Below are 72,089 nucleotides of genomic sequence, written 5' to 3'. Positions count from 1 at the left end.
GGTTTAGTGTTCCAAAAGCATACACAGGAAAAGTTTTCTCCCTTGTGTAGTAAAACATTATAAAAAAGAGTAAAATTAAATAACATGTGCTAAATCTTTATGTCATGAAATTACTTATATTTTCTCATACAGAACGGCCAAGAGACATTTGGTTGATCTGTCCAAGCATATGTTAAATTTTGAACTTCACATTGCCCCCACCCCCAGCAATTTTGCAAAAGGATGATATTACCATCATACTATGCAAAAATAATAATGTGCCAGAAGAGGGGACAAGGCCACACTTTTTACAAACCTTGTCAGCATGTTCTGTGGCTGTCAGAAACTGAGGGAGAGCTCAGCACAGTGAGGACTCAGGAATTTTAAACATGGTTATGTGGAATGAATGAGAAGTTTTCATGCCAGCATTTTAGTGATGCTGTCCATATTTCTGGTGATTTAAAATTAACCCAGACTTGGATTCTGGTCACTATTTCTTTTAATATCTCAGCATACATATGTACTTTGCTAGTAAACATAGAACATGGACTTTACCATACTCAGCTTAGAAATAGAGTCTGAAGAATGTGGGAGAGGACAGAAAAAGGCTTGCAATAGAGTAAAATGTGAATATTTCAAATATCATCTGCTGGTGCTCTTTGGCAAACTGCATGGGCTAGGTTTTGTAAAGTATTTTGGATTGCTTTATATTATAGCCATATATATATATATCAATTATGTGGCTTCTACCAAAGCCATAATGAATAATGAGTTGAGCACCTTTCCAGAGTATTTGCACAGTTCTCAAGGAGTCATATTAAAACTAATCAGAAAAATACATACTTGTTCCTGAAGATATAAATATGCATTCTTATCATTGATTAATATGTAAAATAATTAATGGAATTATTGAATCATAGAATGGTTAGGGTTGCAAGGAACCTTAAAGATGCTATAGTTCCAAAAACCCTGCCATGGGCAGGGATGTAATTCACTAAATCAGGTTGCTCAGGGTGCCATCCAACACATCCTTGAATGCTTCCAGGGATGGGGCATCCTCAATATCTCCATTGGGCAGGGTGTTCCATTGCTTCTTCATTACACAGATTATCGTCTGAGAATTTAGAACATCAACCCAAGCCCACGGTTCTCAGATTATGGTGCTTTCTCCTATTCTTTGAATTCAAGAACAGAATAACAAGTGAGATAAAAAAAGACATTTCTCCTGTCAGAATTGCTGATAGAAATATTAGGAACACAAAAGCAAGAAGGTGACAAGTAATTGTATTATAAAAACAAATGAAATTTAACAAAGCTAAAGAGAAACCAGAAATTGATAGGTATGGGTGTACCAACATCTGTTTTGATCTTTGCATAAAAATAACAGCCACAGGCATCATCATGTCTGGCACTGGAATGATTCTTCCTATGACATTCAGGCTACACACAGTATGAAAAATAGACAATGGCTATTATGGAACTGTAAAAATTTAAATGCACATCAATATTTTTCTTTTTTTTTTAATTTTTTTTTTTTTTCTCAGCAGAAGTATTTTTACACCAACAGAGGACATGGAAGCCACATCAGGCAACACAATGCATCCTTGATATGCACTGTTTGACCACTTTTAAATACTCAACAGCCCAATAACCAGTAAGTGTGACATATAAGTCTGATGGGGTTCATGATTATGGTGGATGTTAAAATACCTAATAAGATATTTTAATACCTTGATTAAAGGAGGGCTTTTTTCTGCTTAGATGGTGAATCCAAGATGGCTTGCTTTTAAGGATGTGAGACCAAACAAACTGTGCAAAGTAGGAAACTCCATCCAACTTACAGATTTGCCATCTTCCAGAAGGAAAAAAAATTCAAACCTGTCGTATTCCCTCCTTTCTATTCTTCAAAACAGGATTAGTGGGGATATTTATTTGGTCTTTCAAAGAAGCAGTGTGTGCTGTGACTCCAGCAAAGGACAATTAAACACTAGATTGCAAATTTTGTATTGGTCTGTACAGTGGCTGTGAGTGTTGGCAGAAGTCATACTGGGGACATTGCACATTCATTAAAAGGAATTCACTGCAACCTGAAATAAATGCATAGAGATAATATTAGCCAGATATAGCCATTCAGAGAAAAGCTATTTAAACAGCTTCTTTGCATGTATTCAACTTGATGCAGTAGAACAAGAACACGTATTGAATGTAATTAGCAGTCAGACATTCAGCCTGAGCAAAATGACTCTTGAAAACCCACCATTTCTGCTACAAGTATCCTAAAATTACAGGGCAGAAAATGTTGCTAACAAAATTACCATAGAAAGCTTATGCCTTGTTTCAAATATTGCGTAGTCTGAAAGCCATCTCTGTAAGAATGATATCATTAGCATGTCTCAACTTTTGTAAATAGTGTTTTGCACACAAATTATTATATATTTTTCTATAAAGCTCTTCTGTTCTGTTTGTTCTTTTGTGCTAAATGGGAGGAAGAAAGTAGTCCTAGGAGTTGACCATCACACTGAGTATTTCGAATTTCTCCAGTGGGGCTCCCTGCCCTCTGTAGTCACCAGAACAATGGTAGTATGCATAAACCCTGATGTGCCCAGAATGGTTACAGAACCCTTCATCCAGCCTCCCAGTGGCAGCAGCCTTTTCTGAATTTATCCCAGTAATTGCCTGCCAGCCCTTCTCATCCTGCCAAAACATAGGGACACAGCAGATTTTTCCCTAAGGGCCCCAGTCAGTCTTCACAAGAAGGCAGGAATGAACAAGAGATACATATTTAGATCCATTCCCTTGATTTTTTCCCCTGGATCTAAGAGCAGAGGAGGGGAAAATGAGGAAGAGAAATTGAAGTGATTCTGTTGATATCACTTGTCTCTAAATCTGAGTAAGGCAGATGGCAATCTCATGGATATCCCATAATGGATAGGGTGATAGGCAATTATTTGGAAGCAGAACTTAATGACTGGGTGCGAGCCTTTTTCTATTAGGTGATTCAGAGCAACACTATGGACACATCTACCTGCTCATGAAAAAGAGGACTTCAGAAATCAGATGGCAGACCCAAAACTAGGATGTAAACCTAAAAAAACCCAAACAAATAAATAAAACCAAAACAAGCAAACAAACAAAACCCAAAAATTAATTAATGAAAACCAAACCTATCAGGTCTTGGCAATGTTTCAGATGGTGCTGCAGTTTCTGGAAGAGTATGCTTGGCATGGTTATTTCCCTCACCTGTTAGCACGTTTGTCTGGAAACCATCTGTTCAAGTATGCATCTGCCATAGTTTTAGCACATTACAGAAAACCCAGACATAACAAGCTGATGACACCAATGAAAAGGTGGCATTGAAGGCAATGAGAAAAGACTGATGGAGAGAGGTAAGGACATAATATCAAAGAGAATACTTAAAAAGTACAGCAAACCCAAGCCAAATAGTAAAAGCTGATATTGTTGGTCATCTAAGTTCTGCTATTTAACTTTGCTGTTCCAAATCCCTGCAATATTTATCTCAAATAATTCTGAGAGCTTAAAAATTTCAGTGCAAGAACCTTTGCCAGGTTCTCTAGGTTTTTCTCCTTTTCTGCCACTTTGGCTGTCATGTGACTCATGTGCCTTTCAGAAGTGACTTAAAGGGCTTGAAAAGGCCCTAGTAAATGCTTAGTACTTTTTTAAAAACCATTTGCAGACAATGTGTACCTCCCTACTGCACGACTCCACATTTAATCATGCAGACTTTTTTGCCTGATATTTAATTTTAGTTATTCATGGAGTTTTGCTCTTTGTTCTCCAACACTCACAGAACTAAGGAGTAAATGATGCCTTTAGAGGAGAATAGGATGTAGCCATACAGTTCTGAGGATAAGTCACTGTGCTTTTTTTCACATCAATAATTTAAAATTTCAAGTTTCCTTTAAATTATCATGTAGCTAAGAGTCCTAAAAAAATGGCTATATGTTGAACTCCATTAAAACACACAATCATATGAGATTATGTGAATATGCAGTTATGAATATTAACTTTCCTCAAGAACATATTCCAACTCTCATATTTCCCAAAACATGTTAAGTAGTTGTGATGAGCCTTTATTTGAAACTATCTTGTTTTCTAAACATATACTGATAGAACATTGTAAAGTCAGTTATTATAATTTTTATAAAGTTTATCCATTAAACTTCTAAAAGTTTTTATTTTCCTTAAAAACTTATCCAATTCCCTCAGACTGAGCAGATGACTGAAACAGACCAAGAATTCCATGAAGGAAAATGGAAATAAATGCTTAAATTTAAGATTTTATCTATGCTACTGTGATTATGCTTCTACAGGGATCAAAAGAAGTTACAGCTGTATATAAGCCCTCTTTTAAGAAAAGTCTTCCAAGAAAAAAATTTCCCACCCTTGCTATTACCAATGTTGCTGAGTTGGCAGTGGTAACAGTGAGAAAAGGCTTCAACAGCTTTCTTTATTTAAACTCCTGCATCAGTAAATCTTCCTCAGCATGTGATTGATAATTGTTCCCCAGCACTGTTGTGGAGCAGGACTGATTACCAAGGGGATTAAAATTCCAGAAAGTCTCTGAAGAGCGTCTCCGAGGTCCTCTCTTCAGTCTCTCTGCTGCAAAGCTGATTTTAAGTGATGGGATTTAAATTTAGCTTTTTTTAGACAATATTTCCTGGCATGATCAGCATCTAAACCCTTACTGGAACCCCTTCAGAAAAGTGCCTGACTTCTATCCAAGGCATAACACAGCCACAGTTTCGGAACGTACCTCAGTATAGCAGTTTGTTGGCTACAGCTGGAAGGAAAATAGTCACAGAGCAATAGATCAATTTTGTGGACTGAGCATGGGCCTGATTCAACCTTCCCAAATTGCTCCCACAGCTCTGCATTCTGACTCCAGTTTTTTGGGCCAAGTCATATTACCACTTTGTAACTAAGTAATTTCCTTAATGATAACCAGGGTCTATATGAGGAGGGAAATGAAACTTAGTGATGAGTCAAGCCAGAGAGACTGTTGAACTTCTTTAAATTTGACTATGTCAAAGAAAATATATAAAAAGCAAATATTATTCTTAACTGGGTATGAATCATGTACCCTGTAGGACTTTCTGTTGACAGTCTGCTTAGACAGCCAAACTGGTAGATTAATCATGCTGGAGACCATTTTTATTACTGCTTAATTTATGAGTGTAAGGTAGGCAACTGCTTGGAAAAAAATTAACAAATTACTCGGTCAATGGTGACTCAGTGCTTTTCTGATGCTTGAAGCAAAGAGGAGAAAATCATGAGAAATTATTACATTTTCTCATGATAATTAGATATTTAGCAGAAACACTTCAGTTGTAGCTTTTTCTTAAGATATTTGACCAGAATTGAGAAGTGATTCACCACCACTGGAGCATGATGGGTATGTTCAGGTGAAACCCTCTCTAGTCAGACAAAAATAATTTTGTTTCTAACTGCTTTTGGTTGCATATGTTCAACTTACCTACACCACAAATCTACTTAAAGACATTTAAACTGTACCATAGACAATGCAAAAATGGCGTAATGCTCATCAATTAACCCCATTCTCAACTGCAGTGTGGTAAAGCAGTACAAGTAATTATTTGACTCACTATTTGGCATGTATAATGGGAATTCATCCAAGTGCACCCAGACAAATCATGCCCAAGGGTCATGACAAAAAATTTTACTCATCTGATCTCTAGGTGAGCTGCATCTGCAAGTCTCTTAATGTGACAGAACATCAGACAAAACATTATATGTGTCACTAAGATTTTGTTGCACTGAGCTCTGCCAAAGGCAAGCTATAAAAAGACAATTTGGTTCTGCACTTACACACATTTTTTACTGCTTTACATCAGCAATGAAATTTCAGAAAGGAAAAAGAAAGAAAAAAGGTAACAAATAAATAATATATGTTTTTACATCAATTCAACTGAAGTCATAGAGTGTGATGCTTTTAGAAACATCTGGCTAAAAAAAATTATGAAGGTTTGAAATTATAGGGATGTATAGAAAAAAATATTCATCACAAATGCATAAAAGTTTTCTTTTTTTTTTCCCCCAAAAGAAACTTGGAGACCTAAAAGAAGGAATTATCAACAGGACACTATTACTGGCAAAGTCAAACACATTTCCTCTTGGGCATTTTACTTGACACCCCTGAAAGTCAAATGCCAATATGAGACAGAAACCTTTATCCCTCCTGCACAGTAGACATGTCTGAAGAAGTGATGAAGCCTGGAGAATTAAGTTAATAGAAACAGTGTCAGTTCTAGCTAATATTCTTTTGCACAGCATTATTAAAATAGCTGAAAAATATTGAGTACTACAGATCTTACATTTCAAGAATGGCAGTTTAAGTTGCTAAATTAAGAAAGACCTGCTGAATTTTCTAAATGCAGGGATTTCTATGCATTAGTCAAAGTTATGTTTGGAAGAAAACATTGAGAAAATGTAATGAGAGTATCTGTGACATTTTAGAAAGCAGGGAAAGTTTTTCTCTTCTGGTAGACTAAGGTGCCATGGTCAACAACATCCCAGACACAAGGTCTTAAAATAGAAAGGAAGAACAAATTAAACTAATGGTTAGTGACTTTGCATATGTCTTATGTACTACTTGCTTTTTGGGAATGTGAGTGATCCCATTGCCAGCAGAAGTCCTTGCAAGAATGGGACACACACAGACTGACAGTCAACACCACAAGGAACTTTAATTCAACTTTAAAATAAGACACACTTCTTCTTTCTCCTTTGTATTTTAACTTGCCTTTCAAACTTCTTTTGACTGTGTTATGGAAGTTCTCTGAAAGGAATCTGACTCTCTTGCTCACCAGAAGTTTGTGTGCCTCAAATAATTTTTTTTTAAATTGATCTAGAAATAGTGCAGCTGCACACACATTAAGAGCTGTGTTTAGTTTACCTCCATTTTTTAAATTTTTCAGTCCATCTTTACTTAGAGGATAATTATGTGTTTAAAGAGGTTTCACACAATCTTGAATAATGAAAAATGTGTTTCTCCCCTTGGAATCTGCACTTTCTTTCTTGATCCCAATGTGAAGTCTGGGCAAAACTGCTGTATCCAAATAATTTTTATAGCAAGAATCTCTAGTGTCCAACAGAACAATGGTTTTTATTTTCTTCAGAAGAAAGAGATGATACAGAAGAGGCAGAAAAGTCTACAAGAGGAAATGCTGAAATCAGTGGGGAAACGTAAGTGTGCCATTTAAAGTCAATATTTCTGGGATGGCAATGTATCACTGATTCATATACCTTTCTTTTAAATAATCTGTCTTCCAAGTCAAAAGAAAGCAAGTAGGATATTTTAATCATAGACTCCCAGAGTAATTCAAGTTCTTTTAAGCTTTCTTGTATTTCAAGTTCTGTAGCTAGATTCAGTTTCAATCTCAGTAGCTTTCTGTTGGATTCACCTCTGTTTTCAACAGTTTTCTGGAACTGGAGGGAGCAGAACAGGAAACCATAGTCTTGGTGTAGCCTAACAGGTGTTGAGGAGGTTGAAATAAACACATCTTTTGATCCACTGTCTGTTCTTTTGCTAATGCAGTCCAGAACAGGTTTTGCTCAGATTGATGCCCTGCAGGACCCCCAGGGCCAATCCATCAGAGCTGCCCTGAGTACCCAGGCCTCCAGCCTGTTCTTCTGCTTGAAATAAATCTGTACCATATTTATCCTTGCTATACACAATGCAGTTCTTTTTGACTCAGTATTCCAGCTACTGATTTTTGTTTGAATAATGTTTGTCTCTTCAAAAGTATCTCCCTTTCAGTTTAGTTTCCATCTACCAGCTTGGTGAGGAAATGTTACATCCCATCACCTAAGTCTTTTATGGAAGATGCTACATAGTACTGGACAAAACATCATCCTCCAAGGAACTCTGCTTGTATCCAGCTGTCAATTCACCTTTGGCACAGTAATTACACCATTGAAATTTTGAAGTTTAGCAGCATTCCACTCACTGGACAGGTCCATCTCTCCAGCTCATGTCTTACTTTCTTGTCAAAAAGGATATTGTGGGAGAACATGTTAAATACTTTGCTAAAAATCAAGGTTATGTCAAGGTTGATGCCTCCCTGTTTGAGAGGAGCCAGACAGTCTTTTACCCATATTGAGGCTGTCTTGTCTGCCAAAGCAGCAGCAGTGCTGTCCTTGGATTACTGTGCCCACATGCTGTGCATTGTCTTACCTGTTTTACCACAATTATAAAGCAAACAAAGCAAAGACAAAAAGAGAGAGAATCCTCACAAATATTTTTCATTCCTTTCAAAAATGTGGTTTTGTAAGATATCCCGTTTTCCCATTGTTTCATTTTTCAGTGAGCAGTCTCAGAGGCCTCAGCAGGTCAAGGCCTTGTCTTAGAAGAGAGCTGGAATGGGAGCTGTGAGAAAATTTCCAGTTTCAAAGTGAAGTGGAGGATTTGGGCCCTTTGCCAGTTCCGTGTGGTTATGCTGATTTCAAGGCAGTTTGCCATGTCTTTCTCTATAATTTTCTAGCAATAAAAATAGTTTTTGCATTGAAAAAGTGATGAAAAATAGCTTCTCCAAGTCAAGAAAAGAACAAATAAGGCAACACTTGGAAAAGTAAATTTATCCTCACGCACATTAAACCCCTAAACTGCCTTCTCTTTTATTTGGCTGAGTTTCCTGGGCTATGCTTTTCACTACTTAGTTAAGTACTATTCAGATTTTGTTGCCACCATGCTTTATGCTCATAGACCTTCAAAGAAGCAACTATTTTGTCTTGCAGCTTGAAGGCACATCCTGGGTTAGGCCATCTTGCAAATTGCTAATATCTGCAGCTAAAACAGGCACTCACAGCCAACATCAAGAATCAGTATAGAAAATTTTTGTTTCTTTCCTTCTGTTTTTTTTTTCAAGAACCCCTTTCTATTCTCATGTTTTACATCTATTGCCCCATCTCAAAGACGTGCTCCACTTCAGCTTTTTTTTTATGTAGGAAAATGTACAATAAAAAGCATATGCATGGTGCTATGTCATTATCTTTCTAAGGTGCAGGGTAGAATCTTTCAGTCTGTCTTATGTTTATATAAAACTTACCAAATTTGCTATGATTTTTTCCCCCATCTGTCTTGTATAATAGCCCATGGAATTAGCTACAATACTCCACATGCTCAGGTATAACCTGGTAGGATGATCCCACGTGGCATAGCTGAAGTAGGATCTGCATGGTGCCGTCCCTTCTTATTCCATATTTCATCTTGCTTGAAAAAGTTGCTCTCTGCAACTTTACAGGCAACAGTAAATTACCTGTAACCTGTACAAGACAGGTTACACCCACTGCACCAGCCCATCTTGGCAAATCCATATCTGAAGGCAAAATTTATCCTAATGGAAAAAGTTAAGTCTGCACACACAGCTTCATGTTAAATCCAGAGACCAGAGAGGAGTTTTTAGGGTTAGGTTCATTTAAAAACAGCTTTTTGAAATTTAAGGTCTATTAAAACTTGACAATACATTGTCCTTTCACTGGCAACAGTTACACCAGGGTGTCTATATTTTGTCTGCTCCTGTATAAGTGAGGGAGGATCAGATCCCTTTGAGTCATTCATATGCCCAGAAAATGGTTAGAGCAAGATCAATTGTGGTCCTATTCTGCAATAATTCCAGACACCCACCTCTGCAGTATATTCAGTTAAATGATTTTTTAATTACTCTGTCATTTTTCATGTTCAGACAAGAATCTGAGCCTATGAAATTTGCTCTTGAGTATTGCCCTAATTTCAGCACAGGCCTACATGTGCCAAGGATACAGAATAAGGGGAAAAATATTCACAGAAAAAACTTAATGGTTGCTTATACCTTTAAAAATACTTTTTATTGTGAGGCACATCATGTTTTCCATTGGTGCAGTTTGTGAGGTGTGTTGTGATGGAAATAGCATCCTGAGCTTGGCAGTTTACTTCCAAAATGTAAACAGCACAAACCACAACATATTGCTACTTTGAATACTGTATATTGCATTTGTTTTCCCTGACTGAAGAATGGGTGTTGTTTTTGCAAGTTGCTAAACTCTGATTTTAATAAGATGCAAGAAAGTGAAATATCCCTGCTCATTACACAAAGACTACACAGGCAGAGGAACACAATAATATCTGCAGGCTCTCATTCAATTACAAATCTGTGGCTAAAGATATGGAAACATTTGCAAGGATGAAAATTTGAATATTTCCCCCAATTCTATCTTGCTTCATAAGGTAGACTCAAAATCCTCAAGTTACGAAATAGCTAAAGAGAGATCACATAAAATTCCAGGTCATCTCTGGCAGGTTCCTTCTTCATAGCAAGGTTAATTTGGGAATTAGAAGTAGTGCTCAGATTCTAACCCTGTATAATCCATACTAAGAAAATTCCTTAATTGTGTGCACTGCTGCTTTTGAGAAAGGGAGCTCCTCTTGGTGATGCAAACACAGCCCTGCTTCATGAAAATTCTGTTGCTGCTGTTTACCAGAGTCCCCACAGACCTCTGTCCTTACCAGTGTGTGCTGGGAAACGGCACACACATTCTCTTTACTCAGGACTTTGGGTCTACTAGATTTATACTGACTACCACCAAATGTGTCCACAAAATCTCAGCACCTGGTGGTAGGCAGTGCCCTTTGTGAAGCAGCTCTGTCTCCTGAGACCCAGGCTAAGCTGGGAGAAGGAGCTGAAGTTTTTTGTGTCACATTTGGTGGTACAGAGTGTGCCTGTGCCCAGATCCATACTGTTCGTGCTCTTGGAAGCAGTAGCTGCTGCAGACAGTTCCCATTCTTGTGAGGAGAAATTAATTTGGTCATTTTCTTTTTTAAAATACCATTTTCTTTCCTAAACTATGCTTATTGAAATGCGGTTTTTTCCCAAGTTCTGGCTGCATTTTGTTATTGTATATCCTTCCCTTGGGAAAGCCTGACATCCACCTGTATATGTGGTCATTATGAAGCCTTGTCACAGTGTTTATTCTTCTGACACTAGGTTAAAAACAAGATTTCTTATGTATCTCTCAAGTGCATGTTCCACATTTAAGGTGTTGCAGTATTTTATTATTGTTTACTACTCAAATATTTGTGACCACTAACAGCAACACATACAGTAATTTCAATTTCTTCAAATGCAGCAGGGTGCAAATGAGGATGGAGTCTGTGTCCTTGAGCTGCTCCTGAGTATACCTAAGGCAGTCTTATACAGACTGACTGCAAGTCTATTTTATAAATAGAAAAAGACTATTTTAAATGTCTTATTAGTTCTGAGTAAATATTTACAGTATATTTTTGTGCACCCAAGGGTCTGCTTATTTTTATGCTACTCAAAAGAGCAGAAAAAAATTAAGCCAAGAATTGTTCTTATTGCCCTTTATAAAATCACTAATTCTTGGTCTAAATTCTTACCTTGAAGTCTATTTAGATTGTAGTTTTGGGTGCAGTGTAACAGTGTGAGTTTTTTTTTCAACATACTTATATTCACTTTGTTACAAATTGCTCAATGTTCAACGAACCCATCTGACCAGATGGTTAAACACAGGTAAAGCAGAGAGAACCTGTCTGTGAGGAAGGTTCCAATCTTAAAAATATTGGCTTCCTCTTCATTATGAACAGGATTTTGATGACATGTAGGAAATGGACACATCAATAGTCATCTCAGTTTAGATTGCTTAGACTAAAAGGGCCAACACAGTTCCTGGTGATTTCTGCCTTTCTGACTCAAGTTACCACCTCCCCTGACTTCACAAAGATTTTATTCAAGTACCCTGAAGTCAGTGGGTGGCTGGGTGCTACAGTTTTTAAATTTTTTTTTCCAAATTAAGAAAGGGGAAAGCACTGGTGGAGAAAAAAGATGAAACAGTATACATAACCAGGGTTTTTACTTCCACTTCTTATATTAAAAGAAAATTGAAAGGCCTTATTATAGGGTGAAGAGACAGAAAAGACTAGGAGAAAAAAAAGGAGACTGTGAGTGAATAGCAAAATGGATAAATAATTGATACTAAAAAGCAGGCTGCTTTCCTCCGGAAGCTGTCTGTTGCCTGCTATCTTTGACTCAATAAAGTTATTAGTTCTTTTTTTCTTTCTTAAAAATGTTCTCTTCATGTTTAAGGGGGAAAAAAAAAGCTGAGTATATGAAGGCAGGAACTAATTATCTTTCTGTAAGCTAAAAATTTTCTTGAAAACAACCACAACAGCATTGTCTTTTAGAGGACTTTAAAAGAAATCACCAGTGACCTTTTGAAAATGTGTGGCTAGATTAGAGTAGGATTCCACAGGGACAATGTAATAGCTGATGATTAAGGTACTTATCACCAAATATGTATCATTTTTGCAAAAAGAAAATAAATTCCTTGTGTCTGCTGATGTAGCAGAACCTTTCTGCAAGCCAGATACAAAAGCAAAGCTGTCAAAATAAATGTAACATTTTGTTCCAGGTGTACATCTCTGAATTCACAGCTCAAGCAGTGCATCCACATTCTGGACATGTTGGACTTTTCAGCTCTCTAAAGGATGATATCAGAGTGTCCTCAATACAAAAGCTGCCTAGCTGCCCTTGGGAAATGCTCTGTGTGCAGCTGTTTCAAGCTCTGTGCAAATGAAGTAACAGGCAGCCAGAAGACACCAGCAAGAAGTCTGGGAAGGGAGCCCAAGTATTGTGGCCATCCTCAGTGTTGTAGGTTTGGGCAAGGTAATCCCCAGGTTTATGTTATAATGTTTTTTCTCTGCTTTTGTTTGTTTATTTGTTTTAATCCCTTTTCCCCAGGCTTGAGCATGCAGGGCTGTAGAGAAACTATATTCATCAGCTGGTTCCTGTAGATTTGGTGCAAATGGCTGTGTGAAGTAACAGGTTCACAGACAGACCTCATCCTCCCCCTTTACAGGGAGAATGACTTCCTACAATGAAGAGGAGCAGGTGACCTTCAATATCTCTGCTAATTTCACTTCTCTCTCTTTGCTGGATGGGCATTTCTATGGTACAGAATAACCTAGTCTAGTTTATTAAGTCCTGCTGTCATTCACAATGTTCAAGTTCACATCCTATTACAAAGCAGAATTGATTGTATTGTTGTATTGGTGTCTTTTAAGAAGAACACTATTAAATTTGGTAGGCTTACAGCTCAAAGACATTGCATTGAACAAGAGAATCACTTCCTCCATATCAGTATTCTGATTTAAATTATTCAGTTTGACAACAATTTAGGCTGCTGCTGTGCTGAGTCCTCTGATCAATACTGTCTCGCTGCTTTCTTTTTCTACTCCCATCTTCTATTTTCATCTTTTGCTCTTAGTTTTCCACTTGAATTGTTAAGTCCTTGAATCACGATCATTGCTTTGTTCTTTGTAAAGTGCCTGGAGCAATTCAGTGCTGGTCTGTAACTAGTGTGCCCAAACGGTGTAATAAATGTGTTGCAATTACTACTGATGCTGCAGTTGTTATTGTATCCATGATCATACAGGTGATAAATGAATGGCAGTAAAGTTGTAAGTTTTCCTTTTTATCACAAAGTGCATCCCAGACATCTGCAGAAGGTGTTCTTGCTGCCACAGCCATAACTGCTGGGGACAACCTGGCCCTGAGCAGAAGGGTAGTCCAAGTTTAACTGAGCCTGTGGAATTCCTACTGAGGCTGTCAGAGAGGGAACTTTCTGATTAACTTGAATTTTCATAAAGATATATCACCAAAATAGTCACACTTCATTCACTGCAATTTGATACCATGCTAAAGCAAGAAGAACACAGCCCCGGGAAGGTAAAAGGGCAGTTAAAAACCAAATATGTATGCCACCAGCCCTTTTGCTTCCACTAAAGGTTTCACACAAGTTCCTTTATTTATGCAAGTAATCACTACTATTTATGCAAGTAATTGAAGTAATTGGTAAACTTTATGAAATCTAGTGAACTGCCTTTTCTTTTTTTTTTTTTTTTTTTTTTTTTTTTTTTTTGATTCATTATTAGTGGGAGGCATTTAGGATGAGCACATTTGCCTACACATTTTGAACCCTAACTTTATCACATTGGATAATGGTACACACCATCACATACCCATCCATTTACACACTCTGTAATAAAATTTTTAGAAAAGTTCCTAAGGTCTTTCAGTGCCAAAATTTCAGTGCCAAACATGTCATCTGGGCTTTCATCTCCGACCCAAACCTAATCAAGCTCCCATCCTTCCCAGCATCCATCCTCTTGCTTCCAAGGCTGGCCTGGTTCTACATGATTATTTTCTTTGCTTCAACAAAATAGCAGCAAGAGGTTCTGAAGGGAAGACCTATGGATTCTTAACAGGAGTTAGACCCTAATGGTGGGTGGAGAAGGTAATGGATTTTCCTGAAAAAGTAAGAGGGAAGAGCAGCCCCTTTTGCAGCATCTCAGCCTGAGCCTTCCTTCAGTGTTTGGTACAGTCCTGAAGGGATCTGCCCTGGCCTCTCCTCACTGCTGAGGCAATGTCTGAGGTAAATCAAGTGTGGGTAGAATGATTATTCAAGCTGAAATGCAGATGAGTCCTCAGCCCCTCTTGTGAGGTTGTCAGAAGTTTACTGGTAACTTTGTACTGACAAAGACAATACCTTGATGAGACAAAGTAGCTTTTGCCTCTTGTGGCTCATTGTGGTTCACTTCAAAAGTAATCTCAAACAGCCACGCTGTCAGTCATCAAGTAATGAGGTCAGGTAAATTGAGGAGGCTGGAAAAGGGGATTTGGGTGGGAGAGAAAGAAAGAACACACCAGTTATCCACAGCTTCCAAAATCCTCTTGTTTCTTGTTCACAAAATTAATTGCCTGGAGATACCTGAAGATATTCTAGGAGTATTCTGGGGGTTTGGTAACTTACAGAAGGATCACTATGGCCAAGACTTGTCCTGGAAGAATAATTGCCTCATTGTACTAGTGGTTTTCACCTCTACCTGATATATGACTGAAAGCTAAGGTGAATGTTAGTCAACACCTATACTCTGAGATATGCTACACATTCAGTAGCTGTGCTTCTGTTAGAAAGAGTGAGTACACTTCAGTGTTCCTGTATTTTAAGCCTTCTAAGGGAAAGCACAGTGTGCCCTGTATTCCCTAAGGAAACCCAGATTAGGTCCTTTATATAGGAAGCTTTTTTCATTCTCAAATATACAACAGTTACTAGGTATACCAAAATGAGTTCTTTTATCTCCAATATAAAATAATTACTTTTTCATGCAGCAGAAATCCATGGTGTTCCTGCAGATGGTTTTGTCACTGGAGTTGTGTCAAATCCCTATTGGCAAATGGCAAAGCCCACTTGTGAGTTAATGATGCATTTGGGGTTTTAATACTGTAGTGACAGAAGGAACCGTAATGAATCTCACTGAACTGAATTTCAGGGCATTAACCTGATATTCAATGGGTTGGAAAAAGTCACCTTCAAGGTTGTCAACTACCACACTATATTTTGTTTCTATGCACCGTGTTTTTTCTTACCTTAGCTCCTCAAGTTGCAGTTTCATTTCAGACTGTATCACTGAAGTGCAGCAGTCTATCAAAAGCCAAACATTAATTGTTTCCAGATTCTAGGTCAGAATATTAGTCTAAAAATACCCCTGTAGCAGAAGGATCTTTAATGTAGTGAACATGGATGCGCAATAAATTGCAGAATACCATTTTTATAACCTATATTACAACTGCAGAAAGATTTAGGGGGAACCAAGGAACAAATCCAGTTCTTTGACTCAGGCTGGTCAGTCTTATTTTTGGCTTCACGGAGAATGTTTAGAAGCAATGAAAAAAAACTTCATTGTTTTTCTGTACACCTCCCCCTGCCTTTAAGCTACAAAATGCAATTTCAGGATGTATTGGCACAAATGTATTTTTATTGGTTCCTGTAATCTATAACGTGTTCGAGATATGGTGGCAGCAACCTGGAAAACTATTAGCATCTGTAAAGCAGTCTGTGGCCAAGAGATTACTACGCAAAATGAAGATTTAACATGCAGCTTCCCCAGAAATTAGTTGTGTTTGGGTCTAGTTATTCTGTTGCTTTCTTGCTTTATTGATCCCTTCAGGCAGAAGGAAACAGTGACTTATCTGATTAAAATATGTGCAAAACTGTAGGGAAGTCCTGCACAGCTGCCAATGACACCTGATTTGGTGCTGGAAAGACATTCAGCTAGGTGTTGGGCAAAGCTACTGAGTGATTTTAATAATTAGTTTAAAAACTTCAGAAATATCCAAGGCTGTGAAAAAGCAACAACAGACAGTTCCATCCTTTAAACAAATGGCAAAGTTTAAGTGATAAAGCAGGTAAATATTTACCTCATTTTTAAAAGTATCATAGCTTGCATACTGAAGGAAATATGGATTTTTTATTTTCAAAGGGGGAGTTATTTGTTATTTGTTATTTGTGAAACATATACAAAGGTTTGATAGATTGTTGAAATATTTCAGTAACAGCAAGTCAAATTGAGCTGGTGATGTGCTTACAAAGGTTCTGAAACACAGACAAGCACCCCAGCACTAATTATTCAGCCTAAAACAAATCTGAAAGTTTTTTAATTTTCCTTGTGTATTTTGATACAGAGAAGGTGACATGGTCTGCAAAAGGCATGTATAGGCTTGTTTGCATATTTGTCAATGCATTTGAAAAATATATTTTTCTAACTCTATTATTTTGAATTTGCCAACTTGTAACAGGAAAAATAAAAGAGAAACACAGCTGAAACCACCCAGTGTGTCTTGGTGGAATGAAAGTTCAACTCAGCTTCATTTCAAAACAGATTTATAAATTGCTACATATATATTTATCTGAAAATTGAGCAAGTTTATAATCTTTTTCACATTCATTTTACAGTGAAACCAATACAGGGTGAGAGGTTATTGTTGTTACAATGTGCACACAGTAGATTGCATTCACAATTCAATCTTGTTGCATGTGATGCAAATTTTGCTCAGTTTCTTGTAACACAGTGAGAGTAGTCAAGAGATACATTTTGCCTTGTGGTGGTACTACCTAGTACAGAGTTGTTCTCTATGGGGGAAACATGTGGGAACAACTCAGACATTTCTGCACTCTGAGCAGCAAAACAAATATTTTTCCTCCATTGGAATCAGAGATGGGGCATGGAGGGTTCTTGACAGCAACCAAATTATTTCCCTCTCAATGCCAAATGCAAGACATGTGAAAAGAATACCACAATTTAAGACATTTCAGAGTACTCAAAATCCCCTGTCCCTTCCTTTGTGAATGCACTATTATTTTGTTGAATGAGTACAAAGAGATTTATGGCTCACATCTTGCTTAATGGACTCTATAGGATAGTCTATTTCAAGAACACATAATGCTTTACAAAAAGTTAGAATTCTTCACATACCTCTTCTGTACTGGGCCTAATTTTGCAGTATTTGACAACAATCACTCTCCAGTGTCCTCCCACTCTTGATCTAAAGGTTCCCAGAGTATCGGTAAAGCCACAGGCAGACAGTAATTTTCCAAACCATTTGCCAGCTGAAAACACTGCTGCTCCTTTGCTGTTTGTTTTTGACCTCTGCCAAGGGTTATCCTCCCAGCATTGCCAGCAAAGAAGGGATCACAAGAGAAGTCTTTAATCTGTTCCAGTCTGGGTTGCCTTACTTCAATGCAGTATGAGCCAGAGCAGATGACATCATCCAAGACCTATTTGGAAGCACTCCTACTGTGCTGTCCAGCAGCAGCACTGTGAGGGTTGTACTTCCAGCTGGAGGACAGCAAGAGGCATTGGGCAGGAGGTCTTAGCCCAGTATCACTTGACTTCGATGGTCTATCAGAGTCTTCAGGAAGGCACAGAGGAGTATTGGCTAGGGGCAGGGATAGTCATAAAATGCTCTGGTATGCCCATACCAAAAGCTATGCTATTCATCATATGTAGTAAACTCAGAGTTATCTCAATAATGAAATAATATCTTAAAAATATAATTGCACCTTCCCTTTCCAGCTGCCCCATGCTGTGATATAAAAGACATGGACCATCCTGGTTTTGATTTTTGTTTTGCTTTCAAACACAGAGGCAGTTTGGACTTTCATGAATCATTACCAGATGAAGATTGTCAGACTTTTACAAGCAGTTTACAAATTATTCCCTTGTGAGTTTGTGAATCTTTACACAAAGTGAATAAGAGAAAAGTGAGTGAATAAATTGCTGATTGTGGGTTATGTTTTGGGGTAACTGATGGATGTTATTAAAATTGAGGGGGGAATAGGTTATAAAAAATGTAGTTGTAAAAGGGAGTTACAAAATATACACAAGTCAGTTAGATGAATATTATTAATACATGAGTCAGTTATATAATTTCTAGAACTTCTGTTTGAAGAAAAAGGACACACAAGGGAAGGTCAATAGAAAAATATAAAAAGATTCCTTTCCAGTACCCTCTAGACAGTGACTTTATTGTTATGTTTACATTTGCTATTTCAGATTGGGATAATATCATAGATATATCCAAATAACAAAGAAAAAAACAATGATATAATGGGCAACATCTGTATACATAAACAAGTATTTCCTATGCTTAGCTTTTACAAAGCACTCCCAGCTTCTGTTATTCACCAATTGCATTTTGCAAGCACAACTCTACAGGTAAAAACATTTTATGCATTCTAGTACAAGCCATGTTTGTGACTATACTGACTGTTTAAAAATGTTTGCTTCTATCTTTTTTAAAAAATCAAAATGCTATCTGAAAGAAATTACTAAAACAGAAAAACATTGCTATTGCCTTCCTTTAAGATGCTGAGACAGAGAGAAAGGAAAAGTTTCTGTCTTTTCAGAAAGATTCATACACATTCATTTTGAGTTTCTTTTTCCTTTTTTTCTCCTCCCTACTATATTCTATGTAGAGTTAAAATTTCTTCTGTTAAAAAGCTTATCTTTTTCATGTCAGCTTATGCTGTCTGCTGTATTGCAAAATGCAGTCAGGTTTCAGATTGAAATGGAAGTGAGTTTGGAAAAAACACAGCCAATTTACCTACTCTTTGAGGTTCTTAATAACATTAGAAATATAAATGCATCACAGAAAGAGTGATTTTGTTAAAAGACAATCATCAAATAAAATATAGATTTTTAACAATCAAAGGATGAAAGTGCACTTAACCCTAGTGGCAGAGTGTGCATGTAATGACAAATTTAATCTCAAAAGGTTTGATCTGCTGCTGCTGAAATCAATGGCAAAACTTCCAAGTACTTCAGTGAAGAAAGGAACAGGTCAAAAAAGTTACATACTGATTTAAGACAAACCACTGTTTTCTGCAGATTCAGTATGGTCTACTTTTTTCCCCTGAATCTTTAGTATCTAATAGATAAATTGAGACTGGACTAGAAAGTCCATTGCATTCCAGACCTCAATCCCACTGTAATATGTGAATTTGTCCAAATTTTAATTCATTTACATGCATCCCAGGATAACTGATCATTTCTTGTTTAGATACCAAGTTATAATAAAAATATACTGTCACTTTGGGGGAAAATGATACCAGAAGCCACCAGAATAGAAAATAGTCTCATGATTGAATGATATTACGAATAGAATATAGTCTTATATAGAAAATAGTTTTATGATTGATTGATGTTGGTCCATTGATTGATGGACCCTGACCCACAGCACATCTGGGGCCAGGGTCTTTGCACCAGACTCCAGCATGGTTCATGAATTGCAGTAGGGACAGAAAGACAAGACTGGTAGTGGCTCAGAAATGAGCAGGTAGTGTGCCTTTCTGATTTTCTCCACCCTGTCTGAAAGCAGTTCTCTTTATTTCATGGGGCTGTTGGCTGGGAAAAGATTTCTGATCCAGATATTACTGCTTTCAGAGTTATAAGCTCCATTTTTCAAGAGGCAGACTAGCAATGGTAAGAAATTTTCCACTCTCAGGCTGTATCCAAGGACTTGAAAGCCCTGCAGTACACTTTGGGTAACAACCTATATAGAGATAGAGGATTAAACATTTAATAATAGAAATGGAAATCAGAGTTCTGAAAAAAGCTATCTGAGCTCAGTGCCTGGATGTCAGCTTGGGATTTTGTCCTAAAATGTTTACCAAGCAAGTGGATGGAGACAGACTCAAGCACACATTCCTCTGGAAGAACTGAGCACTTGTTTTAGAAGTATTTTAGTCTTCTGATTTGTTTAACTAACAATTAAGAGCAAGTGATGAATTTCCTCCTCTCACTTTATTCCCTCCTCATTTTGGTCACTGGAATACAAATGTCACTTTGTCACACTTCTCTGGGATACTGAATTTTTTGTAGTGTGGATTCACCATACCTGCTTTGGTTTTCCTGCCCAAAGAGGTTTTGTTTCATTATGCATCTGGATCTTTGCTTGGCTTTGTCTTTATATTTTGCCACTCCAAACTTATTTATGCTAATTTAGATGGGTTTAGCATGTATTAAGAATAAATTATGGATTGTTGCAGTGCTTAGAAAATAACCAAAAAAAACTTCTTTACCAACACATTCACCTATTAATTTTCTCAGTTCATCATTGCCATTACATTTAAGTCAAACCGATACAAAAATGCCACAACAGAGAATGAAATTTCTGAACTATACACATCTTTAAATTCATGAGGCTCCATGAGGGTCTTCAATAGTAATTTCATACATTTGTGACATTTGTGTGTCCACAATTACTTTACATAATAGTTGTATATTACTGATTGTGTACACATGGAAAAACTTAGATAAAAAGACCCTTTTCAGTTTTGCAGATAATTTTAAGTTAATCTCTCTTTTAAGCTGCAGTTTTGTGTGTCATTAATGTCACTGTGTTTGCACTACATCTGATGAGTGTGCAGAGATGCCTCAAACAGCTCATTATGTCCCACACAGATATGATGAACAAACTTCAGAGTAGTTTCATTATCCTGGCTCTAAATGGGCAAATTAATCCACACTGATCTCCTTGATATTCAGATACAGATTCACATACCCAGCCTTATCTGTGCCACACTACCACAAACAATTCAGGTTCCAGTGTGAGCACAGATGGTAAGAAAAGGTGCATATCTAGGCCTACAAATGGCCACTGAGATTTTCAAGTGGTTTCCCTGTGATAAATAAATACGTGCTTACAAGACTGTCCTCAAATTACATGTGTTCAACCTCAGCAAACCAAGATACCAAGACAACAAAAATTCAAATTGACACTAAAGAAGCCTTTACGTAGAATTTGCCTTGTATTTACCTGATTCCAGTTTTCAAGTTTGTTTTATTTTGGATCTCCAGCAATCCATAGAGAATCATATAAAAAGCCCTTAGAGATCTAAAATGACACTAGACCTTTCTAGCTGCCAGCCTGTTAACACTAGTTAAGGCAAAGTAAAACTTTTCATAGATGAAAAATTTAGATTTGAGAATGGAAGTCTACTTCTATAAAGCAGTCCCTCTCCAAAAACATTCTCACAACTCACCCAGATTGATGTGGATTCATCAATAATCTGATTCCACCCCTCTCACGTCCACACACAAAAATTTGATTCTACTCCTCTCTGTCCACTACCATACACACAAATTTGCCTCTGTATATGCCTCATTTTTATCCTGATTGTTAAAATAAGTTCAAAATTACTAGTGATGTTATTCTGATTTAATTTTTTTAGGCTATAGTGTTCATAACCCTTCTGCGTCTGTCTTGTGCAACTATCCTTTTTTTAATGTGAAGTAAAAGATGGATGATGTGTAGAATGGATCCTATCTGGTCCTGAAAGAGATACTTAATGTTTCATCTTGTCTTGTGATTACTGGCTAGGAAAAAACATTATTGATTTAAAACTCAAAGCCTTTCTATTCCTCAGGTGTGTTCTGGCACAGAACATAAGCAGACCTGCCATTCTAAACTTATTTATTGCTAACTAAAGATGAGTGTTTATGTTTTCAAAGAGACGTGTAATTCAGTAAAAATAAAAGCATACTTGGTTTATTTCCAGATCCAGTTTCAACTGAATTCCCCACAGGTAGGAAACAAGGAGAGGTGATAAATTTTTCAGATTATACTTTAAGTCTCCTGGTTGGAAACGACACAGCAGCCTTATAGCATTTCAAACAATTAGAACAGAGGTGAGGATCCAGGGGAAATAAAAAGCTGAGGGAGCCCAGAATAATAGGCTGAGGTTAAATTGGACAGGACAGATAATCAGACTGGACTTGTAGCTCCTGCTGTCCTTGTGGAGGTTAAGTCTGTCCATAAATAAGACTATCAGTCTATGATTCTGTAAAGACATATGATGATCAAGGTCACAAATCAAAGATAAGGTAAAAAAGGAATCTTTTTCCAACAAATTTAATACATAAAATAGGATAAATAGAATAAAATTTATTCTATTAAATACATAAAATAAAATAAATTTTACAAGTGCTGTGTTCACAAATTCAATCCAGAATAGAATTTCAGTTATTTCAGAGGAAGGCTTATTCTAAAACATGAAAAAAACCACAAAACTACATATTTACCCCATATCATAAATTTGCTATATTATTTTTAAGCATTAAGATTTTTGTGGTAGCACATGTATCTTTTTTCACATATTTCTGCTGCTGCAAAATGTTGTTTTTCATTCACTATGACCAATAGAAACATGATTTTTATAGATCAGCAGAAAAGACTGTTCACAAAAAGGAGTGTGAAATCACTCAGCACTTACAGTACTTCATATTTCCAAAGGGTTGCACTCACATGAATAGACAGATTGTAATTGACTCTACTGCAGACTGAATGATGAAGATTTGTCCTTTTAATGGAGAGAAAAAAATTGGTGGGAGGTTGGGGGTGTGGATGTGAAATGAATTGCTTCATCCTCCCCAGTAGAGGGACAACTAGAAGAGATCAAATACACACAAGAACCTATGTACACAAACATAGCTAAAGTATTTGAGTGTGTTTATTCTTCTATGTGAAAAATAAGAATAGGGGAAAATGTGCCCATTTCCAGCCTTAGTAGCCTCACAGAAAGGACAGAATATTCATATCCCATATTCAGAAATATACTGAAATGAACCAAGTGAATTAGCAGACTTCCTGGTTTATATATGTAGGGAAGTCCACTGGCTCCTGCTTTCTGAATACTCAGGTGGTTCAAAGAGAAAAGAGGGGCCACTGGCAGCTTCAGTGTATCTGCTGAATGCTGAATGAAATCCACATTTCTCCAAACCAGGAAGCATAGACATAAGATGCAGAATACTCCAACATATAAAGGCAGGTAACATAGTGGTAAGATAACTGTCAGTGACATCACTACTCTGTCAAACAGGAATAGGTGCAGAACGATGTTTTTGTGCATTTTAGCTCCATTCCATTAGGAACTGGCATTGTGACCACTGTTCTGGTTTACTGGAAAAATGCTGAAAGCCACTGTTGCTTCACAAGTGTCTTTGGGTGTTTTACATACCTCTGGGTAGCACTAGATGGTAAGAAAACACATTCTAACATGTACTATATGCATCTGAGCTCAGAGAAATCTGGTGTATATTACCCCAAAGCCTCTAGAGTGCTCCTTAGAGGGGCAATTGTGTGTTTCTTCTGTTAGATGCAGGACACATGGATCTGCTTCCTGTGATCTCATAAGTTCAGGAGTGTCTGGAAAAAATATAGTGTTAGATGACACAATACTTGTAAAAGCAAGGGATTGATACTTTATGATAGGTAACATTTATTTAGTGCAAAGTTTGCCTACAGGTAGCTGTTGTGCATACCTGAGTTAGGAGACCACTGGTGTAACTCCCAGAAAAGTTACAGCTCTGTGTGAGGGTTTTTTCTTGATGGCATGCTCCTGATGTTTATAGGAAAGCCACTGTACCTAGATGACATTAGACGACAAGTTTCCCAGTACTCATAAACCTTTTAATGTTCTATCTGGACACTGAAATAAAGCCCAGGGCTTTAGAAAATGTTATCTTACACACAGACCTCAGCAATTGTGTATCTGCACATGGAAAAAAACTCTCCATTGTTTTTTTTTTTTTTTTTCTGTGCTGCTACCAAAGGCAATTGATAAAACAGCTATTGATTATTTGTTGCTAGAACTTACTATTAACAGTAAAGTATTGATAAGAAATGCTTCTTAAAAACAGCCTCCAACAAAATTTCACCCTCCACCTTTGAAGATTTCTTTCCTGTGTGCCCCACTGCTGATGCCTAGTGAACTGTCTTTCTTTGTCCCCATGCTCACCTGGACACATAAATCCAAGGCAGTACCCACCTTAAACTTGCCACTGGAATATTTTCTCTCCAGATTATCAGTGCTGGTTTGTTGAGTATCATCAATATGATGTGATCAGTAGGGCTTGACAGCCCTCAGCAGAATGGCCTGGAGAAATGAAAATGGCCAAGAGGATTAGTTCAGCTGTCAAAACTATCCAGGCTTTTCATTCCTAACTCAGCCTTAACTACACCAACACTTCAATCTTATCTGATGTTTACATTACTGTAGAAATACTCGGGTAAATATTTCCACTGCTAGCTCCATAATGGCAACCTACAGGCAGGTTATTGGTTGTTTCAAAATCAAAGCCCACTTAAGAACCCAAAAAGCCTCACTAGAGAGTTCTCTTTTATGAGGGAGAATTTCTTTCTGTTGCTACAATACCTCCTGAACACTGGATAAGAGACCAAAACACCTCAACATTTCCAGCAATGCAGCTCTTTGCTTTATAAAAGACGTGCAAAGAAGGTGAATGTGAAAAATTTCAGAGTTTTTCAACCTCTGTCATGGGGAGTTTCATATGTTGCAGGGAGTGACACGGATGAAGAAAAGTAGAATCTGCAAGTCATCTGTATGAGCTGACAGGAAACCTCCCAACTGTGGACACAGAGCCTGCTTGCAAATACTTAACTAGTAACACAACTATTTCCAAAGTCAATCTTATTTCCAGAAAGTCCCACGACATGTTTACTGCTTCAAACAGGGTAAAGTCTCAATTAGATGCCAAAAAGTCATCTGAGCCTGCCCAAAAGAGACTTGGAATCTGATATGACACTTTAATCTCGTTTGGAAATAGTCTTGCAATAATTATAAAAATATTTTCTTCTGTAGCTAGCAGATAGGCTTCAATACATACTCTGTGATATATCCTGATCAGCTTATACAGGCCTTCACTCAATATACCTCATCAAATGTATTTCAGTCTGCAAATCTGCTCCTTGCACAGCAGGTTTGACCAAAGGCTCACTGAAAATAGCATGTCTGCACCCACAAGAAATTAAAGAACCAATTAAATAATTGCCATATTTTTCAAATAATGCTGTTTAGTCACAAAGATTCAATATTTTGCTTGCCTAAAACTGTAATGTTGACAGTTATTTCCAAGAGGCAGGAGACTGACCCTTTGGGCAGCCCTACACAGTTCCTCTGTCACAGCTGCTTTGAGGCCAGCAAGAGCAAAAGCTGTAGATCTGGAGGAGCTCAGAACCTTGGGGCAAGAGGGTTTTTTTGTCAAAACCAGAGGAATCTAGCTGGTTTTGGGTATTAAGGCAGGGAAATCTGTCAGTCTGTTTTGCTCGGTTTCTTCACTGACCAGAAATGCAAGGCAGTGGCAGAATCAAAACTAGTACATCGCTGTCACTTCCCTCTCCTCTAAAGACACTGGGCACACCTGCTCTTTTGAACATACCAGGAACACCTTTCAGCCCTCTAAGCCTCTTCAAAGACCTGATCTCCTACTGAGGGCAGTCTTAGGCCATTCCTTCCTCTTTGATCATGCTTCTGTTCATTCAGTATCTTCAAATATCTGCATATCACATCAATCCTGAGTCAGAGGGGCACAGTCAGAAAAGTTCTTCCTGGATCAAAGCATTTCTCTTGACAAATACAATAAGACCATTCAATACAGGAGACACTGACTCTTTGGGGTCAATTTCATAAGCCAGGGCAACAGAAAGTTAGGTCCCTAATACACAACATTTAATATTACAGCAGTAATACTTAATTTTGTCACCCCTTTTTCTTAAAGCATTTTTACTTTTCAGAAAGAAAACGCTTAAAACACCACTTGAAGCATATGAAATCTATGAAATCTAGGAAATGAGAGATGGGAGTCAATATTGTATGTGTTGTGTGGGAATTAGCTTGCATTCAGGGTAATTTTAAAAAAGTGCTGAGACTTAAGTTATTTTCTACTTCAATAAACTTTATTGAACAGCTATGTTGCTCTATCTCAATATGCTTGTTTAATGTTCAGACCCATGCACTACCTCTGCCCAGCTCCAATGTGTACCTCACCTTATGTACACTTTTGCTACAGCTGTTATATGAGCGGAATAGTTCAAGGGATTATAAATTGCAACGCAACATGGAGCATAATGCTAATATTTGGTGCCTGCACTGGTTTCTGCAATGCACAAGAAAAGCACTCAAGTTCTCTTTGAAATGTGTATAAGCAGTCATTTTCTTTAGTGAAAAGAAATTGCAATGGAAAATGGTACCCCTCCTTGAGAGCACAAATAGCAACAAATTCCAGAATGCAAGGCACGTGCACTGATTATCTGTGAATTATCTGAGATTTTTATCCTCCTCAATCTTTGCAGAATTATACTTTGCTGATAAAATGTCTCTCCAGATTTTATAGGGATATATATACAAACACTATAAACACAGAATAGAGCACAGCCTTGAGGCAAATAGAGCTTCTTACACTGAACTGCAGGGTACTTCTGCTGAAGTAGTCATTTCCCAATTATTATGTTAGTGCAAGATAAATATGAGTTAACAGAAGTATCCAGCTGCCAAGCTCAAAAACAAAACAAAAAGACAATCTCATGTTATAGAGATTTTCCTGCTGCTTAATTCTTCTGTCTGCTCCTGTGCAAACAGTCACCTTTTTAATGAAGAAATGGTCCATAAAGCTGCAAGAATGAAAAATTAGATATATATTCAATTAGCTGTAGTACTGTTGGCATGACACTTCAGGTCAGCTGGAAAGCTTTGAAAAGCAAGACATTCTTAACTTAAAGTAGAAAATCTGAATGCAAACTCAGCTGGCTTAACTGTGAAGCTGTTCTGGCAAACCACTGGAAAACAAATTGAATGTAGCCCTCCTGGGAAGGAACCCTAATAAACTGGAGGACAACTTGTCTGCTAGCATTTTGATTTTGCCTTCATATTGTTCAGGTCTTTGTGAGATTAAGGAAGTAAGTTTCACTTACAGGAATGATTACCCTGTGCAGTTAGAGGTAAGGGCTTATTTTATCCTCCCCATGCAGCTAACATCCATCAAAGAAATGGCTTCCTATACATAGCCTGCTTTCCATGAGTTTATTTTCAAAAGTTGACCATCATTTCACAGGCACAGGCAACACCTGAACAATTTACTCCGGCATACTTTTGTGCTTACAGCCCATACCAGGGTAACAAATGTGATGAGCTGCACACCCATCTGAGTGGCTGCTGTGCAGGCAGAACACAGAGACACATGTTAGCTGCCAGCCTGGCCTGCACCTGCAGGAACACTAGTTATGCCAGTGACATTACGTATCTAAACAGGAATAGAAGGCGAGGGACATTGCTGTAGGGGACCTCTAAGGGAACACATGGTCTCAATTTACTACCCATGACAATCTATAACCATAATAATCCCTCTGTAGTCAACATCCTTACAGACACGATATAAATACTAATTCTTTTTCAGCTGCTTGTTTGCCAAATCCTAAGGTATTTGTTCCAGCAACATCTACTCATGAAAATACTGCCACCTGTGATGAGATTTAATGCAAATCCTATCTTTGCTCAGTTTTTCCTATTTAAGGAATTGTACCAAGATAATTGTACCAATGCACTGAGTAAGACTCCTGATACTCTGTTTTTAATTTGTGTTCTCCCATTCCCCCCAACATAGCTACAGTCTTTGCTCCTCAAAACAATAGGTACAACACGGGATAATACCCTTTCTGTGTTTAGTTATGCTTATAGCTCAGGAGATTATAACATGTCAGAGTGGCACGTGGATCAGAAGCACAAGTATAGGCAAGACCTGAAAGAAGACACAGATCCTTTACAGTGGAATTTGTTTCCACAATCAATTTCAATGAACCCCGTTTAGCCACTCAGCTAGCAGAAAACAAACTTCAAATTAGGCTTCCAGTTTGAATGTGGTTTCATGTGATGATATCCTGCCATAAGGGATGGCTAGAATCCACTTGGACTTCTACTGGATAGTGTCTCAGAATCCAGCTCCTGGAAGATACTTAGTACCATTTCATCCAGGAAAGTCTCCAACATCTTGATTTAAATTAAAAATCATAAGGTTAAACAAATTCCTTGTTTCACAAAATGGTGATAGATATTAATTTCCGGTTTAGTCTGTGACAAAGATTATCACATATATAATGATTACTGTTTGTAATTATATTACCATATGTCAGAGTGACACAGGCAGATTTAATTTAGGTTCAGTAAGGACCAGGTTTTTAGGTCTCATGAAACCTTTGCTGGCACAGGCCCAGGCTAAGGAAAAAAACATAGCAATTTACTAATCTTTTGTGGCTTCAGGGCAGCTGTAGGTCAGTGTGACCCCAGAAAATTTTGGTCACTAGCAAGTTAGACCAGGTTTAGTAAGAACAGTGCTCCTAAACACCTGAGACAAAGCATCACTGAGCAGCATGAGATGAGAATGAAGACTACATTCCTTCTTCCTTTTTTCTTACCTTTTAGTATCTCCCAAACAATACCCAAGACATTAATCTCCTCTGAACTGCAGCAACCTTCACTTTTATTTGTACTACTGAAATCCCTTATATATGCTCTGTTCTGTTCCACTTTAGTTCTTAAAATTCTTATGCAGAATTAATCTAGCAATTTCATCATTTTCCCCTCTTTCATTTGTCCAATTATGTTAATGACTATGAATATTCCAGAAAAAAAAGATAGATCTGGAGTGCTTCAGACAGGCTGGCACAGTAGTCACTGAAGATGATTTTAGATGCCATGGATTGGGTTCACATTTTCCTGCCATGGTGCAGCACTAAAAAAAACAAAGTCCCATCTAGCACAGACAGCTGTGTTAGAGAACTGAAATTACCTGGTACTTTCACAAGTAATGTCCTGGCTGCATCTGAGAGTGACTCTAATATTCAGGCTCACTTTATATACATTTCTTTCATAAACAAAGACATTAGGACTGTATTCTCTCTTGAGTACAAACAAAGAAGTTACAGCCATTTTTACATCCTTGCTTTGTTTTTCATACAATCTTATTCCATACTCAGTTCTAGGAAACCATTTAATAGTGCCAGAGTTCCTGTACTGACCATATTTGCATTGCATCATCAGGCTTCACTGAGCATGTAACGAGAAATGCAGAATACTGCCTTCTACATATAACTAGACTTATTGAGAAAGTTATTTTAAATTCATTTAATCAGAAAGTTAAAAGATAAAGAAGTGGCTGTTTATAATGCTTCACAAAATGCTTAGTAAACTGCTCAGAATCAAATATCTGAAGGCACTGTCAAGCAGGTTTACTTATTATTTAATAAGTCACTGTGATTATAGTGATTTCTACTACTCAGGCCGGGAAGATGGAATGGATGGAACAAAGCAGTAATATGCAGTAAACTGTCATATACCATCTTCAAGAGAATGACAGAAGCCAAGAGAATGGGAGAAGCAGCGTCAGCATCTCAGAAGAAATACTATCATGGAAGAAAATATGCTAAACAGCACTGAGCCAGCAATAAAAATGTGCAGTGACCAAACACAAGGCTGAAATGGTTATTGAGAAATTCCCACTCAAAACACAAGCTAAGCCTCTCACTCACACACTTGATATTTCCAGAATGAGCAAATGTTCAGGAGCACTCTTGATTTTGAGATAAGGCAACTGGGAAGAAGACCACAGATGGAATAGATAAGCTGTAACTAAGCTGCATTCTGCTGAAAACTCTACAAACTCTTCAAAGAAATAAGAGGATCTGTGCCTGTTTGCAGCAGCTGAAGGTCTTTCTCTGCCATACATCTTTAAGATCAAAACAGAGTTCATCATATGTTAAGGAAAAAGCATTGACAAATATTTTACCAATTTAAGTTCACATTCAAAGGGAATCAAAGGTATGAAATCAACCTTTCATTTGGCAACTGGTTAGCCAGAGAAAAGCATGAGCAAGTCATTCAGTAGAAATTATAACAACCACCACAATGGCTCCAATAGAATTAAAAACTGAATCAAACATAAATTAGTTCACTTCCTAGCAACATTTAAACTGTGCCATTTGTGTCTGATGCAAATAAGCCACTCCAAAGTACACAATCTAACTTTGTGTTAACCTGAAAATTTATGTCTCTCTGTTGCAGTCACTGTCTATACAGTTGGGGGAGCATTCTTTTTCACTTGGGGATTTTTTTTTAGACTTCAGTTCAAGAAAATAGCAATTATTTTAAGTTTTCCTCATAAGTATGAAAATTGCATCTTATTCCCCAGAGTTTACTGAAGTCAGTGAATGTTAAAGTAAATAAAGGTAGATTCATTGCTTTTAATGGAACAATATAAAAGTTGGTTGTTTCCTTCAGGTTTTGGTACCTTGAACATTCATAGGCCAAAACACAAAGACTTGTGTGCTGTTTCCTTTGGGTAACAGTTTATCTCAATCCTAAATGTAAAAGTTAAGAAATTCCTTCCTCTTTTTTTGTTCATTTGTAAAAATATATTCGCTTACTCCTGGGATACTGCAGAGTATTTTACCAAAAAAAGAGTTGTACTGTAGTGTGACACAAACTTCAGATCCAATACTGTCTGCATTTCCAGCCACTCTTCACATTAAGAGAAATAATTGGTGCATTTTTCAGAGTAGCTTGCCAAAATGGTACTAGAGGGCAGGCAGTATTTTTGAACCAAGGAGAATAAAGCAAATTCAAAAGCCAAATATCTTCCCCTAAGGATATTCTATGTCCCATTAGGCCTAGGTCAATTACAGTTTCAGATATTATTGCTTAGGAATTATAACTTCATACCACAAAATGTCTGTTCTATTACTCATACAATAATCTATTGCATTTCTAAAAACAATTCTGGATCAATGGTCAATAAAGACCATCAAAAGGATGCAAAGGTGTATAATCAAGCTTTTATCTTGCCTTAGCCACTTCTAGGCAATTAATATTTAATAACATATATTAAGAGGGTTTTTTTTCTGAGTTTATGCCTAATGTAGAATTCTCTAAAGTGAAATATTTGCCAGTGGCAATCTCTTTCATACAATATTAGCATATCCAATTCTTCCCTTGTGGGATGTTTCAGCATATAATATTAATTCACAATTAGGTAATGTACTCATTTTAGCAATCTCCTGTGTTCTCATTAATTAAAAACCTGGTAAAATCACTTGTAGTCTATTCAATTTTACTTTGTTTGCTTTGCTTTGACTTTTTTCTTTTTCTTTTTTTCCCCTGTCTTATTTCCAGAGTGATACTGTTTTTATAGAAAATTGCTACCAATGCCTGCCCCATATTCAGCACAGTATTCAGGAGTTACTCAATGGATGGATCTAACAGCTTCAGGCAGGGTGGTATTTTTTAAAATTTGGTGTGGTTTACTTATCTATATTAATATAAATATAACTCTAATACAACAATAATTTTGCTTTACTGTAGGTTTTGTTCTATTGTAATTTCTTTTACAATCCAAGTTTAAAATTATTTCTATTTCCTTTCTTTCTTGTCAGAATGAGTAATGAAATTGCTAAAAAATTGCATTCTTGCTGAAATTCTCAGGTGAGTTGTTCAAATTATGACTGCTCACCTTTCCATTATACAGGTATTTGTGAGTTGTTACATAAATCTTCATACAAATTTTGATTGAGGAAATGAAATAATCAAGACATGAGACATGAAATACTGGAGAATCATCCTTCAAGAGGTTTCACTACATGTTTAATTCTCATAAAAAAAGAAAGGAGTCATTGTAATGAATGAGAGTACTCTGCATCCATAGAGTAGTAGATGAACTAAGATATAAAACCTGTGTCAGCTCTCAGAGGTTACAGACTCTTATTTCATAGTTACTGCTGTCTAGGACAGAGATTCTAGTATTAAACCTCAAAGTTTGAACAGAGTTTTCTTTTAAAAAGGTCAGAATGTTTTGGAACATTTTACTAAAGGTGTTTTTTTTTTCGTTTTCTGTAACTTAATGTTAATAACTATATTCCTTTCTATAGTTGACAGCTTGGCTGTAGGATTTCTTTTGCAATACATCTTCTTGTCACAAGTTTTTATGACCAAACTTTATATCATCAGTTAAAGGATGGAACAAGCTATTTTAAAGATGAACTTCAATAGACTAAAATACAGGTTTTTTAAAGAAAAGTAATTATCAGAGCAATGTCTAACTTAAACTCTACCAAGCCAGAATGCAAACCCCTTCAAAGAAAAGGTTATATGTTAAAATTGTTTTCTTGTTATGACAGCCATTTTTTTTTTCTTTCAGGATACTTTTAAAACCAGATTCTGATGAACTAATATCAAGCAGGCTGTTCCCATTTATTTCAAAAGGAATTTTGGAGTTTACGTATTTATAGCATATAGGTGACACGTTGCCTTGTGTTTCAGAGAAAAAAAATGTAGTTAGAGCAAAAATTACAAAGAGAGCCAAAAAAACCCAAAATACACTGGCAACATGTATTTGTCAGCTGAAAGAAAACAAGGTGAGAGACCAGAAAAGAGGCAGATGGAGAATGAAAGAAGACAAAGAAATGTGGAAGCAGGTATTGTAAAAATAGCTGAGCCTGGAAACCCTAATACCCAGAGACTGTATGTTTCTGATAAAGCAGATGAGGCTCGAGTAGAGAAGAAAAAAATTCATACGTGACTGGGTTGAAGAGAAAACAGAAATATGCAGACTGAGGGTCCCACCAAAAATGAAGTTAATCTTAAAATTGCAAGCCAGAATATCTCAGGAAAATTAATGAGAAACAAAGGCATTCAATGATCAGGTTTAAATCAGGGAAGCAGTAATAGCAGTATGTACTTTGGAGACATTGTGAACATCTCAGTGGCCATGAATTTGCAGTATAATATGATAGAGGGGGAACATAAAATCCAAGTAACAAACTCTGGCAACTAATCACAAAGTAGAGAGAAAACAGTTCCTTATCTACAATCTACATGGCTCTGCTACAGCTGTCTCTGGATTATTTCATTAATTAAGGGTAACTTATGGTCAAATATATATATATAAGCTCTGAATAGGGAAATGGGAAGAAGAAGAAAAAAAATACTCCATATTACTGGGTTAACTTGGGTTGGTTCATGGGACTCAGTGGGACAGAAGAAAAGATTAAATAGATACAGAAAGGTTTGGGGGAACTGAAGTAAACAGGTACAAACTGTCACAAACACTAGCAGCAAAATATGTTCTTGTAAGATGACAGGAGCCGAATCCAGATATCTAAATGTCCTTTTAGAAAATTACCTGAATTCTGTACAGACAGCAACACAGTTCTGCTCGTAGCCCTCAATCTGGTTCTTATTTCAGCTCCACTAAAACCACTAAACTCTCTATGATCTCTCTTGGCAAGCATGCCTCCCCCACCGTCAGTAATTTGGAGATATCAAGAAAACCCCAGCATACTTTTCCAAGGAAAGGAGGAGGTTTAGGGTGGAGGAGGACCATAAAAACAAATAAATACAAAGAACTCATGAACATCAAATCAGAAAGGTATTTGCTGAGCCTCCTCAAGCTGAGTCCCACAGGATGTAGCCCCACCTCTTCAAGAACTGCTCAGCTTTACCCAGACACATTTCTCAGAGTTTGAATGAGGGTGCAGAAAACCAGCTCACCACCCGGTGAGGCATCTGCATGCCTCAGCTTCTAGCCCAAAGTCCCTGGTTCCTGTTTGGACTGAAATGCAGCCATGAAAAGCAGTAAGACCACACTGGACTGTGATGAACTGAAGGCACTTCAGCTCAGTTTTATTTTCCTGGGATTCAGCTCTGCATAAGGAGCTGCTGCAAGTTGACTCTGACCCCCTGGGCCGAATGCAGCTCCCCTTTAGTTGGCAGCACACTGGGGGGAAGAGGAACTGAGACAGTTTGGGCACAGTCGCAGCTGCTGCCATGGCAGTGTGGGCATCACCAGCTCTGCATGCAGTACCCACTGAGTAGCTTCCTGCAGACTGTCCAGGAGGTGCAAGCAGGTCATTTGCGAGTCACTTGCCACACAGGCTTGGTTTATCTCCACAGTCTCAAACAAGTTGTTTGTACTTAGCCCTACAAGTAAAGACAACCGTCTTTACATGTCCCTTAAAATGATGTTTGAATCTGAGGGCCAGAACTGCTAAGTTTCCTCAGCAGCTCTCTTGGGGATTGTAAATAGAACTTCTCTATTGTTAAAAAAAAAAAAAAATTAAGAAAAAGAGGGAAAGGAAGATTACTCTGTATCCATGGCTACATGACTACACACCATATCATCAATACCATGTCTCTGAGCAGCTGAGAGTGTCTGACATATTTTGGAATTTTAATGAAACCCATCAGGGAATATCTGATAGGTAAAACATCTGGAAATCAAAAATCCAGGGAGCCATATAAAACTCAAGTGAGGATTGCTTCAATTCCCATTTTTGTCACACCTTTATATATTTTTAAGCACATTTCTACCTTTATCTCTGTCAAACCTGCTGTCAGAGCAGTTTGGTTATAACCCATTCCCAGCTGATGCTATCAAGCTGACCTCTGGTGAGGCAGGGCTGTCAGAGTAAGCGGATTCCAATGTACAGTTGTTGAAATTATAAATGACAGGGGCTATACACCAGAGAAAAATGTGATTATGCCATCACTCCAGTGCCCATTAAGCTCAGCAATTTCTAGCTCTTTGAAAAACTGAGATGTCATTTCTGCAACATCTTGAATGTAATAAAATCCACCATTTTAACACTGATTGCTTCTCAGGACCTAACTGGACTGTTATCTAAATAAACATTTCAGGAGGTTACTTACCTGTATCAGACTTTTAATTCATAATGTGAAGCTATATTGTTTTGGAAATAACAAGCTTTCAGTGACTCTGTGTCTGCCAGTGACCACAGCACCAGGATTTATAGCAGGAGACTTTCCAAAGCCTGGGAAGTACTTGGGCTCCTAAATCGCTCACTTTCCAAAATCTTGCAAGGACTGGCTCTGAGAAGTTCCCACACTGTCTGCTCTTTGAACTACCACAGAAGTACAGAAAAAAAAGTACTTTTAGCACTTCTACTCTTCTTCTGCAACTGGAGAGTGGAGTTAACTGAATTATCTGAACCTGAGATAGGTTTACATTTCACTTGAAGATTTTTTTGAAAAGCTTTTTTTATTTTTCCTGGAGTGGTTCTTCCTGCATGAACTCAAAAAACATGGAAAAATGTAAAAATGAATTTCACATCTATCTGTACCATAATGTGCCACAAAGTCAGGGTAGAACTTAATAGGGAACTGCTGGGAGGCTTCCCACGGATTGCACTGGGCTTTACATTAGATCCTGAGAAATCCAAACCCCTCTTTTTCTACTCAGCCAACTTCCACTTCTAGTTTTGTGTCAGACAAATAATGAAAAAGAGAACTCAGCCCTATTGAAGTAAGGACACCCAGGAAAATCAATCATGGAAGAGATCTTAATACATAAATGTTCTTGGGGAGAAAATTTAAAGAAACTTTTTCATCTTTGACCCAGAGACACTTAATGAACCTGGATGGAAAGTAATGTTTCTCATTGGAGAAATGTGTACTCAAGAACCATCTGAATGTTCATTTATGAGCTATGACTATGAATTAGCTGGAAATCTGGCTCAATGTAATGAAAAAAAAAAAAAAAAGCCACAGCAGGAAGCAAAATATAAACCAGTCCTACTTAAAAACTGATGACAGAAAGGCTACACAATGGAACAGAATGAAAGGACAGACTGCAGATGCAAAATACACTTACATCTTTTCAAAACCAAATAAATGGAGGACAGAAATTATTCAGTCCATACTTGTAAGTCACAAAGAAAGGATGTATATAAAAATGCTTGCTAGTGTTTGTGGGAGGGCTAATTTGCAGGTAGTGTCTCCCTGGAAGTGTTAGTTTTTATGTGAAAATAAGGGATGGTAAACCAAGCTTGGAAAAATTTAGATTTTAATCAAGATTTAGAGCTAAGAAACTAATTCTTTGACAGTTGAGACTTCACTATCCCAAATATATTCACAAGGGAAGGTTGCAGACAGCAGAAAGAGATTAAAAATATTTTTATCTCTTTCTTTCTAGTGTTACTGGCTTCAGCAAAGTTTTCCCTGGTTTATTCACTGCCGCTGAGAAAGCAGAAGGAAGCTTTTTAATTTAGTTTTAATGTGTTTTTTTCACTAAAAAAGGTGAAATGTGTGTATTACTAAAGATTAATTTAATTCTGACCTGTTAATCCTCACTAGATTATGGGATTCTTTGTTTATGTTCTTCTGTATTTATCTGTAACCATCAGCTCTGAAGTGCCACTGGGTTTAGAAAACAAATGTTTAAAGGAAAATATTTTTGTGTCTTGCTAATGCTGTTTTCCACCAGTTTTTCTATGTTGAACTCTATAGTATGCTACTTCTCCATTTTCTTGAGTTAAAGTGGTAGCCCAGAGAAAGATAGAAAGGTAACATTAGCAACCAGAAGACAGCCCCTTTTGTGTGTTATTTGCTGTTTATTTTCCAGCTAAGCTCTCAAGAATGACCAAACAGGTTCACACTGCTGTTCTTAGCCCAGATCTTCAAATAATTTCAAGATATTAAGCAACCCACACAGTTATTGTGAAGGCCTTCTGTCACCACAGGCCTCCAGCCAGGTATTAATTAGCATTGCCTCCCTGATTGCAGAAGGCTGATCAATTGCTTTATTACATCTTATATTATATATTATACTATACTTATTAAGAAACTCAGTAATCCTTTCAGCCAGACCAATACAGCTTTGACCTAACTGGTCAATCAATCCAAACACCATCCAGCATCCAATTAAGAAATCACCCTTTGGTAAACAAATCTCCATGACATGTTCCACATGTGCACAAGAGGAATTACAAATGGAGATATGAATTGTTTCTCATTCTTTTCTCTGATCTTCCCGCAGCCTTCCCCAGAAAACGCCTGGGAAAATCTGTGCCTGCTCTCTGTGGTCAGAGAACTGCTGCCACAGGCCTTTCACTTTTTCTGTGTCAAGTTTGAATTTTTAATCTTATGGAACTGGTTCCAATGTAAATCTCCCCGAGACACTACCCAGGAGATGCTGATGGCCTAGAAATACTGAAACTTTGAGAAAACCATGTTGTAAGAGAATCCTAAGACACCCTATACCACCAATGTTATTGAGCTTAGTCCCATATTTCTTTGCTCTTATTTTAGATTTGTTTCTATTTTATAATCTTCCTTTTCTTTGGTAAAAGTGTCAGTCTCCCCACTTACAGTTCTTCAAATAGCTGCATATAAATTCACAGCTGAAATATTTAATGTCTGAGTTTTACTGCAAAAAGCAACAATCCTGAAGACTACATTTTATAAAAATCGAAGATAAATAGCTTCAAGGTATAGCAAATTTAATCCTTCCTAAATCCTGATTTAAGAAAAAACTTTCACTGAGACATAGGGACAAGTAATAGTGAAGTCTGGATGTTGAAATGTGCAATGACTCACTCCTCTAGTAAAACAGTCTCCTACAAGTGCTACACATTTTTTTTTAAGTCGATAATTAGTATCACTAGAAAGTTAAGGAAAGCCACATTTGTGTGGGATGGAGATAATCTGGATCTAAAATGAAAGATGTGACTCATAACAAATGACAGTTAGGTATTAGATTGCATTTTTTTCTTCCTTCTTCAGTTAGCCAAAAAGTTTTACGTTACTCTATTTTTCTGAAGAAATATCTCACTTCCTCCTCATCTCCAACATTCTCCTCCAGTTTACAAGTTAGAATACTGAGAATCGTATTAAATCTATCTTGCCATTTACAAAAAGATATAATTTATTAGAAGAGCACTGTAAAAAATGGAGTGGAGTAGCACACCTTTTCAATCACTAGAAACTCACACATACACACCGAGGCCACAACAAATGATCCTGTTTCTGTTCCCTTCCTGGGCAATCTCTTTGGGCCATGCACAAGGAATCCATATGTTCTAAACTTCCAGGGAGAACCATTGTATCCCACCCTTCTGTCTATGGCTTATGTTTTGGTAGAGTAGTCCTGCCAGAGGAAAAGAGAACACCTTGGCTCAAGACCTGAAAGCTCTTGGCACAGATACAGACACTACTCTCAGAAATCCCAGTATCTGACTAATCTAAGCATGTCACCTTCCAAATTATTTGCCATGTAAGAACATGAGGTTTTTTGATAAATTCGATGCAATGTATGACAACAAGTAAAATCAATACCCTGAAAGACTTTGAACAGGAAAATCAAACAAGTTCAGTTATGCTTTTCAAAAGAAATACCCAGTTAGACATAGTTCTAAAAAGACCTCTTTCTTCACTGCTTCAAAAACCTGTTTGGACTTGGGGCAGAGCTCTGTGAAATGCAGAAAATCATTCCTCTGCCTGGGGACCCTTTCTTCATGATCTAAATTTTATTTCTCTGTTTACACTTTTAAATAGGACTCTGATTGTGATATTGCACATCTTTAAGTATTTCCTCACCTTGTCCTCCAACTCTGCAGTTGATATTGAGATCTCTTTCCCTTGCTCTTGCTTTGCTTGCTGCCTCACATTCTTTTGTATCATTTGGAAGAATATCAGCCCTCCTATGATATTATCAGGTTTTCATCCCCCCAAGACAAAGGTCAAGTTGCTCTGTTATTGTTCCTAGCTATTAATAGAAAGTTAAATCAAGGACATCCGCATGTCCCTCATGCCAGGAACATGGAAACAGACCCTGTGTAAGAAGATAAACAGTTTGTGAAATAAAACCCGTCTTTAAATTTTGGGAACTAGTGTCGAAAGCTAACACTCAAAAGCGTCTCATTTTATTTTCCATCCTTGATATTTACTTGACTTTGGATTTGAGGACAATATCTGCTCTTTAAAATGTGGCATCTGTGTTTAGACACCAGATCCATTAACTGCATTGACAGAGTAGGCCGAAGGAACAAAGACCAGAGAGAGTAATCCTCCACTAATGGAAGATGTCATATCTCCACAAAATCCATTTGCTGAGGTGACAGCCCATCTGTTGCTTTTGGTGAAAGTCACAACACCATGGGTAATAGTTTCACAGAGCTAAATTATCTTCTCTTACATATGAAAACTAGTCACACCATAATTGCAAACATTCTAAAGCTATTATTTTATTGCATACTGGCAGTTCTTGGCCATGTGAAATAGTTTTGCCTAGTTGTGAGTTCTGGGACATAAGCTGCAAAAAGCAAACACACAGACCATGTATGTCAATGACCTTAACATCATAAGACCTATTTGGGTCTGATTCTGTTTTCTGAAACAAATTTAGAGTGATGCCTTCTGTCAAGTTAATTACAGCCTCCTAAAACAATAAGTATTAAAAAACCCCTTTGTTCCATTTTAAAATCTAATTTCAATGTTAATGGAGTATTCTCAGAAATTTCTATGCTATAATGGCAGAGATCCCAAAATGCATCACACAAAGGGCTAGTGAGGACTACAATTTCTAGACTCTGTAAACTCACTTTTAGCATGCAGAAACTTCAATAAATTAAGTGGTTCATGTATGTTAAAACTGGCTTAATATGTGTGTTGAAGCTTTAGTAGAAGAGTGCCACAAGAGAATCAATTAATGGGAGTCTATTCAAAGGTGTAAATTAAGACAGCTAACATTAGTTACTTTAAATAGCTTCTTGGCAGGCATGTTAAGTTACTGTGTAGATTCCATTTCCCACTAGTAGGCATTAAGTGATATTAGAACATCTAAGTGAATCAAATGATTTATGAATTTAAAGTTTATAAAAAGGCCAGAGTATAACTCACACATCAACTTAGTCTCAGACCTGAATGTTTCTAAACAAGTAATTCAGAAATTAATAATCAGTGTGTTTGTTGATTCTTCATTTTGTGAAGCTTTTTATTTTTTTCTTTGATATTTCTGTTGCTGTATTCCTCCACACAGAAGTGGGAAGAGCTGCTATTTGATCAGGTGGGACACACAGCTGCATGGCCACTCTTCCACAGCACAGCACACAGCAGGGAAGCTGAAGGAGGATGCAGTCTCCTGAACCTTTCAATACAGAGTTACTTCTGTCTTTGGCACTTGTAGACTCTGGCTTCCCAAGATTTATGGCTCAGATTTTATTTGCCTACAGTCTCAGACCTCTTAATTTAGAGCTGCCTTAGGTGGATACATCTCATTCCAAGACAATTCCTGATGGCAGGAATGTGATGCTATCCCTCTGCTTAGAATAAGGGATTACTTTTGTAATTTAGGGTTTAGAAAGGGGATAGTAACTGGTAAATCATTTTGGATGAAGACATCCTTGGACAAATCCTGGAAAGCACTATGGAATGAGGAATCTTTGGTCTTTCCACAGATTCCTCAGGAGATGGAGAGAAGCCAAAGAATTCTTTTTTCTTCCCAGTACTACTGTACATGGGGTCAAGAGAGAGTTGGTGCTTGCAAATAGCCAGCAGCACACACCCAGAGAAGAGTTTAAGATATGAGGAAAGTCTCTGTTCCATTAACATTTTCACTAGGTGTCAATGATTTATCAGTCAGTTTCTCTTTCAGAGCATTCCCTCTATTTACCACTGCAACTATTTTTAATGTTAAAAAACTACATAAAGTATTTTCATAGACAAACAACAAATTTCTTAAATGTCACCTTTTTTTAATAACTCCCTGCTTTAAAATAAAAAAATATTATATATTTAATCTCTGAAAAATTTTCACAAAATAAGAAAAAAAAATCTGCAGCAACATATAGGCTCTTTTACATAATGGCTCTTTCCCCAGTTTTTCTTTGAATCCATTCCTATCTATCCTAAAGACATATTTTATTCATGTCATATAGCTAGGTTCTAAAAAAACCTGTTTCAGGTTTTTAAAGCTAAAAGTGGGTGATCTAGTCATGCTGGCAGTCAGATGTTTAGGATGTCTAAAAACAAGCCTGATATAAGCAAGCTTTTAGGCTGTTTCTTTAGTTAAAGGAAAAATAATATCAGGTGTACAGTGTGTTGGTTCAAGCACAGGGTGTTGGTTCAAAAACAATGTCTAAAATACATGGGATTAATTATCTTGAAGGCTTGCCTACAGGTTTACTATAGAGTATGCCAGATAAATAGATCAGACTAGATTAAGAAGTCTGAGATATCTAAAGTTATAAGAGACTAATGCTTTCTCTTTTTCTCAATGAAATTAATGAAAATATGGAGTATTTCTGAGCGGTATTAAAGTTGAATATGTATTTTTTAAATCCTAAACAATTTTAGGGTTTTTTCTGCCTTATACTTTTCACAAAATTTCTCAGTAACAAAAGAAAGTGTTTTTTTTCCCTAAATCATTTGACATTATTGTTTGAACTTGGCATCACCCAGCAAACCTGGCTGAACTGTCACACTGTCATCACAGGACTCTATGAGAGAAAAAAATCGGACAATATTGTTGCCCCCACTTCATGGAAGAAGACATGAGGGCATACATACATGAAATGGTACTCCAGGTCTTCCAAACCTTTGAAAAATTATTGATAGAATACCAGATTTTTGGTAAGCTGTTATTAGAAACAGCAACTAAAATTAAAAAGTAGCCCAGAAGATATCTCCCCATGTAATTACATAAAGACTCTTAACTGAGGAGTTTATAGATTCCTTTTTCAGTACTGCTTATTTTCTGATTATGAGTGATCTCTTAAATATGCACGCTTATTAAACATATTTATGTAGCAGATTATGTCAAAACAAGTAACATAATTCTTAATCAATGCAAACCTGGTTTTCTTTCTTTTCAGTCCACCAACATAACAGGAGAAAAACAACCTCTATTAGATAAATGAAGCACCTCAAAAGCAAAGCCAAGTCAAAAGAAGAAAGAGTGCTACTTTATGTTCATCTTCCACATCTAAACTGTCAACCTTTCAGTCTCTGCCTATTCTTTGAAAGGGAGCACAAGAGCTGTCATTTAACAGTCAAGGGATATTAGCAATGAAAGAACTATCATTTAAATAAAAATAAGAGTCGTAAAACTGATGTTGCAGCTGTATGATCGCCAGTTAAGTTTTGTTTTGTATGTCAGGCAACGATATTTCATTCAGCAACTCCAAACCAGATATGAATGATAAAATTCAACACACCTTGTATTTAGTCCTCTGGCAAGAAACATAAACCAAGTGTGTATGTGGCAAGTTGCCTCAATGACTGACACAAAGCAAATGTGAGATTTAGATTGCCTTCATTTGCTGGCTGACCCAGCAGAACAGCACCTCAGTGGGCTGACAGTCTTTTTTATATCTCTGCTTTCTCGATTATAACGTCACATCCCATTTAGCACTCCAAATTCACAGTCATTTACTGACACCACCCAAGCCTAGGCAGTCAGCTGAAAGGATACAGCTGTCTGGTTGTTATTATTAGCCATCAAAGTTCTGAAACATTGTCATCTTGTGGCAGGTTGAGGACATAACAAGGAAATAACTGCTTCTCCAGGGTACTTCCCTGACCCTGGAAACTACCAGAATGCCTGTGGAAATTTTGAGTGCAAGGCACATGCAGAGATTGCTGCAGGGTAGTTTCCCCAGTGCCACACTGTGGGCAGACAGGGACAAACTAAATCACAGCTGTCTTACATACGGGATCAGGTCTTCAACTTGTAGCACTGTGTGTTCATTTCAGGTATAGCAATGCTCATTAAATACAAAGCAATTTAGCCATTAAACCCACTTGGTTTTTCATCTGAGGAAGTACCAGCATATTGCATACTGGTATCTCACTATATATATACCTAGCCAATAAAAATTACACCTGACAGAGATTAAAAGGTGAGTGATAGCAACCTAATGCTAATATCTGCTGTACAATCCTACATTTTCTTGCTTGGTTTCAGGAGAGCTGGAATAGCTCTGCTATCTCTGATTTGCACTGTCACATGCCTTCTACCAGAGCATCTGAAGGACATGCTAAACTCAGCACAGTTCTTCCCAGAGATGACACTGTGTGCACTCATTACCCAGTAGAACAGTGTGTCACCTAACCTTGAGTCATCACTGAGTCAGTTTTAGCTCTTCGAGACTCAGTGCCATAACTTTCTGCTCAAAGTTCCTGAGTCATACAGGAGGAAGGGAAAGGGGAGACATAGCAAAATTTCATTTTACACAAATGCCTATTGACATGCCCAGGCTAAGGGCACATCTGTCAGGGTGCATGTAAGCACATCTGACTGCCAAGAGAAGGAAATATTAAAAAATGCTCAGCAATATACCGATACAGCCATTCAGATCTTAGAACGAATATCTGGATTCTGCAAATTTGATTGCCAGTATCAGATTGTGTGTCTCCACTGCCTATGAAAACCCATCTTTCACCAACATGTGTGTCTGCCTTCTCCCACTGCCAGCTCTTTCCTAACACATTTGAAGTAGGAAACAGAACTTGCACACAACTCCAACCTCTTTCCTGTGAAATCAAATTATTAACTTTCACTAAAAATTATCTCACAGCATCACATCTGGATTAAAATACGTAATTGAAGGTTTTCATGCTTCCTAAAGAGTCAAGCCTAAGGTCATTTGGTTCTCTTCATAATAAATAAGAATTTCCATTTTCATACGTCACCTGATGGGAGACTGTGGATGGAAGACTCATGGAAAAACTAATGATAGCCTCTTGATATGTATCAAGTGAAAAAAATTCCTTGTTTTGCCTGAGGAAAAAACAAGAGCCACCACCACAAATGCAGTTCAAATCAAGAGCTGAGCAATATCTGTAGGGAAAGGTCTAGTAGAGAATGAAAGCAAATGGATACAGTTGTTTATTTCCATTGGAGATATATGCAGGCATGAGTATGCATAAACTGACACACAGAAATATCACAGACAGAGAACACAACAGAAAGTCAAAGGCAGCTAGTCATTGTATGACCCTGACCAGAAAGAAACCCAGAAGGGTTTGTGAGGTGAATGCAGACTGTAAAACGAAGGAGTATGGGCAGGAATTATGAGACAAAAAGCCTTCTGCTTTTTGATTTCTGCTGAGCTGGGGAGATAAACTTCTATATACATTAGCAAATAAGTTTTATCAAATCAACATAAGATTTCATCCCAGTAATAGCAACCTGAAGAAACTTACGTTTTTGCCAAATGCTAGGACTACAAAAGGCAGAGATGTATCACATTTAGGCTCATGTCTAAGACTACTAACCTGCCTGTGAGGAACATAAGGCACAGTTCTGTGCTAACCAGGATCAGACTTGGGCTTCCTGAGCCACATGACCCTAACATGGACTAGGGAGGTAGGCAAAGATTGTTTATGCAACTCTCAGGAGCAGAGAAAGTATCTGGCTGTGAGTAATATCAGTACTGAGAGTCAGATAATATCTGAGCTGGCATAAAATATAGTGCATAATTGCCTGCTTCAAAAATCCCTTGAGCACACTGGAAAAGTCAGGGTTGCTTTGAACCAGTTCTGTGCCATACCATATGGCTGTGACATTTTAAATCCTACATTTAAATCCTGGTTCTAAAACCATATTTTCTATTCCTTGCAGCTACCGCCTAAGGATTTAAAGAGTAGGAAAACACTGCAATGATAGCAGCCAGCTAAGAGGCAACATTAAAGCAGAAGTATGCCTCAAATCCCATCCCTCTGTGGGGTTTATTGAATATAAATAGAGTAGCAGGAACAGAACAGAGATGCCTTGAGCACTCCTGTATTGTGTTTATTATCTGGCATGATGCACATGTATTTATTCCACATAAAACAGAAGCTTTAACAGGGGGAATGAGAACATCTTCAGTCTGCCCACAGTAGTTAATCCCAGGTTCAAATCACTTCAGAAAGATGAGAAAAGTTAAATCCTTCCCATCATCACCATGAAGTCTGAGCTATAATTAGTAGCTGAACAATTAAAAGAGGAATGAGATGGAGCAAGAACTTCCAGGGATGCTCCATATGAAGCCCAATTCAAAAAGCAGCACTGCAACATGCTTACCAATCAGTCACAGAGGGAAGCTAAATAGTTTTGAAAGCCAGCTCAGACCTCAGGCCCATAGGGAGCTCCGCTGTGACAGCATTCTGCATGTGCCCTTTAGCTATCACCAGTGTGAGGACTACAAAGCAAGACTACCAATCCACATTTTGAAGAACTGAGACCACCAGTGAGGTGGTTCTTCAATTTCATAAGTTTTGGGACAATAAGAACCCAATGCCTGGACAAAAGCATTGGAATGCACACACTGCCTGCTGCAGCCTTAGAGAGCCACCAGCTCTTCCCTCTAACTGCAAAACTGCGCTCTGGATTGTTGCCTGTTACGGCTACCTTGGGGCATTGAGGTTATGTGTTTGGGTATGAGAAGGGGGATACTTTATAACACCCCAGACAAATCTCTAGTGTAAAGTCTGCCAGGTCTAATAAGTCTCACCATGCAGGAATTATGATTCAAGGAGTTTCAGGACTAAGGGAAGCAAAGAAGAATGTGTTCGTTGCTTAAAGGACGGTCTAAATGTTATTTTTCCAAAGTCATTCATTAATATTTTTTTTTTCACCCATGAGAGTCATACTCCTATAAATGCTGTTTCATATATTTAAAGGCATAAAAGGTGACCGGCCCCTACTTAAATGAATGAAAACAATGTTCCTTTCTAATCAGATTTTATAGGAGATCACTAATCAGCAATTTTTGAATGAGGAACTGTAGCCAGCTAATCCATATCCTCTGATGCCTTCACCTTCCCATTTACCTTCTCACTGCCATTGCTCACATGGTTATTTAGCCGATCAGATGCTAAAATGTTGGGTTGGCATTTATTCAAGCAAAGTAAGCCTTTTTATGCAGATCAAGGGAAAACACCTAAACAGTACTAAACCAAGGAGCAGATGTCTGCAGTTTATCTTACTTAATTTAATTTCAACAGAATTTACATAAGGTCCTCTTCATATTCAAGTTATCACATTAGGGAGTCTGGGCTTGTGGTGAAGATTGACAGATATTTGTGAAACTTTTCCAGCATTTGCAGAGGACAACCTTACAGATATGAGCAGAGAAATCATTGGAGTTCATTCACTCTTCCAGAGCTGGAAAGGACACAATGGATTACTTTTGGATTAGGTTCAGAATTTATATTCTTTTCAAGTATCTCATCTGATGCAACACAAAAATCTTGTATATTAAGTCAAGGTTCTTTAAGGTATATAGCCTTAACTGGCTCAGCTAAGTATCTCTGAGGGTTAATATTTTGGGTTATTTTGGAGGGGAACTTTAATGTCATTTACTTTAAATAATTTTCTGAACAGCTGTTAGCCACTACAGTCACAGAGTCCTGAAGACACTAGCTCTACTTCCCCTTCCTAACTTTTACACTACTCTCTCAAGGCCTTAGAGCAGACAACTTATTGTATTCACCCATCCCCGATGCTGGAAAGGAGGCTGAGAGGTCAGGATTAAATATATAATCCTCTCATTCCTCTGGAGAATCATGCTACCAGTACCAAAGTAAATGTTCATATTTTTTGTAGCTAATATTACAGCCTAGGAAGAGGGCTGCTATCCTGGCTGCTCTAGAAATTATCAAAGTAGACTTGGTGTTTGGAGTTTTTCAAAGGCAGCCCATCAAATGATAGTTCACTTTACAGGTTAGAAGTTAAGCATATAAGTATCAAGTGATCAAGAACCGAGAGACTCTACCACTAAAGCAGGCAAAATGCAATCTGTCAGTGATGCTCAGCATCTCTAGGAAGCAGTGGTTTCTACTTCATGCTGAGTTCATGCCCGTGAAACTGCAAAGCATCAATATCCCCTCTGTGCATCAGCCCTGCTGTGTACGATTTGGAGTCTGGAACCCTGCAGTACCAACCCATGATGGGGACAATCTCCACAGGTGACAGATGTGCACTTTTACAGTCCAAACTTTAATGGTGGATGTGCAGAACAGGGAAGCTTTCCAGTGCAAATCCAGTATGAGTCAAGGTAACCAAGAGCATTGTCAGACAAACATTGCGTATTCCCACAGGTCTCTAAGGCTGCAGAATACACAAGTTGACCCACCTTGGTGGGCATGCATTATGTTCAGTCTGTTCTTATGTCAAATGGGTAATTTCTTAAGAGCTGGCCTTTAGTTTTTCTCTTGCCAGAGTTTTTCTTGTGTGGTATATTAGAGTACCAGTTCCAGAAGAGCCAATGACTTTCATATTGCTGTGATAGAAGACACAAAATAAGTGCAGTATCACAACTGCTCTCACTACACAAGCAATACACGACATCAGATTTCAGACAAGGTATATTGTTTGTTCAAACCTCAGAAGAATTTTTATTTACTCTAGCACTAGAAGGCTCACTAGAAACACATACTAATTTAAGTAAAAGAAAAAAATATAATCAATCAACTTTTGCATTAAATCTTACTTGCTATTTGTCCAGGCCATTGGAAGTCAAATTTTTTTTTTCCTTCTTCATCTCAGACAGACTTTTTACTCCCAAGTACCTGTTGAGGAAAGAGTTTTTACTTTCATGAATATATATTTATTCATGTGTACATGAACATACAAATTTGAAAATGCAAAAACATTATCCATACTTAATCAGACTGTGCAGACTGTTTACTCATTGTGCTTCTATCTTTATCAATGAGTAGTAATTAAAAAATGCCTTTTAGCAGAATCTTTTAGCTTATTAAAAACTGTGTTATAATACATTTCCTACTACAGGAATCCTGATACAGTGGATTGTATCAAGAATTTCACAGCTGCAGCTGAATTATGCGCCACTATGAGAGGATGTGTACATTTGAGACTGGACTTTACACTTTCAGAAAAAGACTGGTCCCATCCCCAAAAATTTGCTTCTAGTCCAAAATCATAATAAGTGGGAGAAAGGAAGTATTGTTAACCATAGTGTGTATATGAGGGAAAACAATACAAAGAAAGAATTTGCCCAAGATCACAAAGGAAAGCAGGAACAAAGGGAAGCTGGTAATTGAACCCAAATGTTCTAAAACACAGTTCCATTGCCTTAATACTAACTTCTTTAATTTATGTTGCCTTTAATTTTTTTCACTTCATTTAAATATTATGGTACTACCTCGCAGAAATAAAAAAAAAAAAAAAAATGGAGGGAAAGCAGGTGTCAAGAATTTCTTGGGAAAAAAAGCAAGCAAAACAAGAGATTTGTGCTTTCTCCATACTGACTTGTCTGCAGTCTTCATTGTAAGAACACCACACGACTTTGATAGCTTCCTCAGTTATTTTAAATAGATCATTTTTATAACTGATAATGTAAAGCAGTCTGCTACTGAATTAAAGATTAAATCAAAAGCCTTGAGTCATTGTGAGAGTGCATATTATTCAGGGATCCTGTTTATTATAAGGGTAATTTTACCCCTTAATACCCCTTGAGTAAAAATGCTCAAAGTAATGACCTTATTGTCAATTATATTCCCAGAAGGAATGAGTCTTAACTGTCATACCAGAATAGTCCAATCATTTTGAAAAATGACAAACTGGATGATCTGTACACATTTTAAACAACTCCATTTCACCTAATATTTTTCTTAGTAAATTTGCAAGCTGGCAACTTTTATATGTTCCCAACATTTTCTTCATTAGCAGGACAAAGAGAGAACTTCTTTCTTATTCAACACACAGTCCAGCTGAAGTCCAGCATTCAAGTAGACAGCAGAGAGGGGAAACAAATAAGCAGCCCAGTAAACCTGTAAAACACTAACCTTAAAGTACAGCTGGTTAAAGAAACAGCTTGTTTTTCTGGCAGCAGGCAGAAAATTGTCTCCATTTTATCCACTGGCATTCCCAGAAAATACAGTATTAAAGGCTTCACTGACCTGGAAGAGAGGAAACCCAGGCTCTGGCCACAGACTAGTGGGGCTGTGTGACCTTCTGTTCTACACTTGGTTTCCCTGACTTAACATCAACACATAAGTTAGTCAATGGAAAGCTTATTGAGAGATAACAAACTCATCCAAACTAGATGTCTCACATATGGCTACAAAAACCCATGCCTGAAATTGCTTTTCTTTCTCTCCTTTAAGCAGAAAACGATTTCTTGGAGCTTGCTTGTCAGAGAAGGTGTAAACTTGGTGAAACAAATAATGGCCTAGCCTGTTCTTCAGGCTTTTAAAGCAAGTAGTATATTTGTTAGTTGTGTGTCATTCCCACTATATTAAGATGTATAGGAAAGACACTGAGCTCTTAGAGGAGGTTTGGAGGAGGGCTGTGAAGATGATCAGAAGGCACCTCTCCCACAGAGACAGGCAAAGAGTTGACAGACAGCTGGGGCTGTCCAGCCTGGAGAAGCAAAGGCTTCAGAGATTGGTATAGAAGCCTTCTAGTACCAAAAGGAGGCTAATAAAAATTATACATAGATATCTTTTACCAAGGCCTCTAGTGACTTGAAAAGGGGCAACAGTTTTAAGTTGAAGACAGATTCAGGGAGAATATATAAGGAAGATAGTCTTCAAAATGAGGGTGGCGAGACACTAGACAAGATTTCCCAGTGAAGTTGTGAATACTTCATAAATGGAAATGTTCAAGATCAGTCTGGATGGGACTTTGAACAACTCAATCTAGTGTAAGTGCCCCTGACCATAGCAGGGTGGGTAGAAATAAATGACCTTTAATGGTCCCTTCTGTTCCAAATCTTTCAACTGTTCTATGGATATTAAAAAAAAAAAAAAAAGTCTTCAACACACCACAAATTCAACCAAAATTCATGGTCAAGATAGCATTCCTTTCAGGCCTGGATTTGTGATATTTCTGATGTTTCATCCCAATGTTCCTGCCCTCATGAGCTCCTCTTTTTGTGATATAAATATGTAGCATTGCTGTAGCATGTGGGAAGGTTATTCATGGCATGGCTGGCTTGCACTATTTAAGTTACTATATATATACATCTCAATGCCTTGCAAGCCTGGTTTTGTTAACACATCTCTGGTATTGATTTTAACAGTTGTGCACATGTTCTTAAAGGCTATTTTAGCACAAGGCCCCTTAAAGCTTTTGAAGCGAATCAGTCCCTTTGAGAAGTGACAATTTACAGGCACACAGGAAGCATGACAATTTTGCCAGCTGGATCTGAAGCAAGGAATGGAAACAAGAAAATGTTTCCTTAATTTAAATAAGGACTGACCCCTTGTAATTATTTCTAGATCTCAGTCATCTCCTATGAACCTGTTCTATGTTTTTCAGGGACCCTGAAATACGGGTGTGGTACAGATGAAATACAGTTTCATCTGAGGAAGGAATATGGTCCTAATCCATGCTTCAAACTTGAACCCAGCTGCCCAACAAGAATTGCTCAGAGCTGACAAGGCAGAAACATGAAAGTAAGAGCTGAAAAACCTTGAAAACACACCACTTAAAGAAAACATGGATCCTGTCCCTAATTTACCCTATTTTGAAACAAAATCTGTAAAATATTGGAGTAATATTGAAAAAAAAATCCTCTTGGCCAAAAAAGTACCAAATTTTAGAATTTCTTTGAAGATATGGCGTATTTCAGTGGGGAAAAACAATTGTTAAAAGTCAAAACAGCTTTTTTGCCATTATTACAGCAAAAGAATTTTGAGTTCAGACTGACGGTTGCCTCAGCATTTACCTTTACTTTTATTTTGGTTTTATAGTTTAGTATTTCTTAAATTATCTCCAATGAAATATTCTAAGCCTTCAGATTTTTAAAATGATGAGCAATGCCCTTCCTAAAGAAATCATTTCAGGTCAGTGTGAATGGAATTTTTTCAGTCAGTGAACTGAAAAAATCAATTATTCCAAGAGCCATTGCAGTGCACAACTCAAGGGCAATGTGAGACCAGGAGACAAACTGGGAAAGAAGAACTGACTGATCCTGCCTTAATACTTTTCAATATAGTACTACCCAAACTTTTTTCAATAGGTTCCCTGTCAAAGCTTTCAGTTGAGTCTCATATCTTGCTCAGACCTTGCTAGGGTTGGTGTTAACAAAAATAAGCAAACAAAACAACACAAGCAAAATAAAAGCAAGGAAGTTCTGCAAGTAGAAGCTGAGAAGAGTATAAATATATTTTCATTATTTAGTTGAACTGGAAGCCACCTTGAGAAATATTTTATCAGTATTTAAATACTTCTTCAGATGCATAACCCTCTCCTACCTCCTCTTTTTTTTCATCTCATTTGCTATAACTAGCTTGGGAAAAAATTGGAGGATATAACACATAACTTCAAGACAGTATATATGTGATTATAGTGATATCGTAGTGATGTATAACACTGCAGAAAAACAGAAGTTTTGTTAATATCCGAGTTCTCCAAAAAGCAACTCAAACCAAATCTAGATCTCTGTTAAAAAACATAGGTAAGGATAGAAATTCTGTTTTCTCCTCTTCCTGCACACAAGACCAAGTGAAATATAAGTCACATCAAACTCAGGATCCAATCTTGCATACAGTAGATCACCTAGTTCTGTGTGCACCAATATATTCTGTTATCAAAACATTTTGATATTTAGGGGAAAATAATTTAATTTAATTTTTCACTTATCATTGCTTCCCTATTTCTCTACAGCAAAAGTTAAATTGATTTCAGTGTAGCTGCACTAGCCTGAGCATTAGATAGGATCTGTGTCTGTAAAGTGGTATGATCACATGAAGTTTGCCATCTGGCCATGGGGCATAAATGTAGAATTAGCATCATGCTTTAGCACTTGTGACTCCCTTGCTTAGATGAATTTACAAATAGCTTGACTTCCTGCAACAAGATTTTGAAGTAGTCTTCTTCCATAATCCTGCTAAAGATGAAAATAATTGAGGTGCCAAAATTAAGTGACCTAATTCTCATATGGGAACAGTATTTTCCTACTGACAATAACACTTATCTGAAATAATTTTTGGGTTCTGATTAAAAATATCTAAGGCCATTGAACAACATTTATGAAGGAGTAAAGGAAAAGGACAGTAAATTAATCTTCATTGAATTGAGGATCAATGCCTTTTGCCTTTAAGCAACACTACTTAAAAGTCAGTCTGTTGCCTGAAAGTAATGTGCTTTTTATTGTTTGGCATAACTCCAAGGGTTGTTATAACTACAAAAACTGGAAAAAATTAAAAACTGTTTCTGGTTCTTTTTAGTCTGTTTACTTCTACATTTATATGCACTCTGTGTATCTTCAGTTTCATTGTTTTTCATGTTTCTGTGACTCTTTCACACTGTAATAGCAGAACAAAAATCGTGACTGCAAAGCCTTTAGAATTTCCAGAGCAACCACAGAGTAGGAGTTTTATCTGATACTACTTTTAATGCTTTTTAAAATAAATGAATGTATTTCAAGTTGATAGGTCTTTTTAAATCCTTCTGCTCTGATAATCTGTATTTCTGATTATCCTATGCATAAGTACCAGCTTGAATTTTTCAAAGTGAAACCTCATTTCCTTATTTTCTGCAAAGCTTTGCAACATACAGTTTTGGATTTTCCCACTGATGATGAGATGAGGATTTACATGACATTTCTAAGTTCTGAGAGTGACTTGATTTTCTTCTTCAAACTCCCCAGGTAACTTGTCTTCTTTTAAGCAGTATCTTTCATGGCCCTGTTCAGCAAAAGCATTTAAGCACAGGTTTAATCCTCAGTGAAGTGAAGTACAAAAATATGTTAATATGACTCCACATCCTAAAGCTAACACTAAAAGGTGGGAATTTCCATCTCCTTTTGACTTCAAAAGACCAGTAGTCCAGATATTTTCAGAAAGGCAACATATTTAATTTAATAAAAAATAATATTAATAAAAAATCTTTCCCTGATCTTTCAGATCCTGCAAAAGCCAAAACTATTTCCTTCTAACTATTATCCCATCGCATATGATAATAAAACTAAATAGCTTTCATAGTTTTGGCAATGAAGTCATATTCTTTCCATTTGATAAAGAGAACTCTATATTTAAAACTGATAGTCAAAGGTATCACTGCTTAATGTATTTATATTCACCATCCTTAGTAGTCAGGGCCAGCTGAGAATTTTTCAAAATAGTATTCTGCTGGAAAACAATGTCTCAGGGATTAAATATGCTCCTTTTGGAAGTCCCCTTCTCCCCTGCCTGCCCCAGCAGGACCCAGCCCTTTGCTGTGCCTATGGGACTGTGATGAGAAGGAGTAAGTTCAAGAGGAGCAGTGGGAAGCATCTGCCAAGTCTCATGATGGAAAGCAGAACTGAGAGATAAGATTAACAAACACTTTGGGAACCAACTATATTTCTAAGAGCCAGCTGGACTGAGCCACCTGCAGCCCTGCTCTGGTTTCAATGAAGCAGCACTTTATGGTGTTAATTTCCTCATTCTTCTTTACTTACAATGTCAGGATCACTGAAAAGATACCGCACAGTACATTTACATCTGCAAATTGACCCTGGAGTTTTTCAATTCCTGTCAAAATTATTCCCTTGTACAAGAAAAGCCAACAGACTGTTCATTATAGATCAAATTTAGCAATGCTTCATTCTTTAAAGCAACATTTTTATGCCTGAAGCATCATAGAATCATTGAATGTTTTGGGTTGGAATGGACCTTAAAGACCATCTCATTCCAATTTCCCTGCTGTGGGCAGGGACACCTCCCACTAGACCAGGTTGCTCAGAGTCCCATCCAGCCTGGCCTTGAATACTGCCAGAGATGAGGCATCCACAATTTCTCTGGGCAACTTGTTCCTTGTTCTTCACAGTAAAGAAATTCTTCCTAACATCTAATCTAAACCTAGCCTCTATCACTTTGAAGCCATTCCCCCTTGCATTTCCTGACAGAGTCCCTCTTCAGCTTCCTTGTAGGTTCCCTTCAGGTACTGGATGGAATTTATATACAGTAATAAAATATGTACTATTATAAGGCTCATTTGTAAATGTATTAATTCTTTCAGGTCCTAGACAACTTTCATTTCTACTAGGATCTTTGCTTGATTTTTTCCCCCAGCCTTTAGAAATGGAATATAACCACTGCTTACAGTATCCTGTATTGCTGCGTGTGGATGGCATTCTTATTTTAGGATGGATGGGTAATTCAATGTTTGTGTTTCAGGATTCTTGGGCAAGTCCCTACTGCTGCTTACAGAACATTTTTGTAAAGTACATTTGTAAGTGTCATGCTAAATAATGACTATTAGGGTTAAATGTGGTATGGCATTTGGAAACATTGCAATCTCAGAACCTTTCACAATTAATAATATGGGGGGAAAAAATCACAGAATGCTTTATGGCAGTGTACATTTATTGCACATCTATGTTTGGGCTGACTGCATTTCTATTACATTAGCATGAAAATCATGCCACTAATGAGATACGGTGCATTTTAAGAAACACTAACAATGACATTTGAGAAAACCCAGAATGTAAATTCCACAATCCCCTGCCAAAAAAAAAAAAATTATACTGTTCATATTTTTAAATGTCATGTTGCAAAGGTATCTTGATTTCTTTGCAAGCCCTTTAGGCATTGTGTAAAACAGTATGTGCTGCTGAAATTACCTGTCAATGACTGATGTTCAATGATCATTGTTCCTGCAGTACAGCTGGGAATTCAGAAATTCAGCAGTCAGCATCTGATTAGCCACATTTAATCATCAGGAGCAGCAGTTCTAGGAACATATGCCTACTCCTGCTATCTCTGTCTTGTCTCCATCTCCACAACAACAAGGTTTCCCTACCTACTGCCTATTTGCTCGCAGCAAACTCAAGGGTGAAGTATCCATAGGACTCCTGCACCACCTCTCCAAAATAACAGAGGATTATTTCTTGATTTACCTTGAAGCAAAGCTGTAAATTTTCCAGACTGGTCTGTGAGTTTGTCTGGTAATGAGATGACTGCTCTTTTTCTAGATATAATGATTCATTTTAGACCAGGAAGGTTCAGTTTACATTACATTCCATTGTTAAGTTTAAAATGTACTCCTTGCACTGCAGGTTCCCTTGGTATCTTTGTTTAAAGTACATATATAAAAGTCATTATTTGTTACTTTATTAAGCCTTCCATATAGTGACATGAAAAGACAGGTTAGCACTTAATTGATTCTTTTAGGAAAAAGGTGATGGAAAACTTACAAAATACACCTTGTGATGAGCCCAAATCTAATAAAAATATTTTATTCCTTCTATAAATATAACATTTTTACTAAAGAAGGTTAATAAATTACTTATTTTATTTTCTGGGAAAAATATAAAGAGAGAACTATTATTTTAAAAAGAAGTTTAAAGCATTTCATCCAATACTAATGCATAAATCAAAAGAATTTCCATTTAAGTGCTTTGCTTTTTTATATATATATTAAATTTAACACAAAAATGAAATTGAAGTTTTAAGCATTTTGAGCAGCTCTTCAGACTGCAATAAAGTGAAAACATACATCATTAAGTCACTGAGACTTGTCTAAGGCTTATAAGTAACCATTGTCATGCTTGTTAAACTGAGGTTCATATGCAGAGCAAAACTGCTAATCACCTTCCCAAAAAGCTTGATTTGACATAAAACAACTAGAAAATAAAATTCTTGATACTTTGCCTCTGTGTGCTCCAAATTACAGAAATAGAAATGTGCATATACTTTACTCAGGCATACAAATATTTACAGCTGGGTTTAGCAGCCCAGTCAAAAGGCTCTACCCTGACAAACTGTGCCTGGGTGCCTTCAAATGGCTACACAGGAACTGCCACATCTACAGGGATACACCTACCCAGAAAGGACAAATCCACTGGCATTTATTTCACTCAACAGAAATAATGTCTCATTCAGAATTTCCCTCAGCAGACAAGGAGATGCTCGGTGTATATGCTGTTTCTTTTTCTGACCTTTCCTGCTTTTAGTCAATGCCAGAGTTATAATGCTGAGCTACACAGAGACTTTTGCTGGTCCTGGCCCACTATTGAACAGATCTAGACCATGGCTTAGATACTTATGATGTCCTGATATTTAGGCTCAACACCTAGTTGGACTTTTACTTAGGTATGAAATTAAAGAAGTTTCCCCTGAGTGTTAGCAGAAACAAACCTCCTAAACATAAAGGTTCTAAAAGTCTTCTTTAACAGCAAACTGAAATCTTCTCTCTTGTCTGTGCAGCTGCCAGCCTCTATTCCATGTCCTAACCCAGCTAAGATTTTCTGCTGACTTTTATGAGCATCAGAATTGCTTTAGTGTTGCAATGTCCTAAGAAGACATGCCTTTTTCACGTAATCTAGATCCATCAATCTGTCCAAAACTGGTACATCATTCCACAGGCAGTAGTTTGTTTTGTGACAGTATGTAAGCAATAAAATAATGCAGTGAAATATTTTAGTGTGAGGAGTATAGTTCAGTTTCGGTTAATAAAATCTAAGTAATTCTTCATGACACATTATTTATCCACAGTAATTTACTAGGTAGATTAATTTACTACGTAGATGTGTGAAACCACATTGTAGTCAGATGAAATTTATGTGCTGGATGGTCTTCGGCTTTTCTTCATTTATAACTTCAAAGGACATTTACTTTCCCCACAGCAATTGAACAACAACCAGGGGTTCTAAGAATTGCATGATTTCTGGTGAAAAAAATAAGATACTGATTAATGATGACCTCATTTACTATGCAGAGTAGAGAAAAGCTTTGAAACTGCTCCTTTTTAAAAGTGATGGATTTCCTGTTGAAAGCACTGTAATGGTTAGAAATATTTTGGGAACTAAAACACTTTTGAACACAGACTTGAATGGTTAAAAAAAATATGCACATAAATAGAAACACCTACTTAAGACTATTTTTTTAAAAAAATTTAAGCTAAACTACTGTAGTTTATATTCTACAGCAAGTCCCACTAGTTTGAATATGGGAATAGAGCATTAGCTAATGTGGATTTATGAGAAACGATCACACAACACTGAAAATGAAAACATTATTAATTAACTGCATGAGAAAACAGCATCATAAAGCACTTGAGGATGTTTTCTGAAAAATTCATTACTGATGGTAAAGGCTAAAAACTTAAGGAAAAAGTTCTCTCCTATAATCAAAGTATCTGTGGAGTTAGCACAATGTGAGTCTGGTCTGTGAGCAAAATGCTGTCTCCCTGGAAACTGCTAGAATGTGTCACTTCAGCTGATCCCAAAATGAGAGATAAGAAGCAAATGTAAAATCTTTTGTTGTGGAGGTTAGCATTTTATTAACAAACACCTGCAGTTTGATGTTTAAAAGGACCTGAAACATATATTTCCTAATTGCTGCAAAAGGCACTGAATCTCCTTTACAGTTACATCTCAGATCCTTCCTTTCACTGTTATTTTCCAGCCTGTTTAACAGATCGTAGCTTCAAAAGTAAATTATTAATATCTTTCTTATATAATTTCCTAAGTAACCCCTTCTCTGCCTCACAAAAATGACCTTTATACTTCTCTGGAAGCAAACTTAGCATGTTTATTTAATGCCATCATTTTGACTTTAGCAGGATAACTATATGTGCATGCTGGACATAGATGTAGGACTGCTCAAAACAAAATTGCACTAATGAACGCCTCCTGAGCCAAAGTTGTAGGAAAGGGACATTGATTCAGTAGCAAACCAGCCAGTGTGCATCACAAGAAACAGTTCTGTTAAAAATGAGAAATAGTTCTGGTGCAGCAGTATTTATGTTCAGGCTGATGCCCTTCCATTACATGACTGTTTCCACACTCTCTCACCCAGCTACATACAGGGCAGTACTGGGGACTAAAGCTGATGTGTCTTTAGATTTCTTGAATAAATCAGCACTTGCAGAGGAAAAAAAGCAAAGTGAAAACCAAACTGTCATGAGTTCAACACAATATCCATTTTCTCTCCATTTGGAAGGCAAGCTGTTAGTTTTCTTACTGCTGAGTAGAAATTAATTCTCTGGATGATATATGAGATCCAAAACATCTTCACATACAGCCCAGTTGCTTCACAGAATTATAGAATGACTTGGGTTGGAAACCTTAAAGATCATGTAGTTCCAAGTCCCCTGCCATGGACAGGGACACCTTTTCACTGGACCAGGTCACCCAGAGCCACATCCAAGATGTCCTAAAACACTGCCAGGGTTGGAGCACCCAGAAATGTTCTGGGAAACCTGTTCCAGTGACTCAGCACCCTCGCAGTACAGAAATTCTTCCTACTATCTAATCTAAACCTACTCTCTTTCAGATTGAAGCCATTTCCCTTGTCTTGTCACTGCATGTCCTTGTAAATTATCCCTCTCCATCTTTCTTGTAGGCTCCTTTCAGGTGCTGGAAGGCTACAATTAAGTCACCCTGAAGCCTTCCTTACTTAGAGAGAAGCAACTTTTACTGACAAGTACATACTCCTTCCCTAGTCTCTTGGGCATCAATAGAACTCTGCAGTGAACAAGACATTTGAGTACAGGACCCTTAACTTGTAGAGTTTGCAGGAAAATGATGAATGAGGGCATACTGCAGAAAGAGTGCATGAACGCCATATTTGACAACTGGACTCTGCACCTGCTTTCTCTCATGTGTTATCAAAGCAATGCCAGGTAAATGTTTTGTATTGCAGTAACCACAGCTGCACCAGTGATGGCAGTTTCTTTACACATCATCCTGTAAGCCTTCAAGTTGTCTATCTGCCCCACAAAAATGCTGTAGCAGTCAATAGATGGTGAGATATAAAAAAGCTAAATAATATTTAGTACTCTGGAAATAAAGCAAAGCATCAACTGACTCTCATTAATTTAACATCAGGAAAACCCTCCCCCCCTCCCCCCACCCAAAATGAAACATTTAAATATTGAGCTGTTTACACTTTGGTATCGCCATCTGTAATACAACAATGTCACAACCCCTTTTTGCAGCATGCTATAAAAGTCTCCTCAGTAACAGTTTGCAGTTTCTCAGTTAATAGAGAGAGCAATGTCTTTTTCTCAGAACAGTCTGAATGATATGTCATACAGAGAGCATGGGCCAAACATTTAGCAGTAGGGGTAAGATGGAATGATGAAACCCTCCTTGTTTAGAGATCATTTAAACTTTACACATCCCCACACTTGATGAGTGGGGACCACTTAAAACAAAAAAGTATGTGATCATAAAATTAAAGAAAGCATTATCTCTATTACAGTTTAGCCTTCAATATCATGATTATACAGTAATAATGCTAGGAAATTAACGAACACTTAATTTCACTGTTCCGCAACTTTCAAAAGGTAAGTTTACTGTTCATTCTGTAAGTAATTATATATATATATATATATATATATATATATATATATATATAAGTGAGACAATACTCTCGTTTGAATCTTGTTAGAAACACTTCTATAACACATGATGACATTAGCAAAAGGGAGTACAGGAGAAAAGTGATGGAAATTAAAGGGAAAATACTTCTTTGAAAGAGTAAAGTATTATTTTAAAATATCATTTACAATGTATTTGCAAAAATCTTTACAGAAGAAACAAATCTTTACTAAGCAGCAAAAATTGTGATAATAACATTAAAAAAACAATGGACAATCATCAACAAAATGAAAACCAAACAAATATTAAGATATCATGTTCTAATTCTGAATCAGCAGATATCTTCCATGCAAGAATATGATCTCTCATTCCCAGACTGACAACTTTTAAACCAAATATTCTGCTATACATCCCATTTTACCTTTCCCTGTATTATTAATATTTAGACAGATGACCTGTCTTTTAAATTTCTTTGGATCTTTTTGTTACATTTGCAGAAGAATTAATCTGTGGATCTGTATCTTATAACTACTTTCATTATTAGGCAATATATAGAAAATCAAACTGGCTAGTCTGACAAAATATTGACTACCAATGAATTAAAATGCATGCAGAAATTTCCTTACATTTCTAGGTGACATGAGAAATTATAACTGTGACTTTTGTTTCTGCAAAGGTTGGAACAAAAGGCCTTTCAAGGTCCCTTCCAACATGGGTTTTCTCTGATTCTATAAAAATAACCCCAAACTTTATCAGGACAGGACATATTCCTAATATTATTTTTTAATAGGACATATCATTCTGATTAGAACTCGAATGAAAAATTACTGTCTTAGCTACTTATTAAAAGAAGTTGTTGAGAAGAGAGGATAAATAAAGAGGGGGTTTGTGGGTGTGTTCTAAGTGTACAAGCATCAGAGGAGTACAGCTACTGTCTAACATGACAACTACAGGACATGTGGGTCAGAATATGAAGAAACAGAAAACAGGACTCATGGAAAAAATGTGAATAGCAGTCTCAGGCTCTCTAGCTGCCCTTATATAAACAGATGGAAACATTTTTATTAGCAGGACGGCATCACATGTTTGGTTTTGATTGACTCATGTTTCCACATGTAAACAACTAATAGGGTAGCACAGTGCAAAATCTGGAATTATTAGCAAACTCTTGATGCTATTTCAGAATAACATTTTTGTTCCTTTAATCAATGAAACAGAGAAACAGAGTGAAACAGAGAAAAGAACAGCATTACCAGTATAAGGTATAATGTTGCATAAGATCTTCATGTTAAAGATTTCTAAAAGTTACCAACAAAAATTAATTACTGGGGTACATCAGGAACAGCAAGAACAGCCAGTCAAGGAAGGTGATTGTCCCACTCTGCGCTGGTGCAGCCTCACTTTGAGTCCTGTGTACAGTTTTGGGCACCAGAATATGAGAAATAAAGCTATTAGAGAGCGCCCAAAGGAGGGCTACAGAGATGGTGAAGGGGAAATCATATGAGGAGAGTCTGAGGCCACTTGGTTTGTTCAGCCTAGAGAAGAGGAGCTGAGGGAAGCCCTCACAGCTTTTTACAGGTGAGGCAAAGCAGAGGGGCAGCACTGATACCTTTTGTGTGGTGACCACTGACAGGGCCCAAGGAAGCAGCATCAGGCTGAGTCAGGGGAGCTTTAGGCTGAATAGTAGAAAAAGGTTCTTCACCTATAGAGTGATTGGGCATTGGAATCAGCTCCCCAGGGAAGTGGTCACAGCACCAGCCTGAGAGAGCTCAAGAAGTGTTTGGACAGCCCTCTCAGGTATGTGGTGTGACTCCTGGGGATGGGTGCTTTGCAGGGCCAGGAGTTGGACTCAGTGAACCTTGTGGGTCCCTTCCAGCTCAGGATATTCTACAATTCTATGACTACTAATCTCTGTTCCCTGAAGCTTCAAAGCCCTCTCTCCAGCCGCAGTATTCTAATCCTGAAGGAAAGAAAAAAAACCTACTGTCTATGAATTTATGAGTTCTTACAAGACCATTAAACTGATTACAGTGTGACCTTTCCCCTTTTACATTGGCCCCAAGTCCCCAAAATACATATACTGTCAGGAACTCTAGAACATTTGCTGCCTGTAGGCCAGGTCTCTAGCAAATGCCCAAGAGGACACCTCCTGCCAAGCAGCGAAATACAAGCAGAAATTGTTGGACTTGTTTCATGGAAGCAGCACAGAGAAAATCCTATAAGGAGTAGTAATTCTTCTCCACCTGGACCTTAAAATACATACATGAGATATTAGCAATAGAGAAAATTTGCTGGGGGAAAAAACAAAACAAATATTTTTATAGATGTAGAAATGAGTTACTGGAAGAGGAAAAGGCAGAATTTAAAGTACCATGGGCTTCCAACATGTTCACAGTCAACCTATGTTTATCCCAGAAATAAAAAAAGAAAACCTCTCTGCTGATTACAGGAACAGAACCTAAGCAACCATGTTCCTTGTGGTTATATTTAAATTAAATCTGCTCTGAGATCTTGCAGAAGCAAGCCAGTGGTGAAAACTGAACTCTTAGAAAGCAGATATATCTGCTAAAATTCATTAATTATAGTGCTGGGGAAACAAACAAACGACAACAAACCCCAGCCTTTGATATGGTTTCTCAAATGCTTCACACAGTAAAAATGCACTAATAAGACATCAGCAGCAAGAGTGTTAAGAAAAAAGAGGAATGAAGTAGTACAGGCAAAAAAAGAAGAGTTGCATTTTCAGTTGAGGAAAGTTGATTGTACTAATGTCTGAGGAGAATAGTAGAGGATATGTAGGAAGAAAAAAAGCAAAGGAGTAAAGAAAATCTAAAGAAAATTAGAAATAAGTAAGAAAATTATATTGCCCTTCTTCCAAAAATATTAAACCAACACAGAAGTTTAGTGCTTTAGGAAAAAAGCAGATGATTTTGAAAACTATGGGTTGCATGTCTTCAAATTAAAATGTTTCTTTACATAAAACTTGTCTGTTCTCTAATTTTCCTGTCTTCCAATTATGCTTTTCTCCTGGAATATATTCACTGTAATACAAATTCTCTTAGAAACCTGACCCATTGCCATTAGCAGTAAGAGTGAGATTAAGATTCATTCTTTTCTCCAGAGTAGTCCAGGGTCACCACTGTCATCCTTCATAAAATAGCTTAGAAAAGTGCAACTATTTAGAATAAAGTTTAGAAAATACCAGTGTACTGTATTCTTACAATTTCTGCTCACCATATCTCATCACTGAAATCTACCTTTCCAGTCAGATTTTAACAGTGATGCAAGGAGTAGAACAGGCCTTTGTGGCCCTAATGCTACATCAGTAGGGCTCAGAGAGGTGCAGAAAGATTCAAATAATTGTGCACTACTGACTTAAATCATGACTAAAGTAATGCCAGAGAAATCTGTTTCCCTGGATACTTCATTCTGATATTTGGGATTTAAACAGTGCTGTGGTTATAATAGCTTCTAATAGCTTTATTTATTCAGTGTTTTGGGTTTTTTTCATGTGCAGCCTATTTGAAGGTTTTCTTGGTTGATTCCCTGTCATCTATTACTATGCTCCCCCTCAATGCCTCTTTACCACTAGCAACATTCTTCCCACATAGATTTTCATGACTGCTCCCTTGTGCCAAAAAGTCTGATTTCCAGCTTATGTCAAGATTTTCTAAGACCACAATATTTTTACCTTTCCATACTCTCAGATAGAAACTGACAGAACTCATTAAAAAGTTAATACTGTTCTCTGAGGACCAGATAATGCTCTAACTTGTAAAATTCATAGAGTTTTTTATTAATTCAGACTTTGCTAACCAATACATGGCTTCTCATTCAGTCCTTACAGAGGTATGGGTCTGTCCCTGAGAATCTGATTTACAGGCTAACAGAAGTGTTGTGCCAGCCTGCTTCTTGTTGGTAACAAATTGGCTGCAATCTGAAGCAGAATTGCTGAGGTTAACCTGGAGCCTACTGGACATTTTGTAGAATATATTCAGATTTCAGTAGAAAGAACAAAAAGAAGGTTAAAAAAGATGGCTTCCTCACAGGAGTAATCTGGAAAAGTTATAAACTAGGAGAAATATTGTTATAGAATATTAATTTATTAACAAATTATATTAGTCTCAGTTGGTTATCTTCATTTTTACACAACACATTACCCACTTTTCCAGAAATGCTTATGTAGAGTGTGAAATGCCATCCCAGAAAAACTTTTGATGTCTCCAGAAATTGCTTTCTGCAGTGTTCTGAATGTTATGAAAGGGAAAGGGAGAAACCAGTAGTGCTGACAGAGTTGTGACTATCATGGTTCATACACAGGGCTTCAAAATACAGTGTACTGAGTAGAAAAAGGATCAGCCACCTATTGAAGATAAAAACTTCATCTGGGCTATCACAAAATCAAATTACTTTTATGTAACTGATGGAGACCACAATGAAGTAATTAAGCAAGAACTTCCACACAAATCTCTTCAGTTTCTTCATATGCAGAATCTCTTGTCCCAGCTACCAGCAAATTCATCATCACTTAACTCATTCTCACAGGCAACAGATCTTAAAACACATCAAGGCTTGTGTGAGACTCCTGCACATATTTTAAATTCTGCTTCAGGCTTTGTACCTATAAAGTTACAGCATGCTCTGAACATCAAACACAAGCAAAACATGAAGAAATTGTCACATCAGCAGGTCTAACCAAACATAACATTGATATGGAGAATTATGACATTTGACAGTAAAGATCAGAATACTGCAGTTAATCTAAATGTAATAAGCAAATATTTTTCTTACATTCTTTCTTTATATATAGCAAAGGAAGCAAAGGATGATCAAAATAGTAGCTCACTTGGTAAACAGGCCAACTCAGCTGACAATCTAGTATGGCAGATACAGTGATGGAAACGTAGAAAGGCTGGACTTCCACCTACTTGTTAATTAACTCATTACTTGGCTAGATCCTCTCATTTATGCCCACAATTAAATGTCATGAAAGCTGACTTGAAGTTCACAATTTCACCTTCAAAATTCAGGTAGAGGAAGGCTCATCTTCCTGATCTAGTAAAGGTATATCAGAAGATAAAACTAAAAATCCCTGAAAATCTCCCAATGAGAAAGGAATGAAGAAAAGTGTTTCATTAAATTCTAAGCTCTGTTTAGACCAGAAGTCATGGTGGCCCTGAAAATGCTGACAGGCACAGGCAGTTCTGCCCTGGTTGCCAAAATGCCATATCTATTCTTTCACTTCCTTGTACAGAGCTTAGTGCTCAGTCAAAGGGTCATGGATACCCTTGGACACTCTCCAGACCTTCTGAAACATTTAGACTTTTTGTCAACTCTGGCTCCCTTCTCTGAGGCACACAGCCAACAGCCTTGAAGCCACAGAAAAGATACAAGATCTCCTCCCCACAGTGTGGGAACACTGGTGGTTCAGTGAGAGAAACTTTTCACTTCCTGCATCTCAATGCAACTGCGTTATGGCTGACATTATTTGGTCATGTCTTAATTTTTTTCTCCTTAAACAAAATATAATTTACCTGGAAAGTGACAGAGGAGCAAGTGCCTCTTGACGTTGAATACCTCAGGAAAAAGTGTTTTCTTAAAGGACTAAGACATCTCAGAACGCTGAGTTAATGTCTCCTCCTAGAAGGAAAAGAAACCCACTTTATTCCAAAGAAGTAGAGCAGTAAATTACATTATTTGCCTTGGAAAACTCAACTGCATCTCATCTCTGTCAATTTATCAAAACTAAACGTAAACTTAACAAAAATGAAAATATTTAATTAGCCAATCAAAAAAAAACAAAAAAAAACCTGTCAACTTCTTCATATTCGTAATCCCATAACCTCCTCACTTCATGTGTTTTCCACCTTTCTGCTTTTGCCAAGGTCATTCAAGGTACTAAATTTTGTCATCCAGGCAGGATATATAGGGACTCAAAATAACACCCTCAAAATTACTTGATATTAATGAAAAAAATCACTGTTAGTACAGTGATATACTATAGTGATATATTAACAGTATATATAAATATATATATATTGTTATATATATATATATATATACAGTATACAATATATACTATAGTGATATACTAACAGTATATATATACATATACAGTTAGATCTTTGCATTAATTTCATAAGTGAATGGGGTGTCCAAGTTTAGAATGAGGACAACTGCTCCTGGTGTAACAGACAGTTTGGGGGCACAGGGAACTGAAGACTGAGCTGTTGGTACCCATAATATGTTCATCTAAGAAGCAACAAAAGATTAACCAATCAACATCAAAAAATTCTCCTTCCCCAGTATTTTGACTCATTCCCATTAATTATTCCTTGAAAGTGAGCTTTCTATGAAAGTCAACTTGAAAGTCAACTCGCTTTCATTTTGTCTATCATTTGTCTGCTTTCAGAGTCCCTCTTCATTGGTAACCTTACCAACATTCTCAAAGGAGAATACCAAAAACCACAATAACCCATAATACAACATTCTGCTTCCAAAATTGTGAAACATAGCCACAACTCAGAGCAGTTTGCAATTCTAGGTTCTCCAACCTAAATCAAGCAACAAAACCCGCTAAAAATGATGTCAACAATCTCATAGTTTTATTATTTATTTTTCACTTAGGAAGGAACACTGGGAAGGCAAGAGTGAGATGGATTGCCTGGAGCTCTAATAGCACTTATTACTTTGGATTTACACAATGAGGAATTCATACCTAGTTACTTAATAATATTGATAGCAGCATTAATCTTGCCAACTGAAAATGGCTAATCTACTTTAGCAGCAAGTTCATCAAAGGTTAGTCCTTTTTTCCTATGTTTTTTTAATCTGTAGAAGAGGAAGGGGGTCAAGAAAAGGAGCTTCCAAAGAGCATTTGCAGTCTAATTTTATAAATAGGCTAATATGGCAATTCACAACTACAAAGGGAGAAAGGAATGAAAAAATCATAAATTCTTAAGAAAACGTTATAGCACATAGATGAAAAAGTTTATTGCTTAGAAGACTGAAGAGTTTTAAATGAAAGCGGCTGAAGCAGAATAAAATGGTTACCCACAAAAATTAGATTCTAGGAGGTGAGTTGGTGATGAAATACTGAGCTGGCAGGAGGCCAGTGTTGTCCAGTTTCATTCCATTGAGCAGGAGGGATAATGTCAGCTGACATGCTGGCAGCAAGAAAGGCCTAGGAGATGGATGGCAGTTTAAACACAGACTGGTCCAGCAGTCAATGGAAAGCTTGTTGCAATGATCAGACTAATTATTCTATCCACTGGGATTTGGAGTATTTTTAAGTAACTACAGAATCCACCTGTCAGGGAAGCAGTTGGGGAAAGGGCAATCCCATCAATTGAAAATGCACATGACTGGTGACAGACCAGATGTAGCACCAAGACAGACAGCAGGCAGTATCCTCATCAGTGTGACACTGAAGTTAATGCAGGACAACTTTACTGACATCTTCAGAACTGACTCCAGATTTACACAGAAATGAATAAATTCTGAGTATATCCATATTAAATTTCCTACCAAGTGCACAAAAAAAGAGTTTTATAAAGAAAATCCACTGGTCTGAAAAAAGAAACTGTACTTAACACATGCCAGAATCTCATCTGTGGGATAGCTGTTCAGCAAAAGTAAATGAGCACACTTCCATGATACCAGTCCCTAAAATCTTTCATGGGACAGTTGGCAGTATTTGCAGAACAGCAGTCTCTCCAAAGAAAATGTTGAAACAGTTTGCAAAACTACTAGAGTAACTATCATAAACATTAGTCTAATCTATTTCACTGAAACTGAAAATCCAATCTTGCTGTGCACCAGCACACTCAGAGGATTTTACTGGGGAGGAGCTATAGGTTTTAGCCAGATGGGAGACTATCAGGCCACAGGCTTTAAAAACACAGGCAACCTGAAGACACCTTCCCAAAAAGAGAGGATTATGAAATGATTCATCTGAAAGCAATCTAGACTTGGATAGAATTTGACTAAATAATTATAACAAAGCCCAGTAGAAATGGATAAATCTTTATGGATATGCTGCCTTTAGAATAGGGACCAAGTCTCTGGTTGGGACAGCAGGTATAGGAGTAAGATGGAAAACTGGTGACTGAGGTCTGAAAATAATTAGAGCAGAGGGAGAAGAGTAGCCACCTGAAGGCTGGAAGAAACCAATTGCAGGGAGCAATCTACTCAGGGATTAAGACTTCCAAGCCCTCACCTAAGGAGCACGAGGGAGAGTTGTTGGGAGAGGAAGAATCTGATCAGGCTAATGGCAAACTGCAGACACATTCAATCAATGCTGACAAATTTATATTTGACTGGAGTTTTTCTAGAATAGTAGCCAGTATCCAGGGAGGGAGAGAAAGTCTGGGAAAACTCACCACCAGGTAATTGCAGTCTACAGCATGACCCACTTTTTATTTTTCTCTGGAAGGCATTCTGCTTTTAATTTCAAGTCACGTTCTATGAATGGGGTTAAACAAACATCTATTTAGGAAGGATATGACTTAAACTTTAATATAAATCAACTTTTTTCATGAGTAGCATTTTGGGAAAACATGAAAATGGACTGGTTTTCTCTCTGTGGTTCACCTCCTACCTTAGAAGCCCAAATTAACAATTTCATCTTTGATGAGATTGTCTTTCTCTGATGCCAAATGTCAACATGCTACTTCATTATGTTTTTGCTATTTATTTTCATCTTTAAGATCAAAAAGACTCCTAGCTCACATAACATGCAATATTCAAATTCTGAGTTGATGTATTCACTCTTTTTTTTGGTTTTGTTTAAAGTCTCTTTCCTCTCTGTTATAACTTCACTGATGCAATTTTGATGTAGCAAACAATCATACCAATGATATATTTCAGGAAACAAATACTTCCCTGACAATATATGTGGTTGCTTCCTTACCTTTCTCAACAGAGGAAAAAAGACATTCCTTAACATAAAAAGTCATAAAAAGTAGACAGGAAATTTAACACAGTCACAGAACACCACAGGACAACAATCACATCTTCCCACAGATGCCAATTAAAAATTTAGGTCATGAAAGGAATTGATGAAATTATTTCTCCAACTCTCTCTACTTGCATCCTTCTTGCATCCAACTTCAAAGTATTTGCCCCCAACACTATCACTCTTACCAAACTTTTGAAAATATTTTAAACTGTTATAACTCTAATCACATTATAAATGGACTAGATTTCCATAGTTAAAACACTGACTACAGCTGGGTGCCATGCAAGCCATCCTACAGCAATCAACAAGAAGTTTGAAACATTTGGTTAGAGCCAAGAAATGAGAAGTGGAAGTTACCGTCATAATCAACAGGCAACCAGCTGCCTCTCTTGAAAGCTGGAAAGGGGTTAGAGGGCAAAGTAGAAATCAATGTAATAGCAGCCAGAACAAATTTAAGAAAACTTGTAAAGCATACTTGGGATGGAATGCAAGTAAACGAAACTTTTTTTATTACTTTTAAAATGCTATGAAGGTGCTAAGGAATAAATGGGTTTTTAGAACTCCCAATGCAATCTGTCTGGGATACTGTATTCCTCAAGAAGGCAAATCAGATAAAAACTCTGGAGGTAATTGAAGTATCTGTAATTCCATCGAATAACGATTTCTTTTTAAATTGGCCTGGCAATCATAATGCAGTTGAGGCAATAAATACATTTAAAGAATAAATATTACTGGTTTTACCAAGATGCACTGTTAAAGACTGTAGGCTTCAGTGCAGAGAATAGAACAATCTAGATAAACAGGTCAAAATGTCAGTCTGCTGATTTCACTTTTCTCCATTTTTGAATGTGTGTCCTTGAATAATTACAGTTGTGCTCCAAGAGATGCTATGAATCAGCAGGTTTCTCTGTTACTGTGGCTGAAGGAAAATAATCTAGATACAGAAACAGCAAAAAATCCTTTCAAATATCTAATATATTCAAATTGGGCACTTTCAGTTTTGGGGGTACTCCTGAATCTCCTTTCTGCTGAAATGCTTTTGTTGCCACTATGGGAAATAATGTCATGTTACCCAAGTGCCTGTTTGGATTCAACAGGTAAAGGAAGTAATTTCTATTTGTATAAACTGGCTAATTTATACACATTGCTCATCCCTTCCCCATTTCCAAACTTTATTCTCATTTTCAGGTCACTGTCTCTTTGATTTACAATATTTTTCTTCAAAAAGGAGTTGTATTTGAATCCAGTTAGAGTGCTTAAATAAGACTAGTGACAATTACAATATTTTAATTTAATTTTCTAGAATAATAGTGAAAAATTCTTCCATTCCTGAGTAACTTCCATTCATATTCTGGAAGAAAAGGATGTAAAAGTAATGTATATGTATTGTAGCCAAAAAGAAATTACTTTGGAGAAGTCTGACAATGATTAATTTATTTTTTTCAATTTTTCTGTCACTTTTGCCACCCAAGCATGACATCACAATTTTTCAGGAAAGTGTATCTTATGGCCTAAGTGCTATTACGGAGCACTCAATAAATGATTTTTTTCTGCCTATAATGTAAGGCAGAAGGTATTTACTTTTATCCTCAGAAATTTTTAAAAAGTGTTTAAATTCCTTAATAAGTAGAGCTAGTGCAAAATCAAGAGACGTTAAATTCAGTCAATATTCAACAGCCTTTTGGCAAGTTAAGTGCCATGCTACTGGATGCCAATTAATTGATAGTGAAATTCCAACCATTGAAACAGTATCCTCTCTTCGCTGGCTGCTGCACCACAATCTTCAAATTCTGGTTTGGAGGAAGTCCTGCACCCAGCAGGTTTTGTCCCTGTAACATCATCTTGCTAGACAAATTCTCATGGCAATCATGGGAAAGGTTGTAGAAAATTCTTGATGAAGCTTCTCTTCCACACAGATTTTAGTTATTAGCAGTTCCCAGGGGATTATTTAATCAGCCAGATTCACACTGATAACCCAGTAGCAAGGGTCTGCTTGAGCACCCAGGGCTCTCTAATCCTCTATCAACACTTCTGTTTAACAATATGTAAACAAACAGAAGGGCTAACAGGCTAAAGCTTCCTGTTGCCAGGAAGAATGGTTGTTCATCTCCAGGGACTCCCTCATCTCTTCTGAGTAGAAACTCATTACTTTAAGTGTCAGAAAGAAGCAAAGGTTCCAACTCGTTTCCATCTTTGGTTCAGTTTTCCCTTGACATAGAATTTGGCCAAAAGAAGATCTATTCTCACTTTTGCTTGTGGGGGTTAAAAAAAAAAAAAAAAACAAAAAACCAAAATAAATTTAGGATTCTATGGGATGTTGGGATTTTTTTGTTTGGTTGGGTTTTTTTAACAGGGATGTAAGGAAGATTTATACCTACTGAGAACCTCAACAACTGTTCAGATAAGTCACATGCAGCAGAGAGTAGTTTAAAGTTCCTGCTCAAGGTGAAATTGTGAACAAATGACAGCCCTAAGCACAAAAATCTAACTCTTGCAATCCCTTTCTACTAGACCACTTCTCCTCCAATCACTCACTTTTGGATTTAGCTAGAGGTAGACTCTCACTTACATTGGAATAATACAGCAGTGGCAATTTTAGGGCAGCTGGAAACCTATACTGGGCTCTTTCACCTCCACCCAACAAGAATAAAAAATGACTCAGAGCCATCATTCATGATCATAATCAGTCTTCTGATGTAGCAATGTGCCCAAGGATACCTGGCTCCTACATAGACTGGATATCTTAAGAAAAAAAGCAGATAACTCTATTTAATGATGGCCTGAAGAACTGAAGGTGAATAATTTGAAGAAGACTTGAAATATAAGACAGACATTGTACGGTGCTTTTCAGATAACTAAAATATGGAGAAGATGAGAAAGGAATTTTATTTACTTTGAGGCTGACCTAATAGCTTTCAGGAATTCACTGAAACACTAAAAAATTCTTTAACTGCCACCATCTATTATTATAAATTTACTTCAAGGAGCAGATGAAATATCATTTTACCTTTATAATTTTCTTTCTTTCTTTCTTTATTCCTGTTCCAGTTCAACTTTTAAACTAAATGTTTAAGCATGAAACACTAAATAGCCCAGAGATATAAATACTTGATCTTTCACTTGTAGCTCAATTATGTTGTCGTGGTTTGACATGGGAAAAGAATTTTCTTGGAAGGAAGAGGTCAGTCCAGTCAGGGGTCACGTTTGGATACTGACACTTGGGGTGACCAATTGAAGGTGGATATGACTCTGAGAACACAGAGGGGTTAAAAACAGAATTCCCAGGAGAACTCACTCTCTTTGGTTCCAGTCATTGGAGAGTGCAGACCTCCCCTGCCCAGCCCGGGCTGGGTGGTGGAGGGAAGCCATGCGGCCTGGGAAGGCAGGCCAGGGGGTGAAGGATCGGGAACTGAGCTGGGCCAGTTCCTGCGGATGGAAGGGTGGAGAATGTCTGAGATGTCTTTGTTCCCCCCCAGCCTAGAGGGAAAAGAGATAGAGAGCCTGCAGACACCTGGGAGTTTGCTGGCAGAGGTGGGGGGAAGATGCCCAGCATGGGAGACAGGGGGCAGAGTCCTGGGCTGAGATTTCAGCTGTCGAGGGAGTCCGGGACTTTTAACCCTTTTGTTGGAAATGAAGACTTTGTGAAATATTACTCCTCCTCAATTTGAAGGAAAGAGAGACAGCCTAGGACTTTAGATGTTAGGGAAAGAAGGTTGGGGGGAGATGATGGAGTGGCTTTTGGCTGGACTCTTCTTGTTAGCCATAGACTGAACCAATTCTTCCTCCAAGGGAGACTGAATTTTATGGAGATGCAATGGTGAGCCAAGAGACTCCTTCAGCAACTACCAGTTCAGGAATGAACAGAGAAAAGCTGA

At 37.3% G+C, this 72,089-nt stretch overlaps 1 long non-coding RNA gene across 2 annotated transcripts; it reads right to left on the bottom strand.

Moving 5' to 3' along the window:
- Nucleotides 1-18,357: 18,357 nt before the first annotated feature.
- On the bottom strand, nucleotides 18,358-65,247 carry LOC146768195 (uncharacterized). 2 transcript variants are annotated; one of them, XR_014951960.1, is made up of 5 exons: nucleotides 64,790-65,247; nucleotides 47,466-47,544; nucleotides 24,181-24,288; nucleotides 23,675-23,778; nucleotides 18,358-23,558 (listed from the first exon to the last, which is right to left on the bottom strand). It is a non-coding gene; the product is annotated as an uncharacterized LOC146768195 (long non-coding RNA). The 2 variants fall into 2 exon arrangements; XR_014951959.1 differs by lacking the exon at nucleotides 64,790-65,247 and adding an exon at nucleotides 64,047-64,741.
- Nucleotides 65,248-72,089: the final 6,842 nt, after the last annotated feature.

The sequence above is a fragment of the Lonchura striata genome, chromosome 2 (assembly GCF_050655825.1).
Source record: "Lonchura striata isolate lonStrDom1 chromosome 2, ASM5065582v1, whole genome shotgun sequence".
Classification (NCBI taxonomy): domain Eukaryota; kingdom Metazoa; phylum Chordata; class Aves; order Passeriformes; family Estrildidae; genus Lonchura; species Lonchura striata.
The sequence above is the reverse complement of the archived record's forward strand: the minus strand, read 5'-3'. Positions and strand labels throughout refer to the sequence as shown.